At 38.7% G+C, this 71,045-nt stretch overlaps 5 protein-coding genes across 5 annotated transcripts; 4 read left to right on the top strand and 1 right to left on the bottom strand.

Annotated features, from left to right (window-relative positions):
* The first annotated feature begins 9,159 nt into the window (after positions 1-9,159).
* Positions 9,160-10,101, top strand: LOC127227664 (olfactory receptor 52H1). Its single transcript, XM_051192019.1, has one exon. The coding sequence runs from the start codon at positions 9,160-9,162 to the stop codon at positions 10,099-10,101; it is 942 nt and encodes a 313-aa protein (XP_051047976.1).
* Positions 10,102-19,904: 9,803 nt separating this feature from the next.
* Positions 19,905-20,845, top strand: LOC127227665 (olfactory receptor 52H1-like). Its single transcript, XM_051192020.1, is given in 2 exon segments — positions 19,905-20,133; positions 20,136-20,845. Coding segments are annotated over 2 exon segments (939 nt in total).
* Positions 20,846-27,981: 7,136 nt separating this feature from the next.
* LOC127227667 (olfactory receptor 52D1) lies at positions 27,982-28,935 on the top strand. Its single transcript, XM_051192022.1, has one exon. It carries the CDS (start codon positions 27,982-27,984, stop codon positions 28,933-28,935), a length of 954 nt encoding a protein of 317 aa, XP_051047979.1.
* A 9,418-nt stretch (positions 28,936-38,353) lies between these two features.
* Positions 38,354-39,371, top strand: LOC127227668 (olfactory receptor 52D1). Its single transcript, XM_051192023.1, has one exon. It carries the CDS (start codon positions 38,397-38,399, stop codon positions 39,369-39,371), a length of 975 nt encoding a protein of 324 aa, XP_051047980.1. The 5' UTR covers positions 38,354-38,396.
* A 9,645-nt stretch (positions 39,372-49,016) lies between these two features.
* LOC127227669 (olfactory receptor 52P1) lies at positions 49,017-49,943 on the bottom strand. Its single transcript, XM_051192024.1, has one exon. It carries the CDS (start codon positions 49,941-49,943, stop codon positions 49,017-49,019), a length of 927 nt encoding a protein of 308 aa, XP_051047981.1.
* Positions 49,944-71,045: the final 21,102 nt, after the last annotated feature.

The raw sequence follows: 71,045 nt of genomic DNA on the forward strand, positions 1-71,045 counted from the left end.
ACCTCTGCTCTTTCCTAGCACGTAAGCTGTAACACAGACTGATGTGCACTAGGATGCCTGGGGAGACTCAGGGACTCCCTAATGGTCATCCTAATAAAGAGTCCTTCTCACTGATGCCTGGATTGGGTGGCCCATAGCTGGGAAACTAGTTAACTAATTTTAGGGGAGGTGCTTTCAATTTTAGGCTATTGCAAACAGTGTTTGTTATCATATATAGCCTTTATTACATTGAGGCATGTTCCTTGTACTCCTAGTTTCTTCAAGGCTTCCCCCACCACAAGGGTGTTAGTGTTCTTGCAAAGGCCTTTTCTACATCATTGGCAGCTCTCATTTTTCTACTTATGCACCACATTGCATTTATTGATTTGTGTACTGTGAGCCAACCTGGTATCTCTGAAATGAAACCAGCAGGGCTACAGTGTATGATCATCTTAATTTATTTTCTAATTTAACTTCTCTGGTTGCTCTCTAGTGTCTTTACAAATTTGATCCCATTCATGTCCATACCCCTTTGCTACACAAAACTGGGAAAATTAGTGTCAGAAATGAAACCAACATTTTGAACATTTAGATGTTACAATGAAAAGAGTCCTACAACATTGTCATTTGGACAAAGCAGCAGCCTACAGAATGGGATATGTACATTATCCACACAAGTGATAGACGACTAATATCCAAAACATATAAAGAACTAAAAAGAAAAACAAAAAAACAAAAAAACAAAAAAACAAAAAACAAAACAAAACAAAAAAAAAACTCCCTGAGCATCAAGAATAAAATCGGGGGAGGAGAGAGGGAGTTAGGAGAAAGAGAAGGGGAGAAGGGGAGAGGATGATATGAGGGAGCAGGAAGATTAAGTCATGGGGAGCATAGAGAGGAGTAAGAAAAATGATATTACAATAGAAGGAGCCATTGCAGGTTCAAAGAGAAATCTGACACTAGGGAAATGTCCAGAGACCTACAAGGATGATCCCAACTAAGAATCTAAGCAATGCCTTCTCAGAGCAACTCTGAACAAAGGAGACCTGCCTATCATCGCGGGATCACCCATAATTTCCACCTGCTTGGTCTCTGACCCCACCTCCAGTCCTCTGCTGGAGTCCTGGGCCCCTCCCAGAGATCCGCCTATCTCTGCGGGTCCACTCTGAGTTCCTGCCAGCAAGATCCTTGACCCCCAAAGCAGGGCCTCTGCTAAAGAAAGAGGCCTCAGCTGGAGAGTGCCAGTTTCCAGATCCCACTATCATGCAGAAACTTCCCAAGTACCAGTTCAGCCTTTGCCTCTTCTGCCAGCCATTGGCGGCCCAATTGGGGCAGCCTCTCCCCAACAACCTCCCCTCCCCGAACTCCCTGGGTTGGCCCCTGGCTGCTCCTGTATCCTGTCCCCATGGAGAGCACCCTTGGAGCTATTATACACCCCCACCCATCCCCACTGCAAGCCTGCCCCCCTACCTGTGCCCTACCTGCCCACTGTCCCTCCGCTCTGGTTGAGCACTGGGACAGAGGGTGGAGCCAACAGTCCACCCTACTTCTGAGACTTCTCTGAGCAACTCTGAACAAAGGAGACCTGCCTATCCACACGGGACTACCCGTAATTCCCACCTGCTTGGTCTCTGTCCCCACCTCCAGTCCTCTGCTGGAGACCCGCCTATCTCTGTGGGACCACTCTGAGTTTCTGTAGGCATCTTCTACTGAATCCTCATCCCTGACCCCATCCCTGGGTCTCTGTCTGAAGAGACACCTCCTATAGAGCTTGGACCACCCAGAGCTATAGATATTGAACCTCTGACCTACATAAGCCCACTGGGGAAGTACCATAGAGAGAGGGGGAGATCCCACCAACACCTACTGGAAGAAGTGATGGGAAGAAGGCAATACAAGAAAACACCTAACAACAGAAAGGCAAGCATGACACCATCAGAATCTAGGGAATCTACACCAACTAGAATGGAACACAATAACAAAGCAGAGGAAGCAGAAGGGAACAACTTAAAACTTATCGTCATAAAAATGATAGAGGCCCTCAAAGAAGATGTGAGAAAATCCATTAAAGAAAGGGAGGAAAAAAACAAACAAAAAAGAGGAAGAAATGAACAAATTCCTTAAGGAAAGTAAAGAAAGTACAGAAAGCCAAGAAAAAATCATTAAGCAGGTGAAGGAAACGGTTCAAGACTTGAAAACTGAAATAAAGAAAATAAAGGCAACACAAACCAAAGGAATGCTGGAAATAGAAAAACTGAACAAAAAATCGGGAACTACAGACGCAAGCATAACCAATAGAATTCAAGAGATGGAAGAGAGAATCTCAGGCACAGAAGATAAACTAAAAGAAATAGATTCATCGACCAAAGAAAATCGAGGAAAACTTTCCCAATCTGAAGAAGGACATGCCCATGAAAGTACAAGAAGCATACCGAACACCAAATAGGCTGGGCCAAAGTAAAAAGACCCCTCGACATATAATAATCAAAACACCTAGCATACAGAATAAAGAAAGAATATTAAGAGCAGAGAAGGAAAAAGGCAGACCTATCAAAATTACACCTGACATCTCCATGGAAACCCTCAAGGCCAGAAGGTCCTGGATAGATGTTCTACAAGTATTAAGAGAACACGGATGCCAGCCTAGGCTACAATATCCAGCAAAACTCTCCATCACTATACATGGAGAAAACAAGATATTTAATGACAAAACCAGATTTTCCCAATACATATCTACAAATCCAGCCCTACAGAAAGTATTGGAAGGAAACTCCAACCCAAGAAAGGTAACTATGCCCATAAAAATGTAGGCAACAGATAGTATAACTATACCAGAAACCAAGGGTAAAGCAGAACAAATATATTCACAATACCACTGCCAACAACAAACATAAAACAAGCATCAACAATCAATGGTCCTTACTCACCCTCAACATTAATGGTCTTAACTCACTTATAGAAAGACACAGGCTAACAGAATGGACACGAAGGCAGAATCCATCCTTCTGCTGCATACAAGAAACACATCTAAGTTTCAAAGATAGACATTACCTCAGGTTAAAGGGTTGGGAATAGATTTTCCAATCAAATGGAACCAAGAATCAAGCAGGCATAGCTATCCTAATATCTAACAAGTTAGACTTCAAACCATAATTAATCAAAAGAGATAAAGATGGTCATTTCATATTCATCGCAGGAGAAATCCATCAACACAGTCTCAGTTCTGAACATCTATGTCCCTAATACAAAGGCACCCACATTTGTAAAAGAAATGCTACTAAAACTAAAAGCTCACACACTTATAGTGGGAGACTTCAAAACACCACTCTCAACACTAGACAGGACCACCAATCAGAAACTCAACAAAGAAACAAAAGAACTAACAGAAGTTCTGTCCCGAATGGGTTTAACAGACATCTATAGAACATTCCATCCAAACACAAAAGAATATACCTTCTCCTCTGCTCCACATGGAACCTTCTCTAAAATCGACCACATACTAGGTGGCATAACAAACCTCAACAGATACAAGAGAATAGGAATAGTCCCCTGTACCTTATCAGACCACCATGCTTTAAAATTGGAAATCAACAACAACACAAATAGCAGAAAACCTGCAAACTCATGGAAACTGAACAATGTGCAATTGCACCACTCCTGGGTAAAAGAAGAAATAAAAAAAGAAATTAAGGACTTTGTAATATTCAACGAGAATGAGGACACAACATACCCGAACTTTCAAGGACACCTTGAAAGCAGTGCTACGAGGGAAGTTCATTGCACTAAGTGCCCATATGAAGAAAACAGATGATAGTCACATAAGAGACTTAACAGTGCAACTGAAAGCCTTAGAACAGAGAGAAGCAAACTCACCTTCCTCTATGCCTATTATTCTTAGGTTTGGCCTTTTCATGGTGTCCCACATTTCCTGGATGTTTTGTGTTAAGGATTTGTTGGATTTACGTTTTTCTTTTGTCAATGAATCTATTTCCTCTAGTTTATTTTCCATGCCTGAAATTCTCTCTTCCATCTCTTGAATTCTTTTTGTTATGCTTGTGTCTATAGTTCCAGATCGTTTGCTCAGTTTTTCTATTTCCAGTGCTCTTTCAGTTTGTGTTGTGTTTATTTTCTCTATGTCATTTTTAAGGTCTTGAACCATTTCCTTCACCTGCTTAATTGTTTCTTCTTGGCTTTCTTTACTTTCCTTAAGAAATTTGTTTATTCCTTCCACTTTTTTTTTGTTTTTTTCTTCCATTTTTTTAAGGGATTTTCTCACATCTTCTTTGACGTTATTTTATGATGATAATTTTAAGTCGTTCCCTTCTGCTTCGTCTGCTTTGTTGTGTTCCGGTCTAGTTGGTGTAGATTCCCTAGATTCTGGTGGTGTCATGCTTGTCTTTCTGTTGTTAGGTGTTTTCTTGTATTGCCACCTTCCCATAGCTTCTTCCAGTAGGTGTTGGTGAGGTCTCTCCTTCTCTCTATGTTACTTCCCCTGTGGGCTTATGTGGGTCATAGGTATGACGTCTGTAACTCTGTGTGGTCCAAGGTCTCTAGGAGGTCTCTCCACAAGCAGGGGCCCAGGGATAGGGGTCAGTGATCAGGCTCCAGCAGAAAACTGGTGATAGGGGTCAAAGATCCAGAAGGCTGGGACTCAGGATGTTCCATGTGCCTATAGGCAGATCTAGCCTTGGCCTGGTACTCTCCAGCTGAGGCTTCTTTAGCAGAGGCCCTGCTATGGGGGTCAAGGATCCTGCTGGCAGGAACTCAGAGTGGTCCTGCAGAGATAGGCAGACCTCTGGGAGGGGCCCTGAACTCCAGTAGAGGAACAGTGGTGGGGGTCAGAGACCAGGCAGGTGGAAATCACAGGTGGTCATGCATGGATAGGCAGGTCTGGTGTGTCCAGAGCTGGTCCAGGAAGTTCCCTGAAGGTGTCTGGATTGTTGGCTCCACCCTCTGTTCCAGTGCTCAACCAGAGCAGTGGGACAGTGGGCAAGGTAGGGCACAGGGTAGGGGGAGGGCAGGCTCTTGGTGTGGATGGGTGGGGGTATATCAGAGCTCCAAGAGTGCTCTCGATGAGGACAGGACACAGGAGCAAGGTGATCCGGGGAAAACCCAGGTAATTCCTAGGGAAGGGTGTAGGGGAGACTTCACCTGAATTGGTATCAGACTCACCTCTAGCCAAGACCTGGAGATAGGGGACAAAGGCTGGGCTGATACTCAGGTTGTTTCTGCACCGATAGGCAGATCTAGCTGGGACCTGGCACTCTCCAGCTGAAGTCTCTTTAGCAGAGCAAGTCTGTACTTCTTAATAGCAAAGGCATATTGTGTATTTCTGTTGTTTTATACCATGGAGTGTTCTATGGCTTATTTAATTATTTTTATTTTATATGTACATGTGTATCCTGCAGATACACGTGTGGACCATGTATGTGCAGTGCTGGCAGAGGCCAGATGAAGACATCAGAACTCCCTTGAACTGGAGTATAGGCGATTGTGAGTCCCCACATGGGTGCTGGGAATTGAACTTAGGTTCTCTGAAAGAGCATTCAATGCTCTTAACCACTGAGTCACCTCTCCAGTCTTGTGATGTCTTTTTTAAAAAATTAGTAGCTATAGAATATTTGTATAATTTTCATATAATAAAGGATATTTTCATTTTAAGTAAATATGGGGATTATAATCTATTATTGGGAAAATTAATGAATCATGTTGATGAAGGAATACATTTTAATATTTATCATATAAACGTTCTATACCATAAAGTTATAAAATATTACCATATTAGTATATTGATTCTGTGTAATCAATATCTGAATTGTATTTGTGTCCATTTGAAAATTTAGAAACTGTCAGTGAAAAGTGATGGAAAAGGCAAAGGAAAATGTGGAGACTGAACTGTAGAGTTTATTCTTCAACATGAAGAATCCCGAACATGTTAATGTTATTTATATGGGATTGGTGCAAGTTTATATAAACTGACTAAAGGGCAGCAAAGCTACAGGAACACACTTAGACATCTAAGATCTCTGCCTCAACCTATTGTATGATATAGTCTCTGGATGAATCTCCCAGGAACACAACGTCTAACGGCTATTAAAACATGCAACATACATTCCTCCTCAAGGGAATTGACACACTGATAGTCCTATCCCTTGTGTGAAAATGGAAATGGAGAGGTTATTCCACCCTAATGAACTCCTGAGAATTTAAAAGTCATGCATAAACGTTTTCATTTACCTCTCACCAGCATCTTTCCCTTCTGAAAGTGTGCTCTCTTTCTTCCAAATTATTTTCATCACTTCTGTGAACCAACGGGAGAGTCCATTCTGGTGAGTTGACAATTGCAGTGGGATAGTGAGGAAGAATTCCAGCTTTGCATCTGTGATCTTATTAAATCACAAGGCTTCTAATTCACTTAGTGTCTAACAGACTGTACTCTAAAGACATGTCTGTGGAAGAAAGGGATCTTTCTGACACCAGTGATTCTCTCTAACACATTTTTAAAGTCACATTTATTTCTTTGTGTGTGTGTGTGTGTGTGTGTGTGTGTGTGTGCATGTGCATGCATGTGTGCAAGTGTTTGTGTGCACACATGCATATACATGCATTTGTGTCATGGTGCACATTTGGAGGTCAAAGGACAACTTGTGAGAGTCAGTTCTCCTCTTGCATTGTGTGGTTCCTAGGGTCTAACTCAGACCAAAAGACTTGGCAGGAAGTGCCATTACCTGCTGAGCCATCTGTTTGGCCCAACCCCAAGGATTCTATGATAAAACAAAGGGCACTTAATAGGATGCTACTTATCTCAAGTTAGAACAGCAAATGTCCCCAGAATAACTCCAGGATTTCAGTAGAGGCCTTTTGATGAAAGAAATGTGTTTAAAATATGCTCGGACTAAACCAAGACCCCTTGGTACCGATGCTTTGACCACTTACTAACTTCAGTGGTGAGTGATTATTTTTCTCTCTCTTTGATGTGTTCTCCATGACTCTTTCTTGAGATTGGGGTGGAAGTAACAGCAAATCTGTACTCTAATAGGCGGAACTTAAAATTCCTAAACTACTGAGATGTTTTTGAAATTGTGAGGCTTCCATAGTTTACTTGATCATCAGCCAAAGGAGGTCATATGGCCATCATTTTTGGAAGAACATCATGGAGTGTCTGCTGTTGTACATTGTTCATAAAAGTTCTGTGTTCTGGGGCTGGAGAGATGGCTCAAAGAGCACTGACTGCTCTTCCAGAGGTCCTGAGTTCAATTCCCAACAACTACATGGTGTCTTACAACCATCTGTAATGAGATTTTTTGCCATTTTCTGGCTTACATGAATACATGAAGACAGAATGTTGTGTACATAATACATAAGTGAATAAATCTTTAAAAAAATTCTGTGCTCTTGGCTCTTGGCAGTTTATTCTGCACCAGGTCATGCAATGGGACTTAGAAATGCATTTTCAGGGCCTGTGTTTGTCAATGGACATCCGCATTTCTTCAGGTGGATGTAATGTGTGTGCTCTGGCTGGTTAAGGCAAGTGCCAATGACAAATTAAGAAAGAGTAGCTCACTCATGTAAAGCACTGACTGGGGACCTAGAAGGCATGTCACAAAGCCTAGGTTTTCTTTTCCTGGGCATAAGACTACAGATCCCCACTGCAGGTCCTAATGTAGAACTATTATGAATTGCCTCCCAAGTCACTTCCCTGCCCTTTGAATGGTTTTGCAACTTTATTACAGTTAATTGCCTAGGTTTGGGGTAAGCACCAAGTCTCTCTGATTTTCTATGATTTAGACTCTGTAGGTGCTAAACAGTGGAGGACTTCCTGGTATCAATGGCCCAATTATTCTCTTTCACCTGTTAAAAAACAAAAAACAAACAACTCTAAAATAGGTCACAGAAACTGAGTTAGAATTCAAAGGGTATTTCCAATGTCAGTACCATACCTACACATGTCGGCTCTATTTAGTGTAAAGCTAGGGATTCTCACTGGGGGATGGTCTAGATAACAGCAGAACAGAAAGGAAAACTGAGGCAAAACTTCTCTATGATTCTTTATTTTTGCTCCAGGAGATGGGACTCAGGGGGCACATTGCCTGCGTAAATTCCTCTGTCTGTCTGTTTGGTTATGGAGGCTCCTCTGAACCAGCAGTGGAAGTGTCTCCAATGCTGACCATGGAGAGATGAGATCACTTCAGGTTTAGAACATATCCTCTGAGGACTTAAACTTTAGGAGTTTTCAAAAAACATCCTTTGGGTTTATGTCTTTCTCCTATAGTTTGGTTTATATTGCTCCCCACTTCCCACTGTCTTCTGAAAGATACATGCTCTTATATTTGTATCCTGAAAAGCATAACCACATGCAGTCACTGAAGCCAAAGCTCTCACGGCACCCAGCATGAGAACCTGTTCTTCATCCATTCCTCTTTCATTAGCTCTCCTCCTCCATCACTCAAACCCATCAGTTTATTTTATCAAATTATTGTCTAAAAACACAAGATTTACACTACAAAAGGCATTTGTCTTCTTTCTCACAGCTCAACTTCATCCAGGGCAGCATTAAAAAACAAACTTATGATTTATTTTAAATTCTGTGTATACGTGTGTAGGTGAAAGTGGATATGTACATATGAGTGCAGATGCCTGTGGAGACCTAAGGAAGAAGTCAGATTCGCTGGAGGCAGAGTTACAGATGATTGTGATCTGTCCTCCAAAGGTGCCGAGAACAGAATTCAGGTTCTCTGGAGAGCAGTACTCTATCTTAACCTCTGAGCCATTTCTCCACTCCCAGTATAGCATTTTAATACGTGTATTTTTTATCTTTTCTTCTCCTTCCTCACTCTTCACCTTTCCCCCCCTCAAACTTGGCACTTCCCCCTTTAAAAATTAGTCTATTTTAAAGAATCTTAATTACATTCAATTTGTGACTTACATGAATGACCTTTCTATATTATTTATTAATCTATATGAATACATACCAAAATTAAATGAAGTCATTGGCAAATAGATCGGGTAATGAGAATCAACCTATAGGTATTTCTTCATCTTGGAAATAGGAAGAGCTTCCTGCAGGAATGCTGACTTGTCACCATCACTCTGCACTAGAGTGTAACTCTTACCTGCCATAAGTGATTCTGAAAGAATCTCTGTCCTCAGGCTCAAGAACCAGCAGATCCCACAGAGGCCATGCACAACCTAAGCTGTTACAACCCACCTTCCTTCATCCTTGTTGGGATACCTGGATTGGAAAAGTTCCACATCTGGATTGGGATTCCCTTTTGTGTCATCTATGTTGTGGCTATTGTAGGCAACTGCATCCTCCTCTACCTGATTTCAGTGGAGCAGAGCCTCCATGAGCCCATGTTTATATTCCTGTCCATGCTGGCCAGCACAGACCTCATCTTGTCCACTGCCACAGTACCCAAACTGCTAAGTAACCTCTGGTTTGGCTTCCAAGAAATTACCTTCTCTGGATGCCTTACTCAGATGTTTTTTCTGCACTTCAGTTTTGTAGTGGACTCAGCTATCCTGTTAGCCATGGCATTTGATCGCTATGTGGCTATCTGTTTGCCCTTGAGATACAACACCATCCTGACTCCACAGGTCATTGTCAAGATTATAGTGAGCATTGTTGTGAGGAGCTTCTCAGTCATCCTGCCAGATGTTTTCCTGCTGAAGCGGTTGCCATTTTGCAAGACACGTCTTATCCCTCACACATATTGTGAGCATATAGGTGTCGCCAGGCTTTCTTCTGCAGACATCTCTATCAATATCTGGTATGGGTTTTCTGTTCCCCTCATGACTGTCATCTCAGACGTCATCCTGATTGCTGTGTCCTATATCTTCATCCTCAGGGCAGTTTTTCTGCTCTCCTCCCAGGGTGCCCGCCAAAAGGCCCTGAGCACATGTGGTTCCCATGTCTGTGTCATCCTCATGTTCTACACACCTGCCTTCTTCTCCATCCTTGCTCATCGTTTTGGGCACAGTGTCCCTCGTAACATTCTCATCTTATTTGCCAACTTCTATGTGGCCATCCCTCCTGCTCTAAATCCGGTTGTTTATGGAGTGAAGACAAAGCAGATCCAGGACAAAATCCTTCTTTTCTTCTCTTTGGGAAAGACAGGATGAGTGTACACTGAAAGCTAAAGTTATGCAACATTGATTTAGTGAAATTTTTATCTCCTGTTTATTTGAAATGTGATTGATCATTGTACCCATGTACAAAGTACAGGTGAAGAGGAAAGAGGAGAGGCCTAACAATCCACTGGGGGAAAAAAATTAAGGCTTATTTTGCTTTAGTTGTCATACACTTAGGCAGAGGAACTTGATGATGTCCGTGCTAATGATCAACACCACAGCTGAGGTTTGTATTTCTTACTGATAGATGTTTGAAGGACTGGCATTTCTTAGCACCCCTGTGTTTCATAGCTTCTGAATGAGGGTAGTGTACTGTAGATCTCCTTGTCCAGTACTTACCAATTCTAATCCTTTCTGTATAATTACTTTTTTTTTCAGACACTTCAGACCATTTTTCTTCCCATTTTATTCACTTGTTTAAAACATGAATTAAAAAAATACAAGCATCTCTTTTTGATTCCTTTCTCCCTGTCCTTTTTAGATTAAATTGAGTTGTTCCTGTTTTGTTCCAATTTTCTTACTGCATGCTTGAAGAAAAATCAGTTTTTTTGTGACTTACTGTTTTTTTAGTAGTATTATATTTAATTAAAATAATTTTGAAAGAAAAATGGCAGTTAATTTATTTTACAGATATGGAGAAAGAGTTGTAAAGATTATAGAGTATATTAGTAGACATAGTATGCATACAGGGGTTTCTGTAATCCAGAACTCATGTATGTATGTATGTATGTATGTATGTATTCTTGTGAATTCACACAAAGAGATTATAAATCCCTCAAAATTAATTTCTTCAAAAATGATTTGAAACTCAGAAATTGTCTTTATGCAAATAGCACATCTTAAGCCACCAGAGCTCCATTATATCTCCCTTTATAAAAAGTGTATGCCCCTGTTTTCCTTTATGGTAAATGGCACTACTAAAACATGGATGTTAAAGGGGAAACTGATTGTGTGTGTTCTGCTCTCTTATGTTGTCATGTAGCAAAAAACAATGCATCATTTGAATTGAACTTCAGAGTTTGAAGTGCTCATAAATCATTCTGGTAGAAGTGTGATTGTGTGTGTGTGTCTGTCTGTCTGTCTGTTTCTGGGTGTGTTTGAGTGTACATGTATGTGTGTGTGTTACATTTTCACTTTTGTTCTGGCATCAAGTTTGACCATACTCTAACCTATTATCTATCTCTCCATAATTATTTCAAGGTCTTTTTGGAAGAAGTTACAACCTTGCCCCATAATCAGCTCCAAATAGCAGCTACAAGTTCTGACTGAGCTTTTTCTCTAAGGATGAGCTTCCTCTGGTTGTTCTTGTTTCTCTTCCATACCACAGACACTTCTATCTCACAGGGTAAACTGCAATAACCTCTTTGGAAATGCTTCTAGCTGTTCCCTAGAACACTTGTGCGTGTGCGCGTGTGTGTGTGCACGCACACACACACACACACACAAGCATGCACTTTAAAGATTTATTCATTATATATTCAGTATTCTGCCTGCATATGTCCCTATAGGCTTCATGTGTCCCAGATCTCATTACAGATGTCTGTGAGCCACTATGTGGTTGCTGGGAATTGAACCCAGGACCTCTGGAAGAGCAGTTAGTGCTCCTAACTGTTGAACTGTCTCTCTAGACTCCTTTAAAAATTTTTAAACATATTTTTTGATGATTATTTGGAAATTTCACATAATACACCCTGATCACATTCACTTCCTAGTCTTCCCAGATCCCTGCCTGTCCTTGTAGATTCCCCTCACAACCACAAAAAAAAAAAAAAAAAAAAAAAAAAAAAAAAAAAGAAAAGAAAAGAAAGAAAGAAAAAAGAAAAGAAAAAAAATGTATCAAGTCTAAGTCTAATTTGTGTTGCCCATATACTCACTGGAACATGGTCAAACTCCAAGTGGACCAGCCTCTTAGAGAAAACTGAGTTCTTCCCCAAATCTTACCCCCAACAGAAGCCATCACCAGTGAAGAGCTACACTTCAGCATTCCTGTCACAATTTTTAAGAGTTTTCTGATTTTTGTGGTGTGGGGTGATATGGGGTATGGGATAGAGGTTTTCACAGAAGCTTTCTGTGTCTGTCACTCTCAACTGTGAGTCTGACACACAAAAGTGTAGAAGAATTGTCCTTGAAAGGTACACTATTTTTCTCTTGAGCTCTTTTGCTGTTGCATTTTCTTCATGTTCCAGAGTTAGAGTGGTCTTAAAGGACACTTTGTAGCAAATATGCTTATGAACAAGTGGGGGGGGGGGCAAGGCCACTTTCAGAACCCACTTCTCAGTGAGCTGATGCAGCTTCTGACAATTTACCAATGCCATGCACATTTCACATGGGCTAGTAAGTGCTGGGTGGAAGCTATGCACAAACCCATTTTTATTTAAAAAATGTCTGAGGATAGATCCAAGAATCTGCAGGGGAAATAAAGTAATATGTATTTAGCCATGTTGTATACATTGAGACCCTTCATATTCAATGATACAGAGTGAATCTGGAATGATAGTAGACCTGGTGTGTATGTGCCATTTTTCTTGTTTTCCCTAGTGCTGTTTAGAAGCTCACAAGACACTCTGGTGGTGGCTGCGTTATTAGAGCACTGCTAAAAATTTTTTTAAATTTGGGCCAGTGAGATAGTGCAGCAGTTTTCTGATTGGTAACTGACACCAAGCCGGAGTACTTGATTTCAATTCCTGGAAACCACATGGTGGGAAGCGACGTGTCCTCTGAGCCCAGGATGCTCCTGTGTGACACAATGCTTTTAACTAAGTTGCTAACATTTTCCTTCTTTTCTAACCTGCTTACATCCAGCAGTGCATTGTTTAATCCATTGTATTTTATGTCCCAAATGAACCTGTCTTTCCTACATAACTATTTAAAAATATTCTTAGACTTTAAAGTCTTTTTCTCTAGTATTTTTGGAAATAGTGGAAAATAGCCCCATGAGGCAGGTTGATAGTATTATTAATTAGTGAAAAAAAAAAGTCACAATGGGTGGTGGTGGCTCATGCCTTTAATTTAATCTCAGCACTTGGGAGGCAGAGGCAAATGTATCTCTGTGAGTTTGAGACCAGCCTGGTCTACAAGAACTAGTTCTAGGACAGGCTCCAAAGCTACACAGGGAAACCCTGTCTCGAAAAAAGCAAAAGCAAAACAAAAACAAACAAACAAACAAAACAACCCAAAAAACAATGAGAAAAAAACCCCACAAAAACCGAAAACAATAAGTTTCACCACATTACTCGCCTTGTTTTAGATCTTTAAATTAATATAATTTCTCCTTTCTCTTCTCTCCATATTTCTTTCCTTGATACTCCTACTTGGGCATTCCTACTGCCCTAGATCCTGTGCCCTGGATCACTATATTATTTAGGCATTCTCGTGACACCTGGCTTCTCACATTTAGGACTTAGAACTTCAGTGAGATGATTCTGAGTGTACTGAGTTAGGGTTCTATGCTATGTTGAGGACAGGTTGTTAAAGCATGCTACTCTATCTTATTCACCCCATCAGCTTCAGCATATCTGGTATACAGTGAGCATTCAATAAGTGTTTGCCTTATACGTGCCCCCAAATGACCTTTAGTTAATAAGCATAATCCATATTTTCCATGAAGATAGTCTGCCTGGACTCATTAGTCAGTCTATACAATCAGGAAACCCAGAGACTTCTACAGAAAGATTATCTCCCCCCAATAGAACAATGATAATTGTTATTGCATATAATAAGCAGAACTCCTCTTTACTTTTAATATTTATTTATTTGAGCCTTTGAGACCGAGTCTTGGCATATAGTTCAGACTAGTCTTGAACTTTTTTAAGACTCAGGCTTATCTTGAACTCACAATCTTCCTGTCTCAGGCTCCTCTGCTGGGGTTACAAGTGTGTGCCACTATGTCTGACTCTAGAAATTGTCTTTAAACATTTTGAAGTTATCTTTATCCTTTCACATATGCAAAAACTGATTACATTGACTCAAAGCACTAAGGAAGGATAGAACAGAGCAAGAACTGAATTCCATCTCTGGACTTCAAAAGTAGATTTTTCTTGTTAGATACATGAGAGGTTATGTGAATGATTTCCCTGCTGGATGGGTTAAACTGAACCCAGAAGCTGGGTATCAGTGGTTTCTGAATCTGAATTTTTATCTGCACTAGTTTAATGCACTATAACACTAATGGGCCCAACCAAAGTTAGTGTAGACTCATCACAGAGGGAGGATGAGAGAACTACCAAAGGAGAGTGAGTGCTGAAGTCTGGAAATATAGGCTTCCTTGAAGATGTAAAGATGGGAGCCAATGGCAGAAATGTCCCCAGAGTTTTGTCATCTGAGTTTCCAAAAGAATTTGTTTCAGTTCAATAGGACTTAATGGCTACTTATGACGAAGTTCTTTAAACACATGGATGTAGAATATAACAAAAACATGACGTTTAAGGAATTCTGTACTGGGATAGAGGGCTTACTAGTTCTTATACTTTCTGGAGCTTCTAGATCAAGTACTCAGCTCTGTCTCTGTTGGTGTTCAGACATGATATCTCAAAGTGCAACTACGTGGAACTGAAGGAAATGAAAAAGGCCTCAGGAAGTGATATGTTCCTTCTGACTTCCTCCGTTTCTCATTCTCCTTCCCCCACTTATTCCCCAGAAGCATGCTGTGGAAGACAGACTTCTCTAAAACAGATCATGGAAAAACTAAGATTTTATCCCAGATCAAGTAATAAAACCTAAAGAGGTCATGCTGTACCTTGCTTGACTGAATATCAGAATATCAGAATAGCCACAGTCTGGAACTGTGATATCTGCTACCTGAGGAAAATTATTACTACGCACACAGAGAGAAAGAGAGGTCAGCAAGGATCTGAGTCAAATAGGCTTTGTTAAGACACCTAGTTTAGTACCAGGCTAATTTAGTATATAAGTCTCCCAGGACTTGAGACTTTCTGTTCCTACTAGTTTACGATCCCTGGAGAAGACTAGAAATGTTTATCAACACTTCATCTTTAGGCTCTGCATTGGCTCCCGTCTGCTGTGAGCATGGTCTCCTATACACTACTTTTGTCCTTCTGTCTCTCTTTCCTGACTTTGAGGCTGCTTTTTGTATTTTTTGGCCTGCCTTTTCCTTGCTGTGTTTTTTTCAGTCTCTGGTCCTAACTCTACTTTTGCAAAAGAACCAGACCTCAAAGATATAAACTGGTGGGAAGTAGGATAGAACTCCTTGAGGAAGTAAAACTGATAGATCTGGAGAGAAATAGGGCTGGTGGAGTGAAGAGTAGGAACTGTGGCAAAGGTGGGCTCTATGAAATAGAACAAGTAAGATTAGAACTTTGAATATATTTCTACAGCACAACTTCACATAAGACAATGGTACGAAAGAAGACTGGCTATCAGCTTAAATCTGAGTGCATCCCAACGCTCTACTTAAAGCATTTCTAGGCTTTTGAGAAAGACAAGTGTTATAACCCCAAGAAAATATGAACCAGGAATGACAATATGTTTTCATAATATATTTTTTCCTGGCCATCCAGACTGCAGCAAGACATCTGGAGACTGAAGTCTGAAAGACCACCTTTCATATAATAAACCAGAGGTTTGTATTTGTGCACATATTCATTTGGTGGTGATGCGGCAAGTACCAAGATATCTACCTTCTCTGGACATTATGGAAGGTGATTGGAGAAGGAGGTGATAGTTTCTCATATTGAGATGCGTCACTTTGTAGATTATCCTTTAGTGAGGTGTAATGGTTCTAGTAGGTTTCTTGGTACTACTCTTCTTCCAGTTCAGGAGTATTTAAATGTGGGGAGATAATGTTTATGCCCTTCCATGTTTTTCAATCCTTAGAGGTAAAATGCCTGTCTTACTCTATTATGGGTGTAGGTTGTGATCCAAACATGATGGGGAAAGATGGGTGACTCTCATAGTTGGGAACAAGAATAACCTTTATTCATAACATAATTGATTACTTTGGGGGTATCAAAAGCCCCTCCTCATGCGTTCATACTATACACACTTAGTGAGACTACATTAAACATTATCCTAAATATATAATTAAGAATACCCACGATTTTCCCTTCTTAAGGTTTATAACTTCTTAAATGAGAATGCTTCAGGAAACAAAATAGGATAGTGTAATCAGAATTCTGACTTGATAATCATGAATGCCTGAATCTATTTTCCAACTTTCATATTGTGAGAAAATTTGGTGGGGACAGTGGATGAATACAAATTTTCATCAAAAGAGTGACATTTGATCAGATCAAACAAGGGTGGAAGGTTTTTCAATTGGGATGACAGTAAACTAATTATCTCACTTGTGGTATGGAGAAGGGCCACATAAACTTTTCTCACTGAGAGTCTCACCTAGGCCTTTGTTTAGGCAAAGGGAAACACTGGCAGGGCCATCTAGGAGCCATATATTTACAATGAGATCAGTCACACCCAGGATCTGGTAAGGTAGAGAACCAAGAAATTTATGGAAATTCTTCACTGTGCATTACAGAAGTGACCCTCACAAGACAGCTAAGACCATGAGAAAAATTCATACAGTCAAGAAATGTGTCTTTAAGTTACATGTGCTTGTTATCTTTGGCAGTTAGCAGAGAAGAGAGCATACTTTTAGTAACTACTAAAATTACTTTCTAAGTTAAAATGTAAAGTGGGATCTATGACCAAGAAAAAAAATTAACAAGTGAAAACCTGCTTTAAAGTTCATGGAAATGAGCTTTTTTATTGTCCACACCTTGATGCTACTCATTCCATCCTCTTCCTAAGGACTAAGAAGTCTTATTGTTTATCTTCTTACATGTTACAAATCACGTTATTAATCTCTTTTATTACAGTGATTCAGGCTACCACTATCTGCCTCATTATAACAGTTAAAAATATACTTGTTGATTGTAATTATGGTCTAGCTCTTGTGAAGACCTATTGACTCAAGATAATTAAGAAAAACAAAACAAAACAAAAACCTAGACATTGATCCCAGGATCTTGTGTGTACTAGGCAAGCATCTACCACCCAGCTATATTTGTACCTGGCAGAGAACTCTTATTTGAGTGACTCAATGAGTGAATGCCTAGATTCTCACAAAACACGTATAGTAGCCTTTAAAGTTAGCACAGTAGACTGTAAGCTCCTGCAGGCCTATTAATCACCTCTTCGTTCCTTGAGTTATTTCTTCTTTAAACATAAGAAGATAGACTTGGGAATATAATTTAATAGGATGCTTGCAAATTATATGTGAAGCCTTTGGCTCAATTCCTAGCACAATGAAAAGAAAACAAAATGAAGTAAAGACAGCCTTAATTAAACTGTCTGAATAAGGTGTTACTTGGGAGGAGATAATTTATGAGAATCTTTTCTATTTATTTTGCATAAGTTGGCCAATTTATACTTCTGACTATTCTTGAATAGTATTTGTTAATTTATATATTATTTTTCAATATCTTCAGTTTTACTTCAGTTGTTGAAACATTAGAGTTTCTGTAAAATATTAGCATTATAAAAATCCTTCCTCCATTTCTCTCTTTACTTTTTACTTGCAAAAATTTTATTACATTTATTGTGTGTGTGTGTGTGTGTGCACAAGTATGTGTTTGTACATGTACCACAGAACATGTGTGGTCAGAAGACAACTTGCAAAGTCATATTTTTTGTGACTTGCTCATATCCATTATCATAGTAATATCTATTATATGATCCACATATCCATATATGAATATAAATTTCCTTTATATCAATAGCCTTTATTGTTGTAATCTGTAAGAGTATTTTGATATTAGTAGAATTATCATTTGAAGTCAACTTTAGTTACTCTACTTTTGTCATGAAATATTAGCATTTGTTATCTCCTTTTCTCTATATCTTAAGCTGATCCTTTGTGCTTCTTTTCTCTCTGTGAGGCCAGGCAGTCCTCAAATTGGTGGTCTTCCTGTCTCAGTCTTCCATGGGTTGGGATTAGAAGTATATACTACCATATCTAGGCTTTTCAAGTTTTCTACGTTTTTTTTTCTAGATATCATCTAGGTGTACGTTTGACAGATGTGGGGCATGTGGGGAATGCAGTTTATACACAGCTTTGGGATATCCAACAGGAATCCTTGTACTTTCATCTGAACCCTTTTAAGGCACCTTTGTTGATCAAAAGCTCCTGCATCTGGGTCTTCTGATAATAGATAAGTTGCCTAAATTTCAGCATAAGTGACAATCACCATTGACACCAGCCTCATTGTACCTTCCTTTCTGGGACTGACTGGCTTCCAACCATCTTTACTCTGTGGTTGGGAAAAGTAGATCTTAGATTATACCTTTTCTCCAGAAACAGTAAGCCCCTACTTCCACAGTCAGCCTTGATGACAGGCAAACTACAGAGAATAAATTGTGATATACTTTTAAAATGTGTTTTTCATTTTATGAAAATAATTTCTGCATCTTTTCCAAACTTTTAATTGCAAAAGAAAAACAGATGTACTTACATTAGGAAACAGAGGTCTCTGCAGAAGTGGATATAATATAGGATAGGGCAATTGGTGTATGGTTACATAGATACTCAGAGTGAATATTTGCAATATTATAATCAATGAGACATGATGGTGTTCTTATATATAAGGGATATACGATTAAGACAGTGTGAAGAAATGGAAAACTTATTACGTTGAACAGTCTTTGACTTGGAAAGCATCACAATAGGAATGGGGGTGGATCAATAGAAAGACCAATAAGGTAGTTTGGATGAAGAGGGCGAACAGAGATCATTTAATTAAAAATCCAAGGAGAGACAGCTGTATATAAAAATCAGAAACTTCAGAATGTTCACAATAGGGTCCCAGTTAATGTCACATCATTAATAGAGATCGCTTTGGTGCAGTTTGCACAAACAATAAATAAGGACACAGAACTTTAGAATTCTAATACTAACAGAAGCAAAAAAAGAAATAATTAAAAATGAATAGTACTAAAAATGAGATTGGAGCAAAAACATTGTGTATCAGATTACAAAATGAAAGTTTTAAAAGACAGACTTGCTGGTCTGATGACATCACACAAGGATGAGTCATTAAAAAGGTTAGACAGGGACAAAAGTGCCATTGTGTAGTGTTTCCAGGAGCCTGACAGTCTCTAACTGGGATTTGCTTTTGTTGTTGATTGGGGGTGGCCTCTATCTCCTTCTTAAGACAAATTTGGCATAGTTACTTGTCATACTCTGTCTTCTCTTAAATAGGCTTCAGTGTAGGAATATCAGAAGGGCAGAAAAAGCCACTAACACCTGAAGTGTGATGGAGGAAGCTTAGTAGAATGCCTCTGCTTTATGATTGAATTTTCTATAGCAGTGATGAGAACCAGGGCAGACACAGCTGAGTATGGAGAAACTAGAAAGAACAAGGGACTGTTCTTTCAGACATTGAGCATTTCTTTGTGAAGAAGTGATAAGCAACTGAATAATTAAATGGGTCTCTGAATAACATTTAACTTTCTTTTATAATTTTTTTTGCACTTGTAGGAATTGAACTTAGGACCTTATACATGCTAGGCAAGTCCTCTACTATTGAGCAATCTACCTCATTCATTCTTTGGTATTATTTTGTGTAGTATCATATGACTTAAGTCTCTGGGAAACCATTTCAATGATGCATGCTAAATGACTGAAAGTTTGGCAAAGGTTTATAATAAAGAGAAGAGAAAAGTCATATATTGATTATTTCTGAAAGGGAATTAATTGTTTTGGGGAAGTTTGTGTGGATCACTATAACTATCATGCCATTTTTTTTTTTCAGTTTATGACAGTCCCTTAACTCACGTCTACAATGGCCACATTCAACCTCAGCAGCTTCAGTCCAGACTTTTTTATCCTCCTGGGAATCCCAGGGCTTGAGAAGTTCCACCTATGGATTGGGATTCCCTTCTTTATTATCTACCTTGTGGCTTTTGCAGGCAACAGCATCCTTCTCTATCTTATTTGTATGGAGCACAGCCTGCATGAACCTATGTTCTTTTTCCTCTCTATGCTGGCTGCTACAGATCTCATCCTATGTAATAATGTGTTCCCAAAACTTTCAGCATCTTTTGTCTGGGTCCTCAGCAGATCACATATCCTGGATGTCTTACTCAGATGTTTTTCCTCCACTTCAGCTTTGCCATGGATTCTGCTATCCTGCTGGCCATGGCATTCGATCGCTATGTTGCTATCTGCTTCCCTCTAAGATACACTACCATCCTCACTCATCAAATTATTACCAAGATTGTGGTGGCAATTGTCAGTAGGAGCTTTTGTATCATATTCCCATGTGTGTTCCTGTTAAAGCCTTTCTGTCGAGAACTCATTGTTCCCCACACATACTGTGAGCACATAGGCATTGCTCGTCTAGCCTGTGCTGACATCTCTATTAATATCTGGTATGGCTTTGCAGTACCTATAATGACTATCATGTCAGATCTGATCCTGATTGCCATTTCCTACACTGTTATTCTCCGTACTGTCTTTAACCTTTCCTCCTGGGATTCCCGCCAGAAAGCCCTTAGCACATGTGGTTCCCATGTTTGTGTCATTCTTATATTCTACACACCAGCCATATTCTCTGTACTTGCTCACCGTTTCGGTCACAATATCCCCCACTCTTTCCATATACTGTTTGCCAACCTCTATGTAGCCATCCCTCCTGCCATCAACCCAATCATCTATGGGGTAAAGACCAAGCAGATTTGGGACAAAATCAACCTCCTGTTCTTCTCCAAAGCAAACCATTGACATGACTGTGAGTACTTGGGAAAGAAAACTGGCAATGATATCGATTTGGGAGTACTTCTTGTTTCTTAAAGCTAGAATACCCACAATGGTGACTTACATTTATAGAAAGTTGTAGAAAGTCTACTCTGGATGCAGAAAGTGTAGGAGATGAACTCATATTTAGAGAAGCCAAGTAAGAATTGAAGAAGATATCTTTGCATGACAAGATAGAGAAGAGGGAGATTTAGCTCTCATTTGTAAGTAAGACTTCTAGTCAACTCTTGGCCTTTGGGATGAGATCAAGGGTATTTCAAATAAGACTTCCAAGATGTATGGGGCAACATGTTGAATACACAAAATGTAGATAAGTTATAACTATAAACAACTTAAAACAGATTAATTAAATCATCATGACATGGTATGTCTCTGTAGGGTACTTTCCAGATAAGAGCTGGAACCAACAATTCTATAAAAATGAATACTCAAAGACAGTGGTTTTCTGAATTATAGTGAATATCGGGACTTGATCAAATTTAAACTTCAGGTTGACTCTTGTTGCCTGACACGGCCCTGAGTTCTTAGATAATACATAATTGCCTGGAAACAATCAGGACAAAGGCAGGCTTATGGGATGATTTAAAAGATGTGCCCATTCCATGTATGGACACAACTTTCTTTACAGATTGCAGCAGTTTCATGCAGAGAAGCTCTGATGGAACTGTCATCTGGTCACAGCCATTACCAACAGAAACATCTGAATGGATAGCCTTGAACAGGCACTCAAATAGGGTAAATGAAAAGCTGTCAATATCTACATTGAAAATCAATATGCCTTTGCCACAGTACATTTGCATGGAGCCACCTATCTACAAAGAATGAGGGCTTCTGACTGCTGGTGGAAAGGAGATTTTATGCTCCTATAGCTAATTTGGTTTTGTAAGAGATTAGCCGTCATCCACTGCAAGAGCCAACAAAGAGTACCAAATGAAAGCTATCTGATTTACAAGGAAGCCAAACAGGTGGCTTTCCAGAAGGTGAGCCCTACCTAAAACTGGGATTCCCTCTCCTCTTTCCTCCTAAGGAACTTCTTAAACTTTCTTAAAGCCATAGAAGGGTTGAGGCTAATAAAGGACCTAAAAGTCAGAGAAGAAATGGAAATATGGAAAGTTCTGCCAGATGACTAGATATTTTTTATTTATTTTATATAACCAAGTCCATTTAAATGAAAACAAACATTCCTGCTGGTAAGGGGCGCTATCATGGGGGATTCTAAGAAAATGCAGAAATCCTGGCTGTATGACTAGATATTTTTACCCCAGGTTATGGGGAGAGAATGGATACAACAGGTGCATGAAGCCACTCACCAAGTACCACCAAGATTACTGAGTTGATAAAAAGAGACTGTTATATCCCCAATTTAAACAATATCATAGAGTGTATTTCAAAGAGATTTTTCATTTGTGCTAAAGTTAATCAGCAGACTCAAAGGTCAGAAGCTAAAGGAAGTCATTGCAGAAGAACATTGAAAATTAGACTTCACTGAATTAAAAAGTATACTCAGCAGCTATTAGTTCTGGTGGACAAGTTCTTTGGTTGCATCAAAGCATTCCATACTGGGATGGAATCAACCCTGTTTACTACAAAGATCATAAGTGAGATAGTTCCCAGGTTTGGCATTCCCTTAAAGCTAGGGTCAGACAACATGCCAGCTTTTATGGCACATGTGGCTCAGGCTATAGCCAAGGGTCTACAGACAGATTGGAAATATATGTGATATATAAATATATATCACCCTCAAAAAGGTCAGAACCAAAAAAGAGGATGAACAAAACCTTAGAAGTTATTCTTACTAAACTGATTCTGGAGAGAGGTAGTAATTAGGTAAGTCCTCTGCTGCTTGCCCTCTTAAGGGCCCTATTTACCCCTTATGTTAGGGGAATTACTCCATTTGAGATTATGTTTGGAAAGCCTCCCTCATTATTTCAAAGCCGAGATCAGAACACCTGGAAATAGTCACTAACCAGACTTCTTAAGTCCTTATAGGTACTTCAGACAGTCTTGCCTGACTTTCAGAGATACAACCTGGAGACTGGATTTGGGTCAAGAAACATATGGCCCAACAACGTGTAATCACTGCCTCAATGGGGGTCAATGCTAACCACCTGAGGTAACTCAGCACCTGGTACCAGGGCTTTCAAGGAAGCCTGAAGCTTACCAGAAGGCAATAAAAATCAAGCTCAGGAATGAAGTTTCATCCATGGGAGAGGGATGGGAAACAGGGTCCCATAGTATCATAAAAGACATGTGGGCATAGAGCTGTGGGGTTACAGGCAGCTCCAAGGGTGAGTTAAAAAGGTGAAAGGGTGGGCAAGAAAGGGTTGCAATAGCTCAGTTGGGCCTAAGGAAGCTGCAGGGTTGCAGCTCCAGGAGGGCAAGGGATGGGGTCAGTGAAGAGGGCCAGTTCTAGCCTTAAAGACTGTGGCTGGAGGTACCTCCACCTCCAAGAGTACCAGAGGTGTGCCAGATGCTCAGTGGTAACTTCCTCAGACTTAGGGAAGCGTTTATACCAACCAAAGGAGAAATTTACCAAATTACTGCTGTTGGATGAATGCTGAGCCAATGAATTTGTTGTGGGTGGACTGGAGTTGAGGGATAGGGTCCTGGTGTAGCTCAGACTCTGAAGGGGAGCACAGGCATCAGGAGAGCATATTCAAATCACGATACCAATGTAAGGGTTTTTTTCTAGCACAAGGGCATCTTGGCAGTTGTGAGCCAAGGAATACCACAAAATCCGACTATGCAACAAATCTCACATGAGATTTTTTTTTTGGGGGGGGAGAAACACAGTAGCATCTGCTTTTGATTAGAAAGAGAGACAGCAGAGGGTTGATCAGAGGGGGTGGGCTTTTATAGGGTCCTAGAGCATGTGCAATGAGCTAGTGGAAAAGTACAGCACAGCCAGAAAAAGCCTTGCTTGGTCATTAACACTGAGTGGGTGCAGGAATTTATGAGTCTAGGAGCTGAAGTTCAAACCAAGGCCTTTTTGCCCCACACTCACAGTGAAACACTATAAACAGTAACTAAATAGTTTATGACCTTGTAGACTTGGGTAAAAACACAAGAAAAATAACTCCCTTGGAAAATGCATCAAAATGTTAAAGCAAAAATGATCAATTCAAAATCAACTGTATAGAATTCAGATTACATACCTGTCTTCTTCAAAATAGCTAATATGAGGGACTGGGTAAGGCAACACAACAAAGCTGCAAATTCAACTCATTATATATCACTTTGGATTCTTCCTTTACTCAGAAATTATTTTCTTTTTTCTAAACCACCTTCTCCATAGGCCTGGCACATCTTGGTTACATTATTTGTCAAAAGTCTTGGAATCTACTGTCCTTTTAGTGTAAGGCTATTGTAACTTCTCTTGAATTAGGAAAAAAATTTTCACACTTTAAAAGCAGATCTTGTCATGGCTAGTGTGTATCCCCTGAGAGGATATATGGAAATGTACATCTATTTTTAGCATCTTGGACCATTAGTGCTTTGAGTCAAATTCAGCCTCTCTGGACCAAGAACATCATCATAAGTTAGGGGTAAATATGACCAGACTTCATATACCAGGAACTATGTTATTTGTGCTTTGTGGAGTTTTCTGTTGACCACGGAGTCTGGGGTGAGTGTTTGTTGAATACATTGGAGTATAAATAAGTCAAGAATAATTCTGTGACGGCAGAGAAGGGTAGGGGATATGACTGTTGTGCAGAAATGTCACTTTTTGCTTGTTTTTGCGCCTCTATCTCAATCTAATCCCTATTTTACAGAAACTAGTTTCTTGAACCCCTTGAATTATATGGGTAATCATAATGCATAATGCATATCAACATTTCATAAGCAAATGGGGTGTGTGTGTATGTGTGTGTGTTCTGAATCTTTCATGTGGCAGTCTGAGGTTTTAATCTCTGGCTATTTTCTTTGTGGTATTGAGATAGGGTGGATGGATCTCTAGGAACAGTCATCCTTAAACTAATAAGGCCATTATTTCTGAAGTCTTTAAAATATTCATTGTGCATATTTAAGGTATAAAATATGAAAATACGATGTTATAAGAAATTATAGATAGTAAAATATTCACTAAGGTGGAAAACATTAATTATCTCTTGCTCTCACTCATATCAAACCAACTGGTTATTAACCAGCTTTTATAGTTACTAATGTGTAGCATTGTTCTTGAGTTCTTAAGGACCCACACAGTATCCCTAGAAAGTCCAGTTTGTCTATACAGTATCTAAACGCAGATGTTACCTTTTAAATTTAATTTACTTCATGTGTATAGCCCTGGAATTTCATGTGTATAAAGTTTAAAGATCCAACAATGAAATATATCCTTGCTGCAACATTTTCCTGGTAAAAAATGGTGACACACTAAATACACCAATAGAAAATCTTTATTAAGTAATGTAATCATGCTTGACTCTGCTCTTCATAGTACATAAAAATGTTTGCTCCTTATGCATTAAAGGCTCCAAATGCTGTAATATTTCTTTGGCCCACAAGAAAATTGAGAATAGTTCAACAGCACTGGCAACTTGTTAGAATTGGAATTTGTTGAGATGTTTTCTCACTTCATATATTGTGGGCATTTATCTAGCCCAGCTAAATAAGCACCATCTTTGACGATGTTCAAAGTGAGACCTTGATTTGAGGAATGGTGAAATCATAGGCCCTCACACCTAAAAGCATGATACCACTTTCAACTTGAGCTTTGCAAAAAAGTTTTCTCCTTTTAGAGCTAAGTACATAAGCCAAGGAATCAGATTTCCAAATCATGAGAAATAATTAGTGAGCATTTTAATTAATGTGCATTAAATTATTTAGGCTATGTCACAGATTTAATATGCTTTCTGAGTGAGTAATATATGCATCAAGCACTAATACAAGTTAACCAAGAATCTAAGGAGAGAGGGCAATTTTTAAAAAAGTTCCCCACATTATTACCATTAGCAAGTAACTGTAGTAGAGACATATTTCCAACCCAGACAGCCTACATCAAGGTTCTAGCTCTCATGTTTCAGATCTGACTATAGAACAAGAACTGCAAGAGGGTAGTAATACTGGAAGCCAAGGTGCCTGAAAGATGTTTGAAGAATTTGAAGATTTGGATTTAGAGAATAGCTATCATTTCCTCCACGAAGATTTCTGTGAGTAGAAACTGGTTTATGTGACACATCTTCACAGTACACACCAATGCAGTATTCTATTATTATATTTACATTTCTTGTTGGTTTAGTATATCTTCTTATTGCATCTACAAGTCTAATATAGTACCAAGCTGTGAAATATCTGAGACAGGCTTTCTCAAACCAACATGCCTTTCATATGGCATGCTTCCCACACAAGTCTGTTTTTTTTGGTTTTGTTTTTTGTTTTGTTTTGTTTGAAGACAAAGTGTCTCTGTGTAACAGCTCTGGCTGTTGTGGAACTCACTTTGTAGGCCAGGTTGGTTTCGAACTCATAGAGATCTACTTGCCTTTGCCTCCTTAGTGCTGGTATTAAGGGAGTGCATCACCACTGCTTGACCACAAGTCCATTTTTGTTTGTTACCTGACAGCTGTCCCAGAGCACCCATCTGTGTGATGTCAGGATTGAATGACTCTGACATATTGTACACTAAAGCATAAATGTCTGGAGATAGCCTATGAGCAAACCTATACATATGCTGTATCTAGAAACAGGCAGATATGTATTACATAGATTCAATCAATTAAGTTATATATTATTAATCTTAAAAGTTAATGAATAGTATACATGCTGTAATGTATTAAAGAAGCAATGATAAAGAAACTTTCCTGGAATGTATCTACAGTGATGAGAATGTGGTAGAAACAACACATCCAGGGAGAGGAGGTTTTACGTTGCTTTTTAAAAGGCTTTCCAGGAGGAATTTCCCATTTTTCAACAATTGTCACTTTTAAAAGTCTATTAGAAAATGTAACTACTGAGTTCAAGCCTTTACTCACTGTTTATTAAATGTTATTTATTGACCTAATGTCAGTAAGGCACTCATGCTGGACATGAAGAAAAATTGATACTCTGAAACTTCACAGTGTAATGAGGTAGGTGGGTGGGTGGGAGAAACATATACATAATTATTAAGCAATTAAAATTTTTTACTTTATTTAATCTTTCTCTCTCTGTGTCTCTGTACCATTATGTGTCTTCTGACTGACAAAGTGTCAGTTGACAAATGGAAACAGTCTTTTATATAGAAAGAATTCCACATGGTTTGATATTTCACAGCACTCATATGTTTCACGACACTCACTATGATAAAACTATTAAGTATGTGATAAAATGTAAGGTGAAATATGCTAGGTATGAAGGCAGAGTGAGCATAAGAAGATCCCCAAAGGAAAGTTATCAAATATTCTATTTAGATAATATATTTAGATTCTATTTAGAAAAATGTAGTTGAGAAATTATTTACCAAGTGGTGGGTATGTGTAGTGACACCAGAGATCCTGTGGAGTTCCATAGGTAAGTGACAACAGGAACTATGGCAATCTTTGGACTGAAGAGATAAAAGGAAGTATGATCTCCAGAGTAAGCTAGAGCCAAAATGACAGTTCTGCTAAGAAAGTCAAAGTTGTTAACAATACTCCTTTAAGATAGCAGGAGAAATAAAAGCCTACCTACCCCTCATCTCCTTCTCCAGAAGGCTATTTTCAATGGTTAAATCTTTCCACCAATAAGAAAGTGAAAAATGTAGTCAATGCTAGTGACCCACGACCCAGAACACAATACAAGATTGTGGAGGGCAAACTAGAGGACTTGGATACAAAATACTTTGCACAATGTGGGCACACTAAGAAAGGTTAAGTTTGCATTGACATTGACTGTATTCATGTTAGAATGTATGGGCATGATGCAGAAGTCTTATTAGAGGATGGAGATCCTGGAAATGAGGTAAACATTGTTACTTAAAAGAATTTTAATAATGTATACTAGAAGCAAGGAAAGCATGAATTTGAGCAGGATTGCTGTGAATGAAGGACAAATAAATTGAATGGGCGTTTTATAGGCACAAATGGCATTTGGGATGACATCCTTTCGTTTTCTAACCACTTTTAGGAAGAAAGTCTGTTCCCTGCATCATGCTGCTCTCTGCATCTGTCCCCAATGGCACTGCCTTCCACCCTTCCATGTTTGTTTTGCTTGGAATCCCTGGGATGCAGGACCAGCATGTGTGGATTGCTATTCCCTTCTGCTCCATGTACATCCTTGCTCTGGTTGGAAATGGAACCATTCTCTACATCATTATAACTGACAGGGCTCTCCATGAGCCAATGTACCTCTTCTTATGCCTACTTTCTATTACTGACCTAGTCCTCTGTTCAACAACATTGCCTAAAATGCTGGCAATCTTCTGGCTCAGATCCCATGTCATTTCCTACCATGGCTGCCTCACCCAGATGTTTTTTGTTCATGCAGTCTTTGCCACAGAGTCAGCTGTTCTGCTAGCCATGGCTTTTGACCGTTATGTGGCTATCTGCCGTCCGCTTCACTATACATCTATCCTCAATGCCATGGTGATTGGGAAGATTGGTTTGGCATGTGTGATGCGTGGCCTTCTCTTTGTCTTCCCCTTTGTCATTCTCATTGAACGCCTACCTTTCTGTGGACATCACATCATCCCTCACACCTACTGTGAGCACATGGGTATAGCCAAGCTGGCCTGTGCCAGTATTAAGCCTAACACTGTCTATGGTCTTACTGTAGCACTTTCAGTCACTGGCATGGATGTGGTCCTCATTGCCACCTCCTACATCCTGATCCTGCAGGCAGTGCTGCGACTGCCCTCAAAGGATGCCCAGTTCCGAGCATTCAGCACTTGTGGAGCCCACATTTGTGTAATCCTTGTCTTCTATATCCCTGCATTCTTTTCATTTTTCACCCATCGCTTTGGCCACCACGTGCCTCCTCAGGTACACATTGTACTTGCAAATCTTTATCTCCTTGTGCCTCCTGTTCTCAATCCCTTAGTCTATGGCATCAATACAAAACAAATTCGACTGAAAATATTTGAGTTCTTTGTAAAGAGGAGGTGAATAATCTTTACATGTACAAGGAACTAATGAATTCCAGGTTTGAGGTTGCTGCTTCTGCTGACCTCAGTAAGTCAGTGTCATATAATATCTGAGATTTTGAAGATCTCAGAGCAACTCCTTTATACTTATAAAGTAAGGTATAGACTATAGATAGATCTTCAGGTCTTGAGAAGAAAAGGAATAGGTCAGGAGGAAATGTAAAACATTTGAAGGAAAAGCCATGGAGATTTATTTTGTCTCTATACAGAAGCTCATGTGTTGGAAATAAAAGGAAGGGGGGGGTTAAAGACCAAGTTATTTGTCACTTCAGGGAATTAAGAATGCTTCTGTATATTTATTAACTTACTGATAACGGTGCTTTTTTTAGAACCAGTGTTACCAAAAAGAATCTGTTTTGGCTATGGAAATCTATAACAGACTAGGGCCCTTTGGACTTGAGGTTGGGTTTGAACCAGATGAAGATGATAGTTGGGTGAGTAAATATGAGACTTCTGGAAGCATGTGATTGCAGAGGGAAGCAGATGCAGAAGTTTCTCAAGGAATTACTTCAAAAAATGCCACTCTGCAAAGGACATACTTGCCTCATGACTTGTGACCTCTGTTTCCTAGCTTTCTAAGCATGATGAGTTCAACATGCAAGGCATCTTAGAGACTACAGTGGACTTGGTATGATCTTCGGTTACCTCAGAAGGTAGCTTCCTGAGTGTACAAGGATTCCAAGGACAGTTTCCTGCTAGTGGCATCCAGTCAGGGTGACAAGAATCCTCAAGCAGCTGGGCTTCCTGTGTATTTCCTTTGAGTCTGGGAACTGAAGTAAAAGTGGTTGTGAACTGCCACATGGGAGTTGGGTATTGAATCCAGGTCCTTTGGAACAGCAGCCTCTGCTCTTAACCTCTCAGCTCTCTAGCCTTATCACCAGACTTTGTTGATCATTGAAGGATGATTGGTATTTTTCTTTTTAATGGTGTAAAATGCAGCATATCCATAGTTGGTTCAATTTATTATGTGATGTTTGGTGAATGAGAGTCTTATCATAAGAGAACATAAACTTTTACTTCAGTATCATAAAACTATTCATACCATGAGCTTTGCTGTTTTATCCATTTTAAGCATTACAATTTAGCCACTTAGGCTTATAATGTTGGGAGATCTTCAACTCTATTTATAAAATATTTTTATCACTACACGTAGAAACTCTATAACCAGTCAGCAATAACTACAAATTCCTCAGTCTGCTCTGCCAAGGAAGTTCATAGAAAATAAATCTGTTGTAAGAGCTTTAAGAGAGCATGGCTTATTTATTGTAAGTGAGTTTCCATTTAAAAAATATTTATCAAGAAGCAACTATATACTGGGTAGACCATCGAGTTTACAGATAAATAGGATTAAGTGCCAGACTTTAGGAAACTCACCACCTGGGTGGGTGAAAAGAGGAGGATGTGGTTTCAGTAAAGCATGCCATCTGTGGTGATTCAGTATAAAAGGCATGGAAGTCTTCTATACTGTCAGTGTTGTGGTGAACTCAGATAAGGAGTTCCATTGATTATGGGTCAAGATCCAGCCTTGAAAACACTGAAGGTAAAATTTAACAATGGAAGGGAAACAAGATTGAGAGAGTATGCGAAAAACTTAGTTAAAAATGTTAATAAGTATGCATGCTAAGTGAGATTGTATGGGGCCAATAAATCTAATAATCCATTGGGTTAAGAGGTGTAGCTGTTTCTCTCTCTTTCTTACACACACACACACACACACACACACACACACACACACACACACACACACACACAAGCTCAAGAGTTGTATTTTACATTAGATAGCAAAGAAATACTTAATGAAATTAAGCTGAGATTATAGATTATTCTAAAAATGTTTCAGTGAATTGAACAACACTCAGGCACTCACAAAGATACACTGGCTTAAGATAATATTTGTCACAAAACAAAGAAAAACAGTGATACAAATCTGAATTGTTCAGTTGTCTTACCCAGAGGCTGTGCACTTTGTGTTACTGGTATGCAGAAAGGCGGCTTGCTGTGGCTCTCTCAGGAGTCCCTGCTTATGAGGAGCCTCTGGCTAGTGATTTAGTAATAACATGCACTGGAAAAGGGACAAAAGTTTGTCAGCTGAAAGCACGAAATGTGCAGGAATGAACGTCTCAGAGCATGGCTGATGTCTGCACCCAAGAAATTGGCTTCAGTAAGGGTCTAGAGCAATCCTTTGATTTCTTGCTTTCTAAAACAGACAATATGCATTTTAAGATTATTTGGTAGAACTTTAGCAGGAATCTAGTTAAGGGAGGTGGTCCTTACCTGTTAGAGGATAATTTTAAACAACATTCATTAGTTTGTCATATCAACCAGCTTTATAAAAATAGCACAAAATAGAACATCCAATTCATGTATAGGATGCAATTAAGTTTTAAGGATTATCCGTGTGTGATTATTCTGGTAGCAAAAATAGAGACACTGAACCTTTATTAAATCACTGAAGCCTCTCATTTACAGTGCATTTAATGAATAGTTTCTGAGTCTAAATTTTAGTAACAGTGTAAATGAATGTTTCATTAAATTCTAAAGCAAATGCTCATCAAATTATGTTTTTACCTTTATTATATAATGAACAAAACTCTCATGATAGCATTACTTGAATTTGGGCAATAGAATGCCTAATTATTTCTTCATCATTTTAAAAATATGTGATTTTTAAATTAAATTTTTGATAATTTCATATAATGTATTTTATCAGATATAACCCATCTCTTACCCTTTTAAAACATAAAAAATTTTTTTTATAATATGTAGTCATCATGTAGAGACCCTAAAGTTTAAGAGCAAAAGGCATCTTAATGTTTATTATTTTGAAACTGGGACCTTAGTGAAACTAAGAATAAACAAAACACTACATATGAATGTAAAATACAGTTATATCAAATCAAAAAATAGTTGTAAATCATGTATAAAAACACAAAGTCATAAAACTTTGTTTATGAAAACTTGATTTTTTTTAAAGAGAGGAAGTTTTAATACAATGATTCTGTATAGCTAAACCAAAGATAACATTTAAAAGTCCATATTTTTGAACTCTTAAATTAATTTCTTCACAAACTTAAAGTTCTAAAATTATTTTAATATGCACTTATAGAAACAGAAATATATAGTTAGAAAAATAGTAACATAAGACTACAATGAACAAATGAGCAAGCTGTAAATTCAGAGCTATCAACATTAGTTTTAAAAACATGACTAATGATAGCAAGACGTTACTAAAAGAGCATGAATATTATTTACCGAGTTTGTTTCTTATTGAATTTGTAACTGTAATGAATTATAACAGCTTTTATACTAAATGTAAGTTTTGTATTAAATACATACTTTTAGTTTAACTTATTTCTTTCATCTGTCTCTTTAATGTGTGTATATGTGCATGTGTTTGTGTGTGGGCCCAAGTGAACCATGGCATGAATGTGAAGGTTAAAAGACAACTTTTAGGACTATTTCTCGCCTTCTACCATGTGGGTTACAGGGCTCTACTTCAGATCACCAAGGGTGGCAAACACCTTTATCTTCTGAGTCACCTCACTGATTCCTAAATTTTTATTTTAACTTTAAAAAATTTTTGTGTATATGGATGTATGACATGTAAACACACATGCTATAGTGTATGTAGCAAGGTCAGAAAACAATTCTGTGAAGTTAGTTCTCTCCTTCTGCCCTCTAGTGGGCTCCAAGAATTGAGTACAGGTTACTAAGCACATGCTTCTGTAGTAGTTCCGCTAAACCATTTGCCTCACTACACTAGTTTTGGGTACAGTTGTTTCTTTGATCTCCCATTGGTGCCCTATGATACAGATAAATGTTTGCTCCCATCACCCCAGGAAATATCATGCACACATTGGTGACCCAAATGGGTCTGACAGAACCGAAAAAATGAGTCAAACAGGAATGGTTTTGTGGGCCATGTAATGACTAATAAGAATTCAACAAAGATTCATCCATTTAGGGTAAAGAGTACATGGGGACAATACTAAGGTAATAACCTGCCCCCATGTGTGGGGAGTTCAATCGTGGCTGCCTCCATTCACATGTCTCTTTGATGAATGGGGTCCACCTGATAGGTAGGAGGACATGCCAAAAATGGCTGACGGACTAAATTATTTATTGCAACCCTTGAAAGTAGCACATGTAGGACAGGTCATAGGCAGGCTGTAGCAGCTCTTAGCCTTTGTTGTGGTTCATTAAGTCATGACAGTGAACATAGTTGAACAGATGGCCCTGTTGCACGGATGTGCATATTTTGGATATATATCCCTGAGTGGAATTACTGGATCTTGAGGTAGACTGATTCCCATTTTTTCTGAGGAACTGCCATACTGATTTCCAAAGTGGCTGTACAAGTTTGCACTCCCACCAGGGGTGGAGGAGTGTTCCCCTTTCTCCACATCTTCTCCAGCATAAGCCGTCATTGGTGTTTTTGATTTTAGCCATTCTGACAGGAGTAAGATGGTATCTCAGAGTTGTTTTGATTTGCATTTCCCTGATGGCTAAGGATGTTGAACACTTTCTTAAGTGTCTTTTAGCCATTTTAGATTCCTCTATTGAGAATTATCTATTTAGTTTTGTATCCCAATTTTTTAATTGGATTATTTGGTGTTTTGGTGACTAGCTTCTTGAGTTCTTTGTATATTTTGGAGATCAGCTCTCTGTCAGATGTGGGGCTGGTGAAGATCTTTTCCCATTCTGTGGGCTGCCATTTTGTCTTGTTGATTGTGTACGTTGCCTTAAAAAGCTTCTCAGTTTCAGGAGGTTCCATTTATTAATTGTCGATCTCAGTGTCTGTGCTACATTCATGCAACAAAGACATCTGTTCAACTATGTTCATAGCATCCAGAACATGGAAGCAACCTAGCTGCCCCTCAACTGAAAAATGGATGAAGAAAATGTGATATATTTATGCAAGGAGTACTACTCATCAGAAAACAAGACAAAAACAAACAAACAAACAAACAATGGAATCTTGAAATTCACAGGCACATGGATGGAACTGGAAAAAACCATCCTGACTGAGGTCACCCAATCACAAAAAGACAAACATGGTATGTACTCACTCATATATGGATTTTAGACATGGCAAAGATCACTAGCCTACAATCTACACTGCCAGAGAAGCTAAGAAACAAGGAAACAAGGAGGACCCTAAGAGAGATATACATGGTCCCCCACAAAAGGGGAAAGGGACAAGATCTGAGCAAATGGGAACAGGGTGGGAGTAGAGAGGGAGTTAGGAGAAGGGAAAGGGGAGAGAAGGACATGAGGGAGCTGGAAGATTGAGTCAGGGGAAGGACAGAGGAGAGCAAGATAAGAGATACCATAATAGAGGGAGCCATTATAGGTTTTTTGAGAAATCTGGCACCAGGGAAATGTCCAGAGACCTACAAGGATGACCCGTAACTAATTTAAATGCTCTTCCCTGATAGTGAGATTGATGACTACCTCATATGCCACCATAGAGCCTTCATCCAGTAGCTAACAGAAGCAGAGGCAGACACCCACAGCTGAACACTGAGCCAAATCCTGGAATCCAGTTGCAGAGAGGGAGGAGTGATGAACAAAGGTGTCAAGAACAGGCTGAAGAAACCCACAGAAACAGCTGACTGGAACAAGGGGGAGCTCATGCACCCTAGCCTGATAGCTGAGAAACCAGCATAGGACTTGCCCAGACCCACTGAACATGGGCCTCAGTTAGGAAACCTGGGCAGTCTATGGGACCTCTGACACAGTGGAACCAGGATGTGTCCCTAGTGCATGAACAGATTTCAGGAGCTCATTCCCTGTGAAGTGATACTTCCTTAGCCTGAAGACACAGGGGCCAGGGTTGGGGGAAGAGGGCCTAGACCCTACCCCAAAGAACTTGACAGATTTTGATGATCCTTCATGGATGGCCTCACCTTCCCTGGGTAATGGATGGGGGATGGGATGGAGGATTTGGGGGGGGGCATGGGCAGATGGGCGGGAGAGGGAACTGGGATCAATATGTAAAATAAGAAAAAAATAATAAATAAAAATTTAAAAAAAGATATACTGAGGCTCAGCTGTCTACCCAAAAGGAACATACCTGAGTATGGGAGAAATTATAATGAGATGCAAATGGTATCCCCTGTGCTAGCCTCTGATGTGACAGGGAAAGTCGGAGAATGGGTGGATCAGATGGAGGTATAATCTTGCTGTCCTTACAGCAGGGAGGGTATAAGAGAAAGGATGTACAAGTCCTGTGCTAAAGAGCCCTTCCAGGATTTAAAATCCTGGAAATCATGAGAATAGTCAGATTGAGGAGAAAAAAAAGTAGCATGGAAGTTATACTTTGGCATGCACTGACATTTTTTTTTGGCTTTACACTGAGTGTTATAAAATCATTTAAGAAGGAATAACCTTCATAGTAGTTGTGTTGTAAGCATTTAGATATCTAAAATGAATGATAACTCAAGAACTAGGATATACTTTTAGTTTATTTATAAATGAGTTTATTTATTTAATATTCATCTGCATTTTGATTTATCAGATTCATATTGTATGCCAATTATATGTCTACTATGTGCCCATTTTTTTTGTCAAGAATTTCACAAATGTTTGGAATACAAGATGTAAGGAGGAACTAGGCTTGGGTTTTTATCCTTATTGTAATTATTCAAAAAACTAAGTTAAGTTGGTTTGTTTCTAAAGAGGCTAGAGTCTCCTGGCCTATAACACAAGATTTTCTGTTTAAGGAGTTATCTTTGCAGGTATGGTGGGTCTACAGATGTAAATGTGGGAAAACAGAACTAGGAGAAAAGATTCATTTGGTTGCTGCCTGTCATTAACCCCTACCTGCCACTGTTACTTGTCAGGATCATCTTGTAACATACAGGAGATCCATGACAGAAATCAGGATTTCTGAATGTTATGAAAACCATTACTTTCTGCTGAAGAAACTACAGCTGCCATGGTATATGATGAAGGTGTGTGTGTGTGTGTGTGTGTGTTTATACTTCTTTAAATTTAAATTTGAAATATGCTTGTTTTACATATCAATCCCAGTTCCTGTACCCTCCCATGCTCTCCTGTTCCCTCCACCAACCCCATCCCATCCCCTTTCTGCTCCTCAGGGAGGATGAGGCCTTCCATGGGGAATCTTCAAAGTCTGTCATATCATTTGGAGCAGGGTCCAGCCCTCCCCCATGTTTCTAGGCCAAGTAGGCTTCATCCTAGGGATGCAGGGATGGTTTAACATATAAAAATCCATCAATGTAATCTGCTATATAAACAAACTGAAAAAGAAAAGCCACATGATCATCTCATTAGATGCTGAAAAAGTCTTTGACAAAATCCAACGTCCTCTCATGATTAAGGTCTTGGAGAGCTCAAGGATAACAGGAACATATCTAATCATAATTAAAACAATATGCAGCAAACCAACAGCCAATATCAAACTAAATGGAGAGAAACTCAATGAGATTCCTCTGAAATCAGGAACAAGACAAGGCTTCCCATTCTCTCCATATCTCTTCAATATTGTACTTGAAGTTCTAGCTAGAGCAATAAGAAAACAAAAAGGTATCAAAGGGGATACAAACTGAAAAGGAAGAAGTAAAACTCTATTTGTAGATGGTGTGATAGTTTACATAAGTGACCCGAAAAACTCTACCAGGGAACTCCTACAGCTGATAAACACCTCCAGCAAAGTGGCAGGATATAAGATTACCTCAAAAAAAAAAAAAATCAGTAGTCCTATTATATACAGATGATAAAGGGACTGAAAAAGAAATCAGAGAAACATCAACTCCAGTCCCCTTTCTGTGCCCTTGTTTCAATATTCCTGACAATCATCTCTTATTGTCATCTTTCTGCAAGCAGGACTTCATCAGAATTTAATGGAGTCCAGCTTTTGTTGAGTTTTCCTGATTTTGTTGAATAGTATAAGGAACAAATGAATCCATCCTATCATCTTACTCATTTTTCCTTCCCATGGTCAAAAGAAGCTATAATTCAAAAAGTCTTGAACACAGTGTACTGCATCAACTCCAGCTCTCACCGGTAGCTGGGGCTTTGCAATTCCTATCTGATGTATCTGTTCCGTGGCAAACTTCCCCCACTTCCTCCTCAGACCTGGCTTCACAGTAAGTATCATTTTATTTTCTGTCTGAATTTTGTATGTTTTCCCCCCAGATTCTACATACAATTAAGACCATGAAATAGTTGTTTGTTTTTTTTCTCCTGTATGTGTCTTATTTTATTTAGTATGGTCTCCACCAAATCTATCTTAGTCGTGGAAAGAGTTAAAATTTTCTTCCTTGAGACTAACAATGTTTAGACACAAACATACTGCACAGTTTCTTTCACTGTTCATTCACTGACTCATTGTTAACTTTGATCACTCTTTCTTTAATCAAGACTAAGCATTTCCAGAATCCCTGAGATCGACCAGCTTTAACTTCTGGGAGTTCAGTCAATCTCCAGGGTCAGTTTTACCTATGATAGCTATGGTGACTGCAGGGTGGATTTGTCAAGGAGCTAATTTTAGAGACCTTGGGGGCCTCTTCTTAAGTGGCTTAAAGAGGCATGCCACAGACTGAGAGGAGAGTGAAGAAATGCAGGGTGATGGGTGTGGATGCTTCTTAAAATATACCTCCATATGCATGTACACATGCACCTCAAAATACTTGCTGGCGACGGCTGAGACCAGCTGCCCAGGTTCTCACGGCCTCACATACAGGTAAGAGGGTGTAGGTGAGAGTAAGCTTTACACTCACAATGCATTACACAGCATGCTCACCGAGCTCTATCTTCATTACCACTGCCAAATTATCTCTTGCACACATGAAACCTCTCACGCCTGCTAGAAATGAACATTCTTTAACTCTCAGATGTAGAATTTTGAAGTATTCGGAAATTATATTTTGTCTTGTGCATTTTTTCTGATTGTTTCTGGAAGTAAATATCTATTTCTTTTTCTTTGCATTTTTGTTCATTTTCTGACACGCTTTAAGTTATTCTTAGTGACAATGTATCTATCCATTTAATAATGTTTTAACACTGAATCATCAATACTTTTTCTTTATTAAAAGCATTTCTCACAGCATACATTCTCTCAGACACTGATGTGGTCATATTAACACTACATTGTTACTGCATATCACTATACATACTGTTATTATTTCAGTTTGTTTTGTGTATTTTAATATTCTACTTCCCCCCTTTTTGTTTCTCTGTATTGCTTTGGAGGCTGTCCTGGAACTAGCTCTGCAGACCAGGCTGTCCTCAAACTCACAGAGATCTGCCTGCCTCTGCTTCCTGAGTGCTAGGAATAAAGGCACGCACCACCAATGCCCTGCCCATTTCCCCCTTTTTAAACACCTGACTTTTTAAAAATTTAAGCCCAGGTAGTTTCTTTGTTGCTCCTTCCAGGTATTTAACCAGGGTGCCATCATGATGCCTTGTAACAGCACTGGCCACCCTTCCTTCTTCATTCTTCAAGGCATTCCTGGAATGGAAGACAAGCACAGATGGATATCCATCCCCTTCTCCTCCATGTACTTCATCACTGTGATGGGGAACTGCACCATTCTTCTCACCATCTCCACGGAGCGCTCCCTGCACAAGCCCATGTTCCTGCTTCTTTTCCTATTGGCTGTCACAGACTTGGGGATGTCTACAACCACCATTCCCAAGGTTCTCTGCATATTCTGGTTTGGACAGAGTGAGATAAGCTACGAAGGCTGCTTGGTCCAGATGTTCTTCATCCACTCCATATCAGCCATGCAATCATCTATCCTGATGACCATGGCCTTTGACCGTTATGTGGCTATCTGCAAGCCCTTGCGTTATTCCACCATCCTTTCCAATAGTCGTATTGGACTTATTGCCCTATTGAGCTTGGTACGAGCAATCCTTTTTATTCTCCCCATGCCTATTCTCCTCCAACGTAAGCCCTTTCATGCCCATCATGTCATCCCTACTACCTACTGTGAGCACATGGCTGTGGTAAAGATGGTATGTGTGGATACCACAGTCAACCGGGTATATGGTCTGGTTGTAGCCTTGTTGGTGGTTGGGATAGACATCTCAGCTATTGCCTCATCTTATGTGCTAATAATACGAGCTATCATGCATCTCTCTTCCAAGGAGGCCCACCACAAAGCAGTGAACACCTGTACCACACATATCTGTGTCATGCTAGTCTCCTACACCCCTTGCCTTTTCTCTTTCCTAACTCACCGCTTTGGAAGAGGCATTCCATCTCATGTCCACACCATTCTTGGAAACCTCTATTTCCTTGTACCACCAATGCTCAATCCTATTATTTATGGTGTGAAAACCAAGGAATTTCGGGACAAAGTAACCAAATACTTATACAGGATGAAGGATCCTGTAATTTTTTCTCACAGTCACAAAGTTGTTTGATAATCTAGAGATTGTGAGTATTAGGAAGCAATGGTTAAGTGTCTAGGAGAAACTGACTAATGGTAGAAATATATTAAAATGTCAGGTTAGCAGCCATAGTATTTATTCTTGGATAGAGAAGCAGAGACAGCGGAGAAATTCTTGGTTTCAGTAACTCAAAGGCAGTGTAATTATCCCCTATAGAATAATGTAATGATATCTGTTCTGACTATCTAAAAGTGTTGAACAAAGTACTTGTGGTAACATATGTAAAAGCACTTTGGATGCCACTATATACTGAATCCATGTGAAAGAGTGTGGAACATTTTCATACAGACTATCACAAAGAAACTGTAACTTGCTTATTCTCAACAGGTGGCCAAATAATACAACAAATATAACATAACATAACATATAATAATACTTTGCCAAGGCACATACAGTCAAACTGGGTGCAGGATTTCGTGTGTGTATTTGTGCAGTGGAGAGAAAGTTGGAATATAGAAAAGCTGTTTGAGAGGAGTGGAAAGGGTCAAGGAAGTTTGAAGATGAATTTATAGTTAATGTTTTATTATCCCAGACTTGAACTAACACTTGGATGGCAGAACTGACTGCTTCTTTTTGAGTCTGTATATTGGACACAAACTCAGATTTCCAGAAAAACTTCAGAGGAAATGTAATATATTGGGAAACTCTTAGAATGAAAAAGTTGATATAGGTTTTAATTTATTGCATTCTAGTAAAAATGTCTGAAGTCAAATGCTTTTGTTCTTACCACCAAATCCAACATGTGAGAAGGCTTTGTTCTTTCTTTTTAAAAGAACTGTTTTTAAAATTTAACTATTTTTATTTCATGTGAATTGGTATTTTGTTTGCATGTAAGTCAGTGTGAGGGTGCCATAAGCCCTAGAACTGGAGTGATAGACAGTTGTGTTCTATAATGTTGGTGCTGGGAATCAAACCCAGATTATTGGGAAGAGCAGCCAGGGCTCTTACCTGCTGAGCCATCTCTGCAGCTCCAAGAAGAGCCTCTTGTGAAGGGATTACTCTGAGAGTGTCTTAAGAGTCAAAGCTGAGAAATCCAGTTTTACACTGGAAATCACTATGAAATCATGTTCTTACATAAATATCCATAGACTGAGTACAGACCCAAGATTTATTCTGGGGTTAATAGCCAGTCCATTCCATGGGCTTTCCCCATCTGTTTTGTTTTTGCTTTCTGTTGAGACAGGGTCTCACTACATATTTGACTAGTGTCAAGCTTGCTATGTATACCTGGCTGGACTCAAACTGAGAGATTCATGTGCCTCTGTCTTCCCAGTGCTGAGATTAAAATGGTGTAAATTCATATTCAGCCCCACAGACTAAAACAAATTTCTACTTTTTAATAAAAAGTCATTTATCTTTGTTAAAAAATTTAGAACCCACAACTCTAGTTCATCCAGGCTGCTTTAGAAGGTGTTCTTTAGGAAACAAACAAAATACATAAAACAATTCTAGAAATATTTTCTACAGGTAACATAGTTCTCAATCTTTACATCTTTCTGAGTCTTAGTTTTTATGCAAAGAGTAAAAAAAGTTATGATTATTATTCCCCATTACATTGCTACAAAGAAATATGTATATTTGATAAGGCAGTCAAATGTGCTAGACTATTTACTATAAAAGCCTCCTTTAGCTATATGTATATACACACACATACTAGTTCTGTGAAAAACTGAATTTTTTATCTGATATATGAGCAAGCTACAATGTAAGTCAAATATGTTTTTTTTTTTGTGTGTGTGATTGAAAGAAATTTTTATTGATTTGATAGACCAAGAATTTAAAATGCTAATAATATATGATTTTTTTCTTAAGGGGCCGCATTCATCTTTAAAAAAACCAAAATCACATAAATAAGATAAAACAAAATCATCATATCAAAAAATAAAACCCAACAAAAAAACAAAAGAGCCCTACAAGACGGTACAAGAATCAGAGATGCACTGGTTTACACATTCAGGAGTGCCACAAAAATACTAACCTGAAAGCTGTAGTATATATGCAGAGGACCAAGGAAGTTGTAGTAACAAAGGGCCATGAAAACTATAATATATGCACATAGGTCCTGGTGACTGTGAGTACTGCTTCAGTCTCTGAATGTATATGAGCTTTGTTCAGTTGTTTTAGAGGACCTTTTCCTCCTGGTATTCTCCATCTCCACTGTCTTCCTTATTCCTTCTGTTTCCTCATCGGTGGAGTTCCCTGAGCTATAAGGTGACACCTCATTTAGAAGACATACATTGAATATTATAGAATTAAAGGAAGTAAATAATATATTTCATATAATAGGAATGAAGAGTAAAACACTACTCATTTCTTAGGACCAAAAAATAAAATCTTCACCAATGTGTAGAAGATTTTGATATTAATTGGGGACTGTTGATATTAGTTATAATACAACAGAGCTGTCTCAAAAGCAGCTTATTTTCCTGGCAATGCCAGTTTGATTTATTCAAACACCCTGGAATTCAATCAGATAAAGCCTAAGCAATGGTTTGAAAAGTGGTAAGTGGAAAAGATTATAATTTGTAGAAAGCCTCCTCATTTAATTTCATATGAATTGTCTGCCACATCCTCAAATATAATGTTAATGGTAAAATCATTCAATTTTGTTTTTGTATATTTTAAAAGATTATTTGTAAATTTAATATAACCAGAAGTGTTGCTTAGATAATCTTAAAAAAAAAATGTAAAAACTAGAAGTGAATCATTGACGTCTGAGAAGATGTGACATCTTGTCTCACTATGGCAGAATATTTTGAATTTTAGTAAATGACTAAATGTGAATTTAAGAAAAGCATATCCTTGGCATGAGAGAGTCATTTTAAATGTTTTCTCTGAAAAAAGATTTATCATGAAGCCAATATTATCTTTGGTTAGGACTGAATTACTCTTTACAGTTTACACAAATGGGAATTGTTGTATCAAGTGTTTGGTTCATACTGGTCTGTGTAAGAAACAGGTTCACTTTAGGATAATTTTTAGCCTTTTCAGGGGAGTCAGCTTCTGGTGAACTGACTGACTGACTGTTGCTTTTTTTATTGATATACAATTTACACCTTAGCAAGTCAGTTTTTGCATACCAAAACCTCTTATTTGAAGCTCCCCAAAGAGACAGATGCCAAAGCAATTCCCAGTCATGGGACATCTCACTTTTCTGAGTCCTCCCATAACCAAGTTTTGCATAGGCTTTGAACCTTTTAGGAAACAGATAGATTTATATAATTTAAACAGAAGATAGTGGACACAAAGGGTAGCAGTCACAAAAGGCAGATCAAAGCCAGGTGCTAACATAACACTCTGGAATCAAACTAGCTGCAAAGCTCTGCAGGACTTCCCACTACAGGGAGTATATTGAAGTTTGGGTTGTTTATTTGATTACAACTCTTGTGACTATTCCATACCAGTGCACATATATCTAATTAGTTATTTATTATTAGTAACTGTATCTCTAATTAGTTATTATTAGTTATTTTCTAATTAGTTATTTCAAAGCAATAGAGTAGTAGTTCTCAAGCTTCCTAATGATGCAAACTTCCTCATGCTGTAGTGAACCTCAACCATAAAATTATTTTTGTTGCTACTCCATAACTGTAATTTTGCTATGGTTATGAATTGCAATGTAACTAATTTTGGAGATGGAGTTTGAGAACCATTGCTTTAGAGAATCCTGTTGTGTGTCTACAAACATAGTTTATGTAGTCACTTATTGATATATATTTATTTCTAGGGTTTTGTTGCTTAGAAGAACCACATGAGGATTCTGTTATACAGATCATTCATTCACTGTTTGCACAGATAAGTACTGCTAAAGAGTAAATATGTGGAGACAGCACTACGCGAGAAAATTTTTCCTCTTTTTTTGTTTGCTTTGTTGAAACAGGGTTTCTCTGTGTGTAGCCTTGGTTGTCTAAAAACTTTTGTAGATCAGACTGGCCTTGACCTCACAGAGATCTGCCTGTCTCTGCCTCCTAAGTGCTAGGATTAAAGGTGTGTGTCCCCATGCCCAGCTTATTTTTTTTTCTTTCTTAATGCAGCTGTTTTTGACTGAACACTAAAAAGATCAAATACAACATAAACTTTTTACTATAAAACATGTTGGATCTGTACATCTCCCAGATGAATACTGGAGCCGTTATAGCATGTGTTAGTATCTCAGAGCTGGTTTAAAAAATTGTCACAAACTTGGTAGCCTGTCCAGGTCTTGCACCTGCAGTCAATTGCTATTAATTCATATATGTCTTCAACCAGCCCAACATTAATTAACACGTGGAGTGATTCCAATTATTTTATTTTGCATTTGAAAAATTATGCTGTAATTACTTCAGTGTACAAAACAGTAAGTTTCATTAATTATGACATTTTTGCATGTTCTTTTACTCATTCCACCATCTCCCTTCAACTGCTCACCCCAGATATATTCTATTTTGCTTTCATGCCATATGTACACAAAATCTAAATATAGATTCTGAACATGAAATAGAATATGTGATACTTCTCTTTCTTTCTCCCCATCACATTCTCCAATAGCTTTAAGCCCTTTTATCCCAACTTACTATTCCCTTTTTATTTTCATGTCCTGTGTGCATGACATAAATGTATGTGTATGTACATACATTTAAATCCATGTTTCACCCATGAGAGAAAACACAAAGGAACTAATGACAAGTCCCAGAGGAATTAACCCAGTGAGAAATTCTGGAGATTTAGGGTGAAGGTATGCTACCTGCTGCATTTGCCTTTTGCTAGGATAAAACACTTGAAAACAGACACTGAAATAAGCAGCCACCAGGCTGATCGAACTCTTCCTAGAAGCCAAGCTCTTTCAATCCTGCAGCACACTATGTCAGGGCTAGTCTGTATAGAGACCAGACTATGGCAGAGATGGTACTGTATCATTTCTGGTTCTAGGTTGTCTTTCTTTTAATCCATTCACTTTTGGGGAAACTAGAGTCCTCAGCATGGGTTGCACAGTAGCCACATGGAAAGATGTCTGTGCCAAAAGCTGAGGTCTCCAGTCAGCATTTATCTAGGATTTGTTATTAGAACTGGATTCTTCAGCTCCACTCAAGTCTTAAGAAGACTTTTGTTTCAGTTGACAAGAATACTAAACCTTATGAAAAAGCACCTACCAAATTAACATCAGATTTCCAGTTTTCAAATGCTTCATGAGAAAAAGTTAGGTGTTCTATGTTGCCTTATTTTAGGTAAAACATTTTCAGCCACTATTTATTATCTTATTAAAGTGCTTAGAACAAAAAATATACACAATGCTATATGACATGAATAGAAAATTATGCTTTGTTTTTGTTGTTGTTGTTGCTTTTTACACTGAAAGATAAGTATCTGTGGAAAGCAGATCCTAATTTCATTTGCCATGTTCTTGCCCAGCTCTTGGCTTTTGAGTAACTACTTCATGTAGCCCCACCCTGCCCAGTTGAGATAACTTCTTTTTTCAGTGATGATAGATAGTCATCCTTCCTGAATTCTCTATAATGAGCTGGATTTTTTCAGACCTGCCAGTTTATACAGTCCAAACTATGAAGTTATAAAGCCAGGAGTTCATCATGATACATGGTGATTAAACTTGAGCAGGCCCACTGGGTACAATAAATTGCCTGAATATGTAATGAATTTCAGAAGAGTAAAAATGGGATGGAGGTGTATCTAGGCTTTCAGAATACAGGGTAAGTATGATAGAAAAAGAAAGGTATTTGTTTCTCCAAATACTTTGCAACTGTTTATACTTCAACCAAGGTAGAGTTTAAATTAAATTTTGTTATTGGACATGAGGTAGTCACATAATTGTTGCTCTGTTTCTTGAGATTGAGGGCTTTCTTATTACATATTTCACTTAGTCTTGCTTCATGACTTTTTTCAGTCCTTGTGCTCTACAAACAGGAACAACTGAAGAGGAGGATACAGTCAGATGGACCATCATCTGAGTGCAGGCTTAACAGTTCATTGTCTATATGACTGTGGGGAAGGTACAAAGAAGCCACATCTTTTAAAGTTAATATGAAAGGTATATTATTGTAAGCTTTATTTATAAATGAAACAATATATATATATGAAATGCCTGTGGTAACTAAGAGAACTACTCTACTATAATCAGTGGAAATAAAAAGATAGAAAATGTCGTCTTCCATTAATTGAGAAATGTTCTAACTTTAGCTGTTGCCCTGACCTTTTGTTAGAGTTTCTTATTACTGAGTATATTGGCATACTTGCTCAAAATTTTGCTCCTATAATATAATTGCATTCTATGATACTTCATAATGAGATTAGACTTGGGGATAATGAGATCATGAAGCAATCATGAATTTTCTTAGTCTGTACTCTGCCATGTTGATCATTATGGTTGCTGAAAGCATCAGGTTCAAATCCTCTCTACATGCATGAAACTTCAACAGGAAATAAAACTTAAAGAAGCCACCATAGACCAATAATAATGCTAGTTTCCTCCAATGACAACATTCCCCCCAAAACACTCCACAAATATATGTTTTTGTTATGAGCGAATTGGATTCTGTTTTTAACAGACTGATTAGTGGTTTCTTTCAGATATTATGTGGAAAATGCATATATGTTTTGTTTTAGGCATCTTCTCAATCTAGACAGAACCAAATGAAATCCAGGGTAAAACTGTTCATACAGAAAGGCTTTTCTGCTTTAGCCTAAAAGAGTTGAAATTGCTATTAGAATTTATAGACTGGTAGAAAACTGCAGATAGATCCATGTCTATTGCCATGCACAAAACTTAAGTTCAAATGGATCAAAGACCTCAACATAAATCCAGCCACACTGAACCTCTTAGAAGAGAAAGTGGGAGGTACCCTTGAATAAATTGGTACAGGAGACTGCTTCCTGAACACAACACTAGCAGCACAGACACTGAGATCAATAATTAATAAATGGGACTTGCTGAAATTGAAAAAGATTCTGTAAGGCAAAGGACACAGTTAACAAACAAAATGGCAGCCCACAGAATGGGAAAAGATCTTCACCAACCCCACATCTGACAGAGGGCTAATTTCTAAAATATACAAAGAACTTAAGAAATTAGTTACCAAAGCACCAAATAATCTAATTAAAAAGTGGGGCACAGAACTAAGTAGAGGATTCTCAAAAGAGGAATCTAAAATGGCTGAAAGACACTTAAGAAAGTGCTCAACATTCTTAGCCATAAGGGAAATGCAAATCAAAGCAACTCTGATAAATCATCTTACTTCTGTCAGAATAGCTAAAATCAAAAAACATCAATGACAGTTTCTGCTGGACAGGATATGGAGAAAAGGGTATACTCCTCTAACTGCTGGTGGGAGTGCAAACTTTCACAGCCACTTTGGAAATCAGTATGTCAGTTCCTCAGGAAAATGGGAATCAGTCTACCTCAAGATCCAGTAATTCCACTCTTAGGCACATACCCCAAAGATGCACATTCAAACAACAAGGACATGTGTTCAACTGTGTTCATAGCAGCATTATTTGTAATAGCCAGAACCTGTAAGCAACCTGAATGCCCTCAACTGAAGAATGGAGAAAATGTGGTACATTTACACAATGGAGAACTACTCAGTGGGGAAAAAACAACAATGGAATTTTGTAATTCAGAGGCAACTTGATGGGACTAGAAGAAACCATCCTGAGTGAGGTAACCCAGTCACAAAAAGACAAACAGAGTATGTACTCACTCATATATGGATTTTAGACATAGAGCAAAGGATTACCAGCCTACAATCCACACCACCAGAAAATCTGAGAAACAAGGAGGACCCTAAGAGAGACATACATGGTCCCCTGGAGAATGGGAAAGGGACAAGACCTCCCAAGCAAATTGGGAGCATGGGGTGAGGGGTGAGGGAGTTAGGAGGGAAAGGAGGGGAGAGGTGGGCATGAGGGAGCAAGAAGATTGAGTCAGGGAAAGAATAGAGGAAAGCAAGAAAAGAGATACTATAATAGACGGAACCATTATAGGTTCCAGAAATGTCCAGAGATCTACAAGGATGACCCCAACTAACAATCTAAGCAATAGTTCAGAGGCTACCTTAAATGCCCTTTGCTAATAATGATATTGATAACTGCCTTATATGCCATCCTAGAGCTTTCATCTAGTAGCTGATAGAAGCAAAAACAGACACTCACTTCTAAACACAGAGCCAAAATCTTGGAATCCATTTGCAGAGATGGAGGAGTGATGAGCAAAGGGGTCAAGACCAGGCTGGAGAAACATTCAGAACCTGCCGACTCGAACAAGGAGGTGCTCATGAACTCCAGTCTGATAGCTGGGAAACCAGCATAGGACCAACTCATACTACCCGAATGTGGGTGTTAGTTAGGAGGACTAGATTGTCTATGGGTCCTCTGGTAATGGATCAGTATTTATTCCTAGTACATGAATGGACTTTGGGAGCCTATTTCACATAGAGGGATACTTCCTCAGTCTAGACATATGAGGTAGGGCCTAGGCCCTGCTCCAAATGATATGACAGACTTTGAAGACTCCCTATGGAAGGCTTCACCCTCCCTGGGGAGCAGAAAGGGGATTGGCTGGGGTTTGTTGGGGGTAATAGGGGAAGATGGGAGGATGAAGGAACTGGGATTGACTTGTAAAACAAACTTGTTGCAAATTTAAATTTAAAAAATTATCAAAAAAAGAAAAGGAAAGAATTTATAGACCGCCCTACTCTAAGAAAAAAATATAGGTATTCTACATGTGATGGCTAGAGATAAAGAGTACAAAAGTCTCATTCATAATTATCCATTTTAAAATTTCAAGCATAATACCATATGCTGAAATTGGAGTTCAAAAATGTAAGACCTTTCCTCCCACTTGAAGCTCAATGATGATAACATCTGTTTAATTTTATACTAAGATAATGATTAAATGTTACCCTTACATTTCATACTTTCATTTTGTGCACCTTGTTTTAGACATAACATTTTATAATTGCCTTTTTTACACTGAACTATTATCAGAAATTTTATCTATACAATGTTTTGAAATATAGTAACAGAATTATACTTCATCACAATAATGTAAGCTGACCTTTGTCATGACCTAAGCCACTATGTGTGAATAATGCTGATGCCATGGTAGGAACAAGTAGTTTCCACCTCGTGTGTATTTTTCTTAGGGTAGAGCTCCCTCTCACAGGATTATTTTTGAATTATGGATCTAGACTTGCCTTACTTTACAACAAACACAATTCAAATTATATATTTATATAGTCTACAAATTTAGACTACACACATCATATGTATACATTTGTATACATATGTATAATAATCTGATTAGTCTTGGGAAAATTCTACATCATTATCAAATTAAAAACTCACAATGAACTGAATAACTATTCTTTAGTTCCTGAGCAGTTGTCATAAACAGGCACACCAGGATCCTTTTAAAATGCAAATATAAATTAGCAATAAACAGAACTTGAGGATGAACACATAAAAAAAAATGGAGAGAGACTAGTCCTTTGTGGTGTACTCTTTCCATACTTTGCACAGTTTATCTGGAGATAGTACTGGGACTTGGATGTTGTCAAAGGTCTTGTCAGATATTTTCTTCATTCATTTAGTTGATGGATTATTACTGGGATTCACATTCTCTGAAGCTCATCGGCACAAGCATTTGGTCACCTTGCCTCGTATATCCTTCATTTTTATACCATATATAATTGGGTTGAACATTGAAGGAACTAAAAGGTAGAGATTGGCAAGAATAATGTGAGCATGAGGTGGAATGTTGCGGCCAATGCGGTGGGTGATAGATGAAAATAGAGCAGGTACATAAGTGATGAGGATGACAAAGATGTGAGCTGAGCAGGTGTTGAGGGCTTTGAAGGTAGCAATTCGAGTGTTGAGGCGTACCACAGCCTGCAGGATGAGGGCATATGAGAAGCCAATTAGAAGCAGATCAAGTCCCACTACAAGCAAGATCACGAAGAGCCCATAAATTCGATTGGGTCTGGTGTTACTACAGGCCATTTTTACCACAGCCATGTGATCACAGTATGTGTGAGGAATGACCATGTGACAGAATGTCAGCCTTTGAAGTAGAAGAGGCATGGGCAGGATAAGGATCACACCCTTGGCAAGTGCCACCAGTCCTAGGCGTCCAACTAGAGAATGGCTCAGAATTGTGTTGTAGCGTAATGGCTTACATACAGCCACAAAGCGGTCAAAGGACATTGCAACAAGTAGGGTTGATCGTACCACTGAAGCGCCATGGATGAAAAACATCTGCGTGAAACATGCATGCGCAGCTATGTCTCGATCATCAAACCAAAAGAGGCACAGGACCTTGGGCACAAGAGCTAGAGTAGAGGTAAGGTCAGCCACCATCAGCAGGGCCAGGAGCAGGTACATTGGTGTGTGAAGTGTAGGCTCTGTGACAACCAGGAAAAGTATAGCACCATTGCCTATGAGGATAGCTAAGAACATGGAGGAAAATGGAACAGAGAGCCACAAGTGTTGTGACTCTAAACCAGGCACGCCCATCAGAGTGAAAGTCATGGAGCTGGAGTGGTTGAACATTAACATGGTAGAAACCGGTTAATAGTTGAAATACCTGCCAATGAGACATGGGTGTTAGTTACATTACTGTTTTGGTTCCAATTGTTTGTTGATTTGGGAGCTTGAGGAAAATGTCATAATGCCTTCTTACAGTCATGAAATCCACAGCCCATCTTCAGTTCCATCTCTAAGACCGTCCATTGTTTGCATATGCAATTTTTTATGGAGCTTGGATTTCAGTACAAAGGATGTACAAAAGACCTTTATGTAACCTTGAGCAGCTCAATAGTCCTATGCTTAAAAAAAAAAAAAAAAAAAAGGCCCCAAGATGGTGAGATGACTTAGAATGTACAGTGCTTGCTCTCCAAACTTGATGACCTCTTTTAGATTCTTGGAGCCCATATAATGGTGGAAACAGAGAAATGATGCCACAAAGTTGTTCCTGACCTATACACACACACACACACACACACACACACACACACACACACACACTAAATAAATAAAAAAATAAACTTAAAAATTTTCTGAAGTCCTCAATAGTAATAAGAGAAACATTTTTATTCTTAGATGAAGGCTGAGACAACCTGATGGAATCTCACAATATTTTTATTTGAATGCTTTGTATATATAGGATGAAAGGAGGAGGCATGGGCCCACTTATTCACTCCTTGTTCCAGGAAGGCTGAACTGCTAGGGGAACTGTTATTTGAAATATTTTAATTTTACATGCTATCCTTTTTCAGAGATGTCTCTGGTTGTTACATCCTTTCTCTCCCTGGGGCCTCTGCTTGGTGGATAAAATATGGAAGACATGGATCTCTATAGGGCTACTATGAAGCACCTGCCTCCCCTCATGTTTTGAATTGTCTATATATGTACTTTCTGGATAATACCTTGAAGTAATACTCTCTTTTCCACTATAACTGTCCTTAATATGTAGAATGTAGACCCCTATATATTTAATCATTCATATTTACTTCAAATTAACCCATTTGCTCCCCTACAAATACTCACTCATTCCTCAGTTTTCATCATGAATTTGTAAGTATTGTCCTTCCAGGGATGTTTGAACAATCTACATAGTAATCGCAACAATACCACATTCCACTAATAACAACTTTGGGGGTGATGGAATATACATGAGGAGAAAGTGCAAGGCTACTATTTGGGAAGACAGGGGACCAGAAATGGGGGAGGAATAGAAAGGGTGGTTGTGGGTGAATAAAAGTTAAAAAAAAAACTTGGCATATGAAAATGTAAAGATGAAACCCATTACTTTCTATAATGAATAAAAAAGAGGAAAAGAAAAATAAGTCTATGTAAGACATTGTATTCAAGTAAGTTTCTTATGCTTTGGTGGCCTTTCTTTAAAAAAGAGAATAGCAATCTCTATATTACCTATTATTTTCTATCTCCCACTTTGTCCATTACATCTACTTTTTTTTTTTTTCAAAAGCACAGACATTCAATGTGAGCCTATAATCTCTGCTCATGAGTACACATGAGTTGGGAAATTCAGTATTATGTTAGGAAGTGAAACTCAGAAACTTTTTCAGCTGATGCAGCCAGGAGGTTCTTACAAGGAGTAGCATCACTCTGCATTAAGAATGCATCTGTGCTTCCCTTGTACTTCTAACAAGAAGCTAATCTTTACTGCAGAATATGTAATAAGGGAGGGAAGAGAGGATCAAAACCAGGATATTTTTGGCAAAACAAATAATACTACCATCAATATTTCAAACATGTTAGGGAAAGCACAACTTGGGATGCATTTAGAAGGGACATTGACTTCCTGATAAGCGGACATTGAAAACAGTTCATTCTGATGAAGACCAGAACTTTCCAGAGAGTTGCCGAGGATAATCTATAGATCCTGCACAAACAAGATGGGATGGAGGATTCATCTGGTCATGCTTTTTGAACTCCTTTGTTATACTAGAAGCCAACTGCTAAAACATGGGGTAGTTTTGTGACTTTCTGACAAGACTTTGTGAATCTGTGAATGTTCTGACACTGTCATTTAAGCAAACTACATCTGTCAGGATATTTATAACATCCCATGTGAAGTAGACACAGACATTTACATATTTTTCTGCATAGTCTTTCAAATATCCATAGATACATTGTTTTTTTGATTCACATGGCAGAACCTGAGTTTCTCCACAATTATTTTACTTTTCCTCTTATTTGTTGCTGTTGTTGCTTTTATAAAATTAGAAAAGATCTCTTTGCTTTTTATATAGTTATCTGACTCAAATTAACTTTTACAAGTAAAGTACTTTGTCAGCATCACCCTTTGCCTCTTACACTTACTATTTTAACACATATAAAATCAATGTCTTTGTTAAAAAATACACAAAATTTAAATTGCTAGATTTTCAAATCTCTAAAAGTGATCTCTAGTCAGAGTATTTGAGTAGGTTTGGGCTAAGTATTCAACATAAAAATCATCAATATGACATGAACTAGGTTTTTTTTATTGATTATGGAGCTAAAAACACAAACACATAATGGGAATAATAGCATGGATACAGAATGAGATGTAACAATAAAAAGAGAGAAATTTCTTGTGGGTAAATCAGTGTGCTCAGGCCATAGACTGATTATGCACAGTCAAATGAAGGATATTTTATGCATTTCATTGCTCATAGATTGCAGATTGTAAAAGTGGGCTAAGCATGAGATCTCCATTATGCTGCCCAGATATTTGCTTCTTTTTCCTTTCCAAATCCAGCCATCAGATCATTCTGTTTTCAGTCTTTGTTCACTCATCCTTCCTCCTCACATTTATTTTCTGCTATTTGTATAGGAAAAAGCCATTTCTCTCTCCCTTGGTCAATCCTTCTGTCATAATCTTGTCTAAGGTTATTAATGTCATTAATGAAATAAAGATTTTGGTCTTTTTTTTTTTGACTCCTACTTCCAGGGATTGTCTCTTCACCTTGCTTAGCCACTGACAATATTAAAAATAATTTATAGAATAATCACACCACCTTTACATTTCTTATTTTCTAAAAATAAGCTTCTGTAGGTTTCTTAGTTTATTTTCCAAGTAAAGAGTACAGTTTTTTCCTTCTGCTGCCAGTCTTGTCCTGCCACCACACCAGCCCCAAATAACACACTGAGACAGATATTATGCAGTTGGCTAGATACTTGTTTCTTATCGGCTAGCTCTGTCTTAAGTATTAACCCATTTCTATGTATTTCCACGTGGTCTTACTGACAGCAGAGGAATGGTGGTTCTGTTCTCTCCAAACTCTCCATCTTGACTCCTCCTTACTACTTCCTCTTTCCTCCTTGTCTTCTAGTCCTGCCTATCTTGCTTTCCTATTGGCCAACAGTGCTTTATTCATTAAACCAGTATGAGAAACATATTTACAGAATCGCATCTTCTATCACCTTTGCATTTCTTATTTTCTAAAAATCAGCTTCTGTAGGTTTCTTAGTTTATTTTCCTAGCAAATTTTACATCAATAATTCAAAAATTTGAAATCAAGAGATTTTTTTTCAATTCAGGGGTACTATCACCTCTTTGCATATCACATTTTTCCACCTTGCCAGGTTACCAAACATCACTATGGGCACTTTCTGGTGCTTTGTTTCCACCCCTTCATAGTCTCATAGAGAAACAACACAACCCTTGTCACATTCGCCTGATCTGCTCCACACCTCCCAAAAGCAACTAACCAATGGTCATGATTGTGCTTGTTAGAAGTTATGTTCATTGCACTCATCATGAATGGTCACCATGCAGGATGCCTAATGTAGCATCTGGGCTCAGCTCATCATGTTTGTCTCAGTTTCTGCTACTGTCCCCTGAGGTCACTGCATTTTTAATCATTTTGATCATCCTTCAGCATGATAAACTTTGATAGTTTTACAGTGCCTTTTGTTACTGATCTATCCTCAAAAATGTCATATGATTCAATTCTTATTGTATATAACTTTATGAAAATCCCATTCTTCTTAAGTATCTCTGTGAATGATACCAGACCAGATACAATTCCTTGTTGTTTATCTAAAGTCCTTAATTTTTTTCTGAAAACTTTTAACACAATATATTTTAATCATATTCTTTCCTATCCCCAACACTTCCAAGATCCCCTCTTCAACCAACTTAATGTTCTTTCTCTCTCTTAAGAAAATCAAAGCCAAATGTTTAAAACAAACTTTGTTTCTAAAAGCACTTATATTTAATGGAATCACACAGTGAGTCACAGCACTGCCATGCTTTATAAATACTAGGAGGTGTAAATGTTTTCATACCTAGACCCAGATAACTGTACCCAAAGTTCTGGCATTGGAGCCTAGCAGCCCTATTCTCTAGGGCAGATGCAATTATTCCCTGTGCTGCCATGTTGAGAATGACCAACCCAAGACACGGTTGTTCTTGGTACAAAGTTTAGTAAATGTTGTAACCTAGATGGATAAGAGTTTGGGGCACTTGAAGGGGAACTTTCTTGTACAGGGACAAAGAAAATTATAAAGAAGTAAAATGTGTCAGACTCTTAGGGGAGCAGAGAGCATTCTGGATGGGGGAAGGTGGGGAAATGCACAGTATTAGAATATTTAGATGTGTATAGGAAATAGTTAGAAATGAAGTGTGATCTTGCTGCCAGCAACATGGAGTCTTGGGAGCAGGTTCATAGTGTATCTTTTATTGACAGCATGTTTTCTACATTCCCTTATTGACAAACTCTTAACCTCCTCCGTCTTTACCTTTTCCCTCTCCCCTCACCATGGCTTTTCCTATATTTATATTTCTCTTAAGCATCAGTTAGTTCAAATTTCCTTTCTTTTAATTCTTTCCATTTAACTCATGCTTATTTAGTATTAACCATGAGTCTGGATTTGTAAAATATTTGCCATATCATATGTCACATTTCTTCATCATTACAAAAAAAAAAACCCTAGATTCTTTGATTTTTGCTCCCTTACCCCTTAAATCTGCCATGAACTTCCTCATCTTTCAGAAGGGAGACAGTGCTTTCAAGTGTTTGAAATATAAATATATATAAATATAAATAATTTAAATTAACTTACCTGGAAATGCCCTATTACCTTCTTACTAACCACTTTGCTCCTGACAAGCACAGAATTCCCATCAAGGGGTCATAACATGAGTGTGGTTTTCATTTTCTACTGAACTGGAAAGGGAAAGCACTTTCTCCCTGTATTTCTTTCTGTAAGGTGACATATAAACTTCCTTGTTGCTGGGGGCCAAGGCTCTCTCACCATCTAATGGAAGTGTTGCAGTTTCATCTTCAGAGAACTCTAAGCATAGTGCCAGGTCTTCAGAGACCAAGGAAAGAGGGAGGCACAGAATAGCCCATTAAGGAATCTCACTGGATCTTTTATTAGAAGGCCAGTGTATCATGAAAAGTCCCCAGAGAAAAGGGAACCATTTTGATCATTCTCTGTTTCCATGTAGTGGTAATATCTATTTATTGCTTCTCACTTTTCTAAAGATAGGGGCAGCTTTTCAGTGATGAGTTCACTCTATGTATTTAATAATTTGGATTTTTCAGTTCAACTTTCTTACTCTCTCGATTTTTGCTGAATAGTATTGTTCTTCATTTTCAGATGGCAGGGAGTTGGTTGGAGTCCTTTCTGGAAATCTAAATAGGTTTGAGAAAAGTTGGCTCTTTCGCATTACTGTGTATTTTACTACTGGGAAATGGTTGCTCCATGTCTTGCTATATTCCAAATTATGGAATTGTATGCATAATCACTTAATACTCATGAATACACATTATCCTCATGGTAATATGGCACTGAAAAAATATATTAAAAGGAAGAGTTGCAAGTATAATCCATATAATATACATATAAACGCATGATGATACATGTAATATGTACAGCAAAAACATGTTTTTGTGTAATGCTCAGGCATAGAAAGAATAGAATTATAGGGAAGAAGTTGGATACCAAACATAGACAAAGGTACATGTTGCAGCAATTTAAGTAAAATATGTTACATTCTATCAGTATTTTAATCATTTTTAGCAAATTTCTACACAAGTTAAGGAAGAAATAGTCATCAATTTTTAGGTTGATTCATACAGAAACTATAGTTTAAAAAATCATTTATTATTTGAAAATTTCATACATATTTACAAAGTATTTTGATCCTGTCTTCTCTATGGGTCTATACTGTATCTCTGAAATGCTCCCTCAACATATCTCTTCCCTATGTCATATTCTTTTTGGATTTTTAGAAATTCCATGTTAATAGACAAACAAGCATGTTCACATGGATAATCATCTGGGTGACAGTGACTTGCTTTGAACACTGGAATCTATACAATAATGACAAAGGACACATTTTAACTGGTTTATGAGGCCAAGCATTTAGTCCAAGAAGAGGAAGTTCCATGAATTGCCTTTTCAGCCCTGAGTGAACATATTTGGAGCTTATATGAAACCAGTTCAAATCTGGAGGACACCTTCTGACAATGTTCCTTATCTATAGAGCTGTCCAACTCAGCCTAGCCTAGAGTCAATCTATCTAGGACTGAGACATTACTAGTTGTTCCAGGTTGATATTGTTTTCATAACAGAAAGCAACACAGCTTTCTTACCCTCCTGTTCTAGTGGCTAGTGTGCAGAGTAGATGCTGGCCAGGGATGCAATTTGGTTCCCATGTGAGCTATTGAGATTCAGACACTTCATCATGCAATGCTACCATAATAAAACCATGAACACAAAGTGCTTTGTATTTATTTTAGTTTGGTCTAAATGCTGACTTAGACATGTTTACTTACAGGACTAAATCTTAGTGGTCATAAGGCAGTTATTCATGCAGAATTTTATATATCTGCTTTCTGCCCAATAAATGCCAGGGTAGGGTGGACTCTTTTCATCTGAGTCATTAATGATGTTAGCATATTATTCTCTGCAATACTTTTTCTTAATTACTTATTATTTAAGTTACTAAAATATTTCTACACACACACACACACACACACACACACACACACACACACACACAGAGAGAGAGAGAGAGAGAGAGAGAGAGAGAGAGAGAGAGAGAGAGAGAAAGAGATAGGCCTATTCACCATGTAACTTTGCTATGCAACAATTTGAACAACCTGTTTCTTTTTATTAACCATAGCATAGTCTATCCTTTTTTGGACAGGCTACACTTTCTTCCTTTAAAAACATTTAAAACTATTTATTCTTATGGGCATTAGTGTTTTTTCTATATGTTTGTCTGTGTGAGGATTCAGATTTCCAGGAATTGGAGGTGCAGACAGCTGCGAACTACCATGTGGGTTTGGGAATTGAACCCACATCTTCTGGAGGAGCAGCCAGTGTTTTTTCAACCTCTAAACCATCTCTCCAGTCCTGTGAAATTTACTTATTTCTTTTAATTCAAATTTTTCTAACTTTTTGGCACATGGAAATAAAGCTTTAGCAACATTCTTTTGCAGATTCCTGGGGAAGGAAAGGCATCGATGGTCTCCTCCAGGGCTGGATCTTGCATGCTATAGTACCAACTTGCCTGGAAAGATGCACCCACTGCTGCATGAGTGGCACTATTTATGGGGATAACCAACCATTTTCTCATGGGATATGAGACCCATGCCATAGCTACTCTAACCTGGCCAAAAGCTCATTACTAGGGAAAGGAAGATAGAACTAAGGGACATTTCAGGGGAGGTATGGAAACCTGGTACAGTGCTGTCCTTACTGAAAAGTATTCTAGGACAATGGTGGCACAAAGCTTGTAGGAATAATCAACCTGATTTGACTTAAGGCTCACTCCTTGAGATGGAACCCATACCTAACACTGCTAGGGTGACCAAGAACCTGCAAGTAGATAGCACAGAGACCTAGAGTAAAACCAAATAGTACTTGTCTTGAAAAAAAAAGTAAATAAAATGATTCTTAATGATATTTTTCTATGCTCATAGATAAGCCCCATATTAAACCATCAGAGAAGCTTCCTCCTGCAGTAGAACTTCAGCCATACATCACACACACACACACACACACACACACACACACACACACACACACACAGAGAGAGAGAGAGAGAGAGAGAGAGAGAGAGAGAGAGAGAGCTTGGAACACATAGCTCTAAATGGGAATCCCAGGAAAAAGTAAGCAGAAAGGTGTAACAGCCAGAGGGGATGGAGGACAAGGCCCTCTAAATCAATTGAGTGAAGCTCATACGAACTCACAGAAACTGAAGCAGCATGCACAAGGCCTGCATGGGTCTGTACCAGGTCCTCTGTGTATATATTATGGTTTTGGTTTAGTATTTAAATGGGACTCCTGAGTGTGGGAATGAGTGGGTCTCTAATGCTTGTGCCTTCTCTTGGGTCTCTTTTTCTTTTGTTGGTTTGTCTTCTGGAACTTTGATGTAATGGTTTTTGTTTCATCTTAAATTTTATTTTGTCGGGCCCCTGATCCTGATGCTCCTGTCTCCTGTCCCCATCAAGAGCACCCTTGGAGCTCTGATACACTCCCACCCATCCCCACCGCGAGCCTGCCCCCCCACCCTGTGCCCTACCCTGCCCACGGTCCTGCCGCTCTGGTTGAGCACTGGGAGAGGGTGGAGCCAACAGTCCACCCTACTTCGGAGACTTCTCAGAGCAACCCTGAAAAAGGAGACCTGACTATCCACGCGGGACCACCCATAATTTCCACCTGCTTGGTCTCTGACCCCACCTCCAGGCCTCTGCTGGAGTCCCGGGCCCCTCCCAGAGATCCGCCTATCTCTGCGGGACTACTGTGAGTACCTGCTGGCATCTTCTACTGGATCCTTATCCTTGACCCCATCCCTGGGTCCCAGTCTGCAGAGAAACCTCCTAGAGAGCTTGGGCCACACAAAGCTACAGATATTGAATCTCAGACCCACATAAGCCCACCGGGGAAGTACCATAGAGAGAGGGAGAGACCCTACCAACACCTACTGGAAGAAGTTATGGGAAGAAGGCAATACAAGAAAACACCTAACAACAGAAAGACAAGCATGACACCACCAGAATCTAGGGAATCTACACTAACTAGAATGGAACACAACAACAAAGCAGAGGAAGCAGAAGGGAACGATTTAAAAATTACCATCATAAAAATGATAGAGGCCCTCAAAGAAGATGTGAGAAAATCCCATAAAGAAATGGAGAAAAAAACAAACAAAAAAGTGGAAGAAATGAAAAAACTCCTTAAGGAAAGTACAGAAACCCAAGAAAAAACAATTAAGCAGGTGAAGGAAACAGTTCAAGACTTGAAAACTGAAATAGAGAAAATAAAGGCAACACAAACGGAAGGAATGCTGGAAATTGAAAAGCTGGGCAAAAAATCGGCAACTACGGACACAAGCATAACCAACAGAATTCAAGAGATGGAAGAGAGAATCTCAGGCGCAGAAGATAAACTAGAAGAAATAGATTCATCGACCAAAGAAAATCATAAATCCAACAAATCCTTAACACAAAACATCCAGGAAATGTGGGACACCATGAAAAGGCAAAGCTAAGAATAATAGGCATAGAGAAAGGTGAGGAAGCCCAGGTCAAAGGTGCTGAAAACATATTCAACAAAATCATCGAGGAAAACTTTCCAAATCTGAAGAAGGACATGCCCATGAAAGTACAAGAAACAAGAACACCAAATAGGCTGGACCAAAGAAAAAAGACCCCTCGACATATAATAATCAAAACACCTAGCATACAGAATAAAGAAAGAATATTAAGAGCAGCGAAAGAAAAAGGACAGGTAACATATAAAGGCAGACCTATCAAAATTACACCTGACTTCTCCATGGAAATCCTCAAGGCCAGAAGGTCCTGGATAGATGTTCTACAAGTATTAAGAGAACACTGATGCCAGCCTAGGCTACTATATCCAGCAAAACTCTCAATCACTATAGATGGAGAAAACAAGATATTTAATGACAAAACCAGATTTTCCCAATACTTATCTACAAATCCAGCCCTACAGAAAGTATTGGAAGGAAAACTCTAACCCAAGGAAGGTAACTACGCCCACAAAAATGTAGGCAACAGATAATCCAACTACACCAGAAACCAAGGGCAAAGCAGAACTAATATAGTCACAATACCACTGCCAACAACAAACCTAAATCAAACAAGCATCAACAATCATTGGTCCTTACTCACCCTCAACATTAATGGTCTTAACTCACCTATAAAAAGACACAGGCTAACAGAATGGATACGAAGACAGAATCCATCCTTCTGCTGCATACAAGAAACACATCTAACCTTCAAAGATAGACATTACCTCAGGGTAAAGGGTTGGGAAAAGATTTTCCAATCAAATGGAAATAAGAAGCAAGCAGGCGTAGCTATCCTAATATCTAACAAGTTAGACTTCAAACCAAAAATTACTCAAAAGAGATGAAGACGGTCATTTCATATTCGTCGCAGGAGAAATCCATCAACACAAAGTCTCAGTTCTGAACATCTATGCCCCTAATACAAAGTCACCAACATTCGTAAAAGAAACAATACTAAAACTCAAAGCTCATATAAAACCTCACACACTTATAGTGGGAGATTTCAATACACACCACTCAAGACTAGACAGGACCAGAAATCAGAAACTCAATAAAGAAACAAAAGAATTAACAGAAGTTATGTCTTAACTGGGGTTAACAGACATCTATAGAACATTCCATCCAAACACAAAAGAATATACCTTCTTCTCTGCTCCACATGGAACCTACTCTAAAATCGACCACATACTAGGTGACATAACAAACCTCAACAGATACAAGAGAATAGGAATAGTCCCCTGTATCTTATCAGACCACCATGATTTAAAATTGGAATTCAACAACAACACAAATAGCAGAAAACCTGCAAACTCATGGAAACTGAACAATGTGCAATTGCACCACTCCTGGGTCAAAGAAGAAATAAAGAAAGAAATTAAGGACTTTGTAATATTCAACGAGAATGAGGAAACAACATACCCGAACTTATGGGACACCTTGAAAGCAGTGCTACGAGGGAAGTTCATTACACTAAGTGCCCATATGAAGAAAACAGATGATAGTCACATAAGAGACTTAACAGCGCAACTGAAAGCCTTAGAACAGAGAGAAGCGAATTCACCCCGTAGGAGTAGACGCCAGGAAATAATCAACTTGAGGGCTGAAATCAACAAAATAGAAACCAGGAAAACAATACAAAAAATCAGTGCAACAAAGAGTTTGTTTTGTGAGAAAATCAACAAGATAGACAAAACTTTATCCAAATTAACAAAAAAGCAGAGAGAGAACATGCAAATTAACAAAATCAGAAACGAAAAGGGGAACATAACAACAGACAGAGAGGAAATCCAGACAATTTTCAGGTCATACTTTGAAAATCTGTATTCCACAAAAAGTGAAAATTCAAAGGAACTGGACAAATTTCTGGATAACTATCATTTACCAAAATTAAATCAAGAAGAGACAAGCAACTTAAATAGACCTATAACCCGCAATGAAATAGAAGCAGTCATCAAAAGCCTTCCAACCAAAAAAAGTCCAGGGCCAGATGGATTCAATGCAGAATTCTACCAGAAATTCAAGGAAGAACTACTATCCCTACTCCTCAAATTGTTCCACAAAATAGAAACAGAAGGTTCATTGCCAAACTCTTTTTATGAGGCCACAATAACCTTGGTACCCAAGCCTCACAAAGACACAACTAAGAAAGAAAACTACAGACCAATATCCCTGATGAACATCAATGCAAAAATACTCAATAAAATACTGGCAAGCCAAATTCAAGAATACATCAGAGAAATCATCCACCATGACCAAGTAGGCTTCATACCTGGAATGCAGGGATGGTTTAACATACGAAAATCTATCAACGTGATCCACCATAAAAACAAACAGAAAAAGAAAAACCATATGATTAACTCCCTAGATGCAGAAAAAGCCTTCGACAAAATTCAACACCCTTTCACGATAAAGGTCTTAGAGAGGTCAGGGATAACAGGAACATACCTAAACATAATAAGAGCAATATACAGCAAACCAACTGCCAACATCAAACTGAATGGAGAGAAACTTACGCCAATTCCTCTAAAATCAGGAATAAGACAAGGCTGCCCTCTCTCTCCATATCTCTTCAATATCGTACTAGAAGTTCTAGCTAATGCTATAAGACAACAAAAGGAGATCAAGGGGATCCAAATTGGAAAGGAAGAAGTCAGACAACAAAGAGACAGAGAAAGAAATCAGAGAAACATCACCCTTTACAATAGCCACAAGCAACATAAAGTATCTTGGTGTAACGCTTACCAAACAAGTAAAAGACCTATATAATAAGAACTTTGTGGCTCTAAAGAAATTAAAGAAGATACCAGAAAGTGGAAAGATCTCCCATGCTCTTGGATAGGTAGGATAAACATAGTAAAAATTGCAGTCTTGCCAAAAGCAATCTACAGATTCAATGCAATCCCCATTAAAATCCCACCACAATTCTTCACCGACCTTGAAAGGATATCAACTTTATATGAAAAAACAAAAGGCCCAGGATAGCCAAAACAACCCTATACAATAAAAGAACTTCAGGAGGCATCACCATTCCTGACTTTAAGCTCTACTACAGAGCTATAGTTCTGAAAACAGCCTGGTTTGGCATAAAAATAGACGACAGGTAGATGAATGGAATTGAATTGAAAATCCTGATATTAACCCACACACCTATGAACACCTGATTTTCGACAAAACAGCTAAAATTATACAATGGGGCAAGGACAGCATCTTCAACAAATGGTGCTGGCACAATTGGATGAGGGTGTGTAGAAGACTGCAGATAGACCCATGTCTGTTGTCATGCACAAAACTCAAGTCCAAATGGATCAAACATAACTCCAGGGGCACAGACACTGAGAGAAACAATTAATAAATGGAACCTCTTCAAACTTAGAAGCTTCTGTAAGGCAAAGGACTCAGTAGACAAGACCAATTGGCAGCCCACAGACTGGGAAAAGATTTTCACCAATCCTATATCTGACAAAAGGCTGATCTCCAAAATATACAAAGAACTCAAGAAACTAGTCAACACAACACCAAATAACCCTATTAAAATGGGGTACAGAACTGAAGAAAGAATTCTCAATAGAGGAAATCAAAAAGGCTATCACATCCCTAGTTATCAGGGAAATGCAAATCAAAACAACTTACTCCTGCCAGAATGGCTAAAATTAGAAACACCAATGGTGACTCATTTTGGAGAGGATGTGGAGAAAGGGGAGCACTCCTCCACTGCTGGTGGGAGTGCAAACTCATACAGCCATTTTGGAGATCAGTATGGTGGTTCCTCAGGAAAATTGGAATTAGTTTACCACAGGACCCGGCAATCCCCCTCTTAGGCATATACACAAATGATCCACATCCATGCAACAAAGACATCTGTTCAACTATGTTCATAGCAGCACTATTTGTAATAACAAGAAACTGGAAGCAACCTAGATGCCCCTCAATTGAAGAATGGTTAGTGAAGATGTGGCACATCTACACAATGGAATACTACTCTGCAGAAAAAAATAATGGTATCTTGAAATTCGCAGGCAAGTGGATGGCACTTGAAGAAACCATCCTGAATGAGGTAACCCAGTCACAAAAAGAGGAACACAGTATGTACTCACTCATATATGGATTTTAGACCTAGATCAAAGGATCACTAGCCTATAATTCACATCACCAGACGAACTAGGATACAAGGTGTATTCTAAGAGATTCATATAAAGTCCCTCACAGAACTGGTAAGGGACAAGTCCCCCAGAGCTCAGGGGAAGTGGAGGGACAGTGAATGGAGAGAGAAGTAGGAGAAAAAGAGGGGGAGGAAAGGAAAACATGTGCGACCAGGAAGATTGAGCCTGGTTAGGAATAGAAGACAGGGAGGGAGAGAGAGAGAGAGAGAGAGAGAGAGAGAGAGAGAGAGAGAGAGAGAGAGAGAGAGAGAGAACATAAAAGAGGGAGCCAATATTGGTTTGAAGAGAAAATTGAACACAAAGAAAGGTCTAGAGAACTACAAGGCTGCTGCCAACTAACAATTTGAGCCTCCGTGGAAAGGCTATCATAAATGCCCTTCCCGGAGAGTGAGATCAACAACTAACTTATCCATGGAGCCCTCAATTAATGCCTGTTGGAAACAGAAGCAAGCACCCATACATAAACACTGACTCGAAGTAGAACTCAGTGCAGAGGGAGAGGACAAGACCAGGCTGCAGAAACACATACCTAAAAAAGGAGGAGCTAACAGGCCACCAGACTGGGAAGCCAGCATGGGACTGACTCAGGCCCCCCTGAATGTGGGTCTCAGCTAGAAGGACTGAGCAGTCTAAGGGACCTCAGACAGTGGAGCCAGGATGTATCCCTGGAGCACAAAAGAACTTTGTGAACACATCCCCCATGGAGGGTTAACTGCCTTAATCTAGAGACAGGAGAGAAGCCCTAGTCCCTACTTCACATGACCTGTCAGACTTACATACCCCTACTGGATGATATTCCCCTACATATGGAATTGGGGTGGGGGGATGGGAGGGATTGTTAGAGTGCATGTGAGAGGGCAGAGAGGGTAAAAATGAGGGAAGGAGGGAGGGAGAAAGGGAGGGAGGGAGGGACGTTGGGAGGGAGGGAGGGACGGAGGGAGAAGGAACTGGGATCGACATGTAAAATATAAATTAAATTTAAAAAAATTGCTTTGACTCCAAAATTTAAGTTGAAGGACAAGTTACTGGGGAAAAGGATTTCTAATTTTGTTCCCACAGAAAATGAAAAGCTGTGGATTCCTTCCAGACTAATGTGGTTTGATCAAGCCAGACCACCTGAAGCAGAGTACCAGGTGATCCTACATTCAAAACAGCTGGACAAAGCAGCCTTACAGACTACAGCCAGGATTTCTGAATCTTCTTCAAATCCCCCATGACAGCGCCCCTTACCAGCAGGAAGTAGTTTTGAAAGAATAACGCCCAAATTCCCAAATATTGTCTATAAATGTTTGTTTTCATTTTAATGGACTTGGTTATATAAAATATAATAAAAATTTTTTTTTATTTTGTCATGTTTGGCTGTTGTGTCTTAGAAGTCTGTTCTTTCTTAATGAGAGACAGAAAGGGAATGGATCCAGGGAGTCAAGAAGGGATGGGGGCTTGGTAGGATTAAATATAGAAACTATAATTGGGGTCTATTTTCAATAATAATTGGTGTGTATGCTTTTATTCTTCAAGAGAATAACCCTAGTTTGAATTCCAGAACAGCCTGAAACTCTCTTTTCAGGACACCTGGTGCCATCTTCTGGCCTAAACCGGAGTTGGGTGCATGGACGGGTGGTAAGGATCTGGGAGGAGTTGGAGGAGGAATATCAAAATCAAAATATATCATCTGAAAAATGAGTTTTTTGTTTTTTTAAATAAAAAAGCACATCCTGCTCTGCAGGAAATGATAGGGTTCCCAGCACCACTTCAGGATGGTCACAGAAGTCTGTAACTACACTTCCACTGAATTTGATGGCCTTCTCTGCTCTCTGCAGGCACCCTCTGAAGAAACATGTACACAAGAGGCAGATACTGAATCCATGATGCAAGTACCATTCAGGCTATAAAACTCAGCACGTAGACAGTGTCACTTGCCAAAACTAAAAGGAAGGCCTAATCCTTCAAAGTCCATTGTTCTTATTAACTAAAGTATCTCGATCCTGGGCATGGTTTTTATGCTTAAAGGTTCATCCTGAGAAAGGATCAGGGCTACACTGGGATCTTGAGCACCTAGTGTAGTCGCCAGCTGGTTAATAAAGACTTCTTTTAACTTAAAGCCATGTCCAGGCAGTCTTCCCTGCTGAATAGCCCACAACAATTTCCTCTTTGGAACATGCTATCCAGGGCTTTACCCAGAACTTGCACAGTTGACTTGCTCATGGAGGATGAGGAAAAGAGTTTAAAGTCTATTTCTGAACAGGGCTTGTAATATTAGCACTTGAGAAGTGCTAAACAATCAAGAGTTCAATGCCTTCCTACTTGGCTATATAGTAAATTCCAAATCAACATAGTGAGATCTTACCTCAACCAACCAGCCAACCAATCAAGCACCTAAATCATGCCATTTCTTCTCTCTTTTGTTATTTATTATTGCATTAATTATTATCAATGAGATGGACTAAATCACTTAGCTCTAGTTAGATATGAAATCTGGGGTCAAGGTCCTGGGAAATGAGAGTTCCTCATATCTATTCTGCTCTACATTTTTAAGATACCTCACTAAAAATTGTTATTCTGCCCTCTCAAACACATCCAGAGTGAGATTAAGTAGCAGCTGTGGAGGAGCACCCAGTTTTTGATGTCTTAAACATTTATTGTCTCAGAGTAGCAGTTGTTGCTAGCACTTGAACCATCAAAATTAATTGGAACCTTCTTAGAAAGGGAAATTTGGAGGTCCTACTTGTTATTTACACTGTAAAGTTTTTACTGAATCAGTAACTGCTAAGGTATAGTCTAGCAATTCGTGTTTAACAAAGGCCATAGGTAGGATGGAAGTGCAGAAGAATTTGTATTCCAGTGGTTTAGAGAGTTTCTCAGAAACTGTGGTGAAGTATATGCAGGTGATCAAAATTCAGACCTAACTACAGCTGTGGGGAAAGCTCATGACGGCTGAGTTATTTGTGGAAGGGTAAATAATGAGAGGAGAATTTGGACAGGTGAAGAGAGACTACCTGCAGTACTTCATGGAAAGATCTGTAATTCCACAATCTAGGGAGCCTCTCTGCATAATGCCAGGATCTAGAGTTTTCAGGAGCTGTTTCTCTGGAATTAGGATATTAAGATTCTCATTTGTGTTGTGAAGGGGGTCTGGGATGTACAGTGGAGTAAATTATATTCACTGTAAGGTTCTTTGAAATGTATTATGTACCCGGGGGAGTGTTGGTGACAGGAATGATTGAGTCCTATGAAAACTGGGTTAGAGGCTTAAAGCAAAAGATCTCTTGAACAAAGCATTTTACTGAAATGAGCAATGATGCTATAGGCATATGCATAGGCTCCCAGAAGAATGTATGTGGAGATACAGGTTTTGTGGTGTTTAATGTATAAGCCTTCTCCATCTTTCTCAGTTCCTAAGATAATTCCATGTGGTGAAGCGCCATTAATAAGTCACATCTCCTAGGTTTTACAAATCAGTACAATTTTCTTTTGAGTTCTATCATCATCTTGCTATAGCTTTCACAGGCGATATAAAGAAGAAAACAAAGGGAAAGACAGTTCACAAGGCAAGCATGCTGAGCAGCAGAGGCCAGTTTGGGGACACTATAAATAGGAGCCATAGAAGAATGGGACAGGGATAACACAGAGCAAACAGATGGGTTAACACATCTTAGAATCCCAAGGGAAATGGAGCTGCATTAGAAATGGAAAGAGATTACAATCGCATAATCACTGGTAACCTAGGTAGCTCTAAAATGTCAAAGGCATTGAAATGTGGGAAATTAAAAAGCAAAACAAAATGAGTTGTAAAATTTCCTAAGGAATAGTCACTTTCTTCCCTGCTTTGTGTATACATTCTGACCTGGTCAACCAGGGTGGAAAACATAGTGCTTAATTTCCAAGGAAACACAGAAGCTCCCTAGATGGCAGCATGGTTTGAACAGTACAACCCACTAAACTCCCCTGGGTCCCTGAGGTACCTTTCTATGGTATAACAGTCTCCTAGCTCTTCATTCCAATGGATGAGACTGTGTGGACACAGAAAGGCTCTTTGATTTTGAGAGCCTCTTCCACGATACAACACCTTCTCATCGATGCCTTCCCGGAGTTCGGTGAGTCTGGGTGGGATTCTTCACCCTTTGAAAGAGGTCTGTTTAGGCAACTGGCTGTGAGAAGTTTGTTTCAAAGCAGGGGAAATGAGGGATTTCTTGAAAAACCATCTTTGTATAGTCTGACATGAAGTTTTAATTAACAGTTTCCTTGAGGAGTTTGAGTTTGTTATTAGGCTGAGTCCATGAAAGTAACACAGTGGGACTCAGGACAGTAAAGGAAGAAGGAAGCTGTATGCTAACCAGACCTTTAATGGGAGGCATTGTGAAGACAGATCAAGAAGTTATTCATTGTAACAGTTTGGAAATTACTAAATAGAAAACAAACTAATTCTTAAGAGAAATTTGTGACACAGATGTTGCAGAGATCAACAGTAAAAAATTGGGTAGAGGAAATCAGCTTAATTTTGATGATTCGTGATCTTGAATTTTCCCCTCACCCCCCCCCACACACATTGATTCTCACAATTGACAGAGGGAGCCCAAGTTTAGCTGTGCTCTTGTGAAGACAGAATGACAGTGTTTGGTATATGGCACAGTTTTGAGGCTTCAAGTCCCCAATTAGATGGTTAGAATGGCCTAATAAGACTTAGAATGGTAACTGGGTAAAGGGACAAGCTCTGCTGGGAAATTGAGAATGATGACAAAAGTTCAGCAGTTCCACAACGTGTTTTGTGCAGGTAGTGTGTGAAACTGCAGACTTGGGAGGGCGGTGGAATGATGCTGGTGGAGCTGAACAGAGGATGAGAATGTGACCCCATGAAGTCCTAGCAAGGTGAAAGTTTGGAGTTTTTTAAGAAAGAAAAGGACCTGTAAACAATACTTAGTTACATTAGGACATCTAGTTAAATGATATGTGGTTAAATGTACTTCCTGCAGCTTCTACAGGAAATTAAGTCCTAAAGTATAGAACCAGAGATCTACTGAGAAGGAAGAAAGTGCTAAGAATGATCAGGTTACACATACTGGATGTGGGTGAGTGTCTTTGAGAGAAGACTGAAAATCAAGAATGGGTATTGTATGGTATAGACTCGGAGGAAACCTAGTAAGTAGGACCTCTGGGCTTCTGCTGACTCTAGGGAGACCCACATTAACCCAGGAAACAAATCTAGTTCACATGTACTTTGACTGAGTGCCTTTAGTTTGTCCAAGGGCAGTCAGGAAATCCAATTTCCAATATACCAATCACTTGCTAAAGAACATACAGAAAAATCTGTTAAAGACATTTGTTCATGAATGTTGGCTTGATAATAGGACAGATTGAGTATAACAAAACATTTGTCAAGCAGCTTAAATTGACCACAGAGTTTAGTAAGTGCTTTTAGCTAAATTTTCATATGTTTGCAACATATTGCTATTTCTATCCTATGGTTCAGAAAATTATAGGGATCCAAAGAAAAATAGAAATGCTACTAATGAAAGGTAAGTACGAAGATTTATTCCCAGTGGACTCTAACACATATTATTGTGTGGCATATGCTATAACTTAACCAAGTATCTGTCTAGAAAATGCAAATCACACCAATCAAGGCCACATATCTGATCAAGTCTCAAAACATCTTTGCTCACCTGTCTGCAAAGCAAAACCTCATATACCAGCATATTTACAACCCTCTTCAAATTCTCTTCCATTAAGCCACAATTATCTCTCTCTCTTCTTGAGTCATGTGCTTTATTGAAATTGATCAATAATTAGAATAGCTTTATCACCATTTGTTTTATCCATTTGTTTTGGCAATCCCCATATCTTTGAGAAGAACAATAAGAAACTATTAATAGTTGATCTTGTTTACCAACATGCTTGGGCTTCTTGGCTTACTTTAGTTTTTCTTATATCTCTTTATATTGTACCAAAGGAACACTTGTGTGGTAGGGAAGTATCTTCTGAGAGCTTGTTTTTCTAGTGACTATAACAAAGTAGCTAGTTGGTTTATTAAAGATCAGGAAAGTTTATATATCCCTGTTATATCTCTTTTAACATATCCACAGAGTGAGAAAGAATTGTGGAAAAAAAATAAGTAATCCCTTCCCATTGAATTGTCTTCAAACACCCATACATCCTGGTCCTTTGGTACAGATTTTTATTCCAGCATCTAGAGTAGGGCCAGTTATATACAGTATTGCACATTGTGATTGAATAAGTACACTTAGATTTCTAGGCACTGAGCCTCTGGCTTTTATTTTGGAAACTTTCAGGAAAAATGATTGTCACAGAGATGAGTCATTACTGCCTAGGGACAAATGCTAGAAAAATTCCCCTTGCTGTTATGGCAGAGTCAGAATGAATAACACTGATGTAATTTTAATTTTAGAAATGACCATGTACTATAGACGCACAATAGAGGACTTATGGAGGGGTGATAAAGGTGAAATTTTCCTTTCAGAAATACAATGAAGTTTGAAAGAGAGTTAACTTTACTACATAAGAGGGAGGTAGAGCCTTTTATGGGGTTTCTGATAGTGGAGGAACTAAATGTTTACATTTCTGTGAACATTTATAGTAACTTTGAGTTACATATAGAAACCAAGAAAATCAGTCAATGGAGAAACCCACAGAAACTTCTGACCTGAACAACGGGGAGCTCATGGACCCCAGTCTGATAGCTGGGAAACCAGCAAAGGACTGACCCAGACCCCCTGAACATGGGTGTTAGTTGGGAGGACCAGGTAGTCTATGGGTCCTCTGATAGTGGATCAGTATTTATCCCTAGTATATACGAATGGACTTTGGGAGCCCATTCCACATAGAGGGATACTCCCTCAGCCTAGACACATGGGGAAGAACCTAGGCCCTGCTCCAAATGAAATGACAAACTTTGAAGATTCCCCCATGGAAGACCTCACCCTCCTTGGTGAGCAGATAGGGGATAGAATAGGGGTTGGGAGGGGGACAGGGGAGGAGTGGTGGATGAGGGAACTGGGATTGACATGTAAAACAATCTTGTTGCAAATTTAAATAAAAATATTATCAAACAAACAAACAAAAAAGAAAATCAGTAAAATGTGCAGAATCTTTGAATATTTACCATAAGCTAACATAGGGACAATTACATAGTGTTTGTCTTATTATTATTATGTTCACTTATATTTTATTGGAAATTACAAAAACTAACTGGGCAATGTAAAGGTGATTGAGTATATACAAAATACAAATATCAATACTTGAGTATAAAGACAATTATGTTTATATGTATACAAAAATAAAAATGTATTTACACAAAAAATATTCATGGATCAATGAAGAGTAGAAACTACTGTAGGTGCAACTTGAAAACTAATTACTAAAAACCAGATCTCAAATCAGAAACTGTTTTAACTTAGACATGAAAATTTAACTTAGACATGA

This window comes from Phodopus roborovskii, unplaced genomic scaffold, assembly GCF_943737965.1.
Source record: "Phodopus roborovskii unplaced genomic scaffold, PHOROB, whole genome shotgun sequence".
NCBI classification, from domain to species: Eukaryota; Metazoa; Chordata; class Mammalia; order Rodentia; family Cricetidae; genus Phodopus; species Phodopus roborovskii.

Coding starts and splice junctions, on each gene's coding strand:
- LOC127227664 (XM_051192019.1), top strand. CDS start 9,160: ATGCACAACCTAAGCTGTTACAACCCACCTTCCTTCATCCTTGTTGGG.
- LOC127227667 (XM_051192022.1), top strand. CDS start 27,982: ATGCTGCTCTCTGCATCTGTCCCCAATGGCACTGCCTTCCACCCTTCC.
- LOC127227668 (XM_051192023.1), top strand. CDS start 38,397: ATGATGCCTTGTAACAGCACTGGCCACCCTTCCTTCTTCATTCTTCAA.
- LOC127227669 (XM_051192024.1), bottom strand. CDS start 49,943: ATGTTAATGTTCAACCACTCCAGCTCCATGACTTTCACTCTGATGGGC.